This window comes from Mytilus californianus, unplaced genomic scaffold (genome assembly GCF_021869535.1).
Source record: "Mytilus californianus isolate M0D057914Y unplaced genomic scaffold, xbMytCali1.0.p SCAF_9, whole genome shotgun sequence".
Lineage (NCBI taxonomy): Eukaryota > Metazoa > Mollusca > Bivalvia > Mytilida > Mytilidae > Mytilus > Mytilus californianus.
This window is the reverse complement of record NW_026262745.1, coordinates 43240413-43307295: the sequence shown is the minus strand read 5'-3', so window position 1 is coordinate 43307295 and position 66883 is coordinate 43240413. Positions and strand designations below refer to the sequence as shown.

At 33.9% G+C, this 66883-nt stretch overlaps 1 protein-coding gene and 2 long non-coding RNA genes across 3 annotated transcripts in view; all 3 read left to right on the top strand.

Annotated features, from left to right (window-relative positions):
• The first annotated feature begins 10837 nt into the window (after nucleotides 1-10837).
• On the top strand, nucleotides 10838-17895 carry LOC127714934 (uncharacterized). The gene is made up of 3 exons (XR_007988008.1): nucleotides 10838-11108; nucleotides 15725-15812; nucleotides 17179-17895. It is a non-coding gene; the product is annotated as an uncharacterized LOC127714934 (long non-coding RNA).
• Nucleotides 17896-18626: 731 nt separating this feature from the next.
• On the top strand, nucleotides 18627-56805 carry LOC127715894 (sodium- and chloride-dependent glycine transporter 2-like). Its single transcript, XM_052222012.1, is given in 14 exon segments — nucleotides 18627-18671; nucleotides 18819-18984; nucleotides 19471-19602; nucleotides 39072-39321; nucleotides 40775-40907; nucleotides 43732-43866; nucleotides 44647-44750; nucleotides 48681-48805; nucleotides 50651-50763; nucleotides 51666-51797; nucleotides 52915-53014; nucleotides 54344-54444; nucleotides 55372-55539; nucleotides 56629-56805. Coding segments are annotated over 13 exon segments (1701 nt in total). The 3' UTR covers nucleotides 55537-55539; nucleotides 56629-56805.
• Nucleotides 56806-62176: 5371 nt separating this feature from the next.
• LOC127714761 (uncharacterized) overlaps nucleotides 62177-66883 on the top strand; it is a 14338-nt gene continuing 9631 nt past the window's right edge. The window contains exon 1 of the long non-coding RNA XR_007987926.1: nucleotides 62177-62267. This is a non-coding gene — a long non-coding RNA (uncharacterized LOC127714761). The remainder of the gene's footprint in view (nucleotides 62268-66883) is intronic.

The window sequence follows — 66883 nt, the reverse complement described above, 5'->3', positions numbered from 1 at the left end:
TGCAAATCCGCCGCCGCCTCTCCTTAGAGCTACAGTGTCGTGTATATAACCAAAATGTGCGGAATTACATGGGATTCAATAATTTAATTGCTTTTCTGCTGTTATTATTATAGATATTTTGTAATTTGATTTAGAAAAACATGGGATTTTCAATATCCCATGGGATAAGGCAAATCCCATGGGATTGACCATTATCCCATGGGATTTTGGTTAAATCCCATAGGATTTTTTGGGGTCCCATGGGATAATTGTAGTCCCATGGGATATTTGTTTATCCCATGGGATTTTTAATATCCCATGGGACACATGGGATAAAATAAAATCCTATGGGATTCAAATTATAAATATACAGTAAATAAATGTGTATGTTACAATGAATTCTGTTTGGTAGTAAATTGTTTTAAGATGAATCTTTTTAGCTGAATATCTTTTTTTCCTTGGAAATGTTAATGCAATTATATTGTTCTATAACTGTTCAAACTAAACTTTTAAACAACAAAGCAGATAATGTAAGTATCAATATATGTTTATTTATGAATTCTAGAATACTTTTTTGAAACACAATTTTTCCCATTTGAAATCAATGAAAACTCTATTAATAGACTTAACATACTAGTAGCTTTTTACATAAATCTATTTTTTTTCAGGATATCCTCCACCCAAAAAATTAATAGTTTCTTATCATCCAGCATTGTGTGATCGTAATGTATAGTCCACTTTTTGGCCATTCAGCACAGAACATAGTCATTATTGTGGTTTTAATATCTTTAGATATTTAATAGAACTTCAATTCATTGACTGAGTGATGAAAATAATAACTGATCTGACTTTTGTCTTTGAATTTATTTTGGTCTTGTTTCTGTGTTTTCTCCTTTTATTCTAAGTGATGAATTTCAATCCTTCTGAAAAAGAACCAATAAAATCTGAAGTTATAGATAATAAAAAATTGTTTGCATACATGTATCAATAACATATGATTTTCAATAAAAATAACTATGCGGTGTGGATTTAACTGATTGTTGAAAGTTGTCCAGTGTCATCAGTTGCTAACCTCCTACATCCTTTGGTCTCTGATGGAGAGTTGTCAAATTAGCAACATACCACATCTTCCTATTCTTATATTATATAACAATCAATTTATGTATTCTTCTTTATAACATTTGGGTATTTTCCCCAGTTATATATATATATATATAGATCAATGTTAAAACTTTAGGCAATTACAATAAAATTCAATTTTTCACAAGAATTTGCAATATATTATACAGAAAACCAACAATAGAAACAGCACTTCTTCAAGCTTCTGAAGTTCTGAAAGAGTTCCACTTGTGTTTTATTTCAATTAGAAAATACATTGAACTCTTTGGATATGTTGGAAATTATAACATTGATACAAAAAATTATATTGTTTTTTTTTTCTTATTTTTGTGTTGTTCGGTTGCTGTCTCATTTTTATATATGGTTATACATATATCCTAAATCTTCTTTTTTTTTAAACTTAATCATTAATAGTAAAAATGAGATATTTTTTATTTTGATAATCTCAAAACATTATTATTCTATCAAATAACTTCCAAGTTCACAAAACACCAATGTGTCAGATATTAAATTTAAGACATGTATGAACATGATCAACAAGCAGTTGACAGGATGTCATGCAAAAATCTCACTAATATTAAACTTTCACAAAAACTCCATACTCAGCGAGTACTATTAAAGTTCTTTATAGTACATGACAAATTCCTAGTACAGGACAACATGCCTGGCAAACACTAGCATGTGTCAATGTCTAGTCAATCATGTAATCAGGCTCAAAATCTTAGTTTGGCACTGAATTTAAAAATTCAACACATAATGAACATGTGTATGAAATTCAACTTTATGGTAAGCTATGTACCTTAACCTAAAACTTTAACCTAAGAATGTACTATAATTTCACATTATGACATTTCTATGTTCAGTGATCAATAAAATCAGGGTAAAAACAGTAAATGTGGTGTATAATGTATAAACAAGAGTGCACACGCTGAAATGTTGCGCCTTCCTTACTAATCATTGATATCATGTTGATAGTCCTAAATATAAAGCTTTACTACAACTATCACATAAACTCAACATGATCCAAGAAAATGAATTCATGGTCATATAAACCTGACAAGAAATATATGTACACCTTACAATCATTCAATATACTAAATACAGTTGACCTATTGCTTATAGTTTCTAGCATTGTCTAAGAAGCAGACTTAACCAAGAAAACTAAACATTGACCAATGAACCATGAAAATGAGGTGAAGGTCAGATGAACCATGCCAGGCAGACATGTACAGCTTACAATCCTTCCATACAACACATATAGCTGACCTATTGCTTATAGATTAAGAAAAACAGACCAAAACACAAAAACTTAACACTGAGCAATGAACCGTGAAAATGAGGTCAAGGTCAAATAAAACCTGCAAGACTGACATGTACATCATAAAATGTTTCCATACACCAAATATAGTTGACCTATTGCATTTAGTATTAGAAAAAAAGACCAAAACTCAAAAATTTAACTTTGACTACTGAACCATGAAAATGAGGACAAGGTCAGATGACACCTGCCAGCTAGACATGTACACCTTAAAATCATTCCATACACCAAATATAGTAGACCTATTGCATACAGTATAAGAAAAACAGACCAAAACACAAAAACTTAACTATAACCACTAAACCATAAAAATGAGGTCAAGGTCAGATGACACCTGCCAGTTGGTCATGTACACCTTACAGTCCTTCCATACACCGAATATACTAGACCTATTGCTTATAGTATCTGAGATATGGACTTGACCACCAAAACTTAACCTTAAATATAAAAAAGAAGATGTGTTATGATTGCAAATGAGACAACAACTCTCCACAAGTGAACAAATGACACAGAAATTAACAACTATAGGTCACTGTACGGCCTTCAACAATGAGCAAAGCCCATACTGCAGTCAGCTATAAAAGGCCCCGAAATGACAATGTAAAACAATTCAAACGAGAAAACTAACGGCCTAATTTATGTACAAAAAATGAACGAAAAACAAATATGTAACACATAAACAAACGACAACCACTGAATAACAGGCTCCTGACTTGGGACAGGCACATACATACAGAATGTGGCGGGGTTAAACATGTTAGCGGGATCCCAACCCTTCCCCTAATCTGGGACAGTGGTGTAACAGTACAACATAAGAACGAACTATAAAAATCAGTTGAAAGAGGCTTAACTCATCAGATGGATAAAAATACAAATACTACAAATACAAGTGGACGTGGCCAGGTACTTGTACATCCAAACAACAAAAAGACACTAAGTATAGATCTGAGAGTACTCGCAGTTACTGACAGCTAGTACAAAGCCACTAACAACTAATAAAAAAAATCATGCATCTAAGACTAAGTTCTTGTTCACTGATCCATGAAATGAGGTCTAGGTCAAGTGAAAACTCTCTGACGAGCATGAGGACCTTGCAAGGTACGCACATACCAAATATAGTTATTATATTACTCATAATATGAGAGAAATTAACATTAAAAAAAATCTGAAATTTTTTTTCAAGTAGTCACTGAACCATGAAAATGAGGTCAAGGACAATGGACATGTTTCAGACAGAATTGGTATCATGACATGCATGAGGCATCTATATACAAAGTATGAAGCATCCAGGTCTTCCACCTTCTAAAATAAAAAGCTTTTAGGAAGTTAGCTAACGCCACCGCCGTAGCCGCCACCAGATCACTATCCCTATGTCGAGCTTTCTGCGACAAAAGTTGCAGGCTCGACAAAAATACATGAACATTTTAAAGTACTAAATTTTAAGTATATACATGTAAAACCACAAGTTACTAATTGAAGTTCAGTCTCATGGTGAACTGTAACCAAAAACTTTAAGTGAATACAATTTAGAGAAAGACAGATGGACGCACAAACACTATCAAAACAGAGCATAAAACTTACAGAACAAGATCTTTCAGAAGCAGGAAATTGAAGTGTTTCTTTTCTTTCTCTGCCCTCCATGATATAAACTTCAAATTCATTCATGCAAAATATGAAAATCTTCAAAAGTAGGACCTTGTACCGCAGCTTATCCACATTTTGACTTTTGAACTGCATTGTTCTTTTCATCTTGCTGGCAACCTAAACATAAAAAAAAATTATAAACACATAATTCTGGATTAACTTCGTGTATTTATTTTTGTTGGTACAAACAATTTTTTCCAACTTTAAACTAAATCTGCCTCTGCTTTAAAAAACAACTGGAAACCATTATTAACTGCATGTATTTATCTTAATTGAAAACAATTTCTTGAGTTTTTCTCACTTGTATCACCCTGTTATTATATATAAATTTTATTTTTGTCCCTTTTTAAAAATAGGAATGCATGGTTTAAATTCCTCAATAATCATGATAATTCTAGGTCAGTCAATTAAAAATGTATGAATAAATTATTTAACCTATATACTATTAATATCAATATATTTAATTTTTGATCAAAACTAGGCTCTGTGTTAAAGACCGTACCTTGACCTATAATGGTTTACTTTTATAAATTGTGAATTGGATGGAGAGTTGTCTCATTGGCACTCATACCACATCTTCCTATATCTACAAACAGATTCTATGGGCAAGCAGACATTACACCCTGGAGGTGGTTTTAAAAAAAGCATACGACTTAGATGTACCATAAGCATGGAAAAACAATTCAGCAGTCAGTTTCACAAAAAAACTTACAAATAATAATGATAGTAATTAAGTAATGTACAATACAGTATACTTTATACGATTACTTGTATTTTTTTTTTTTGTAAAACTGACTCAAGTATACTTATAATCAATCTTAGTCGTAAGTATTAAGTATTATTCATCTTTTGGATAATTTGTTGGTTTATTTTATGAATATGCAGTGGCGGATCCAGAACTTTTCATAAGAGAGGGCCGGCTTCAGTCATGCCTCAGTGATCCCTATATAATCAACCAAATTTTTCCCAAGAAAGGGGGCCCGGGCACTCTCCCCCCCCCCCCCCCCCCCCCCCCCCCCCCCCCCCCCCCCCCCCTATTTGAGCTTTCAAATTCACAACATGCCGGTGCCTGTGACTGTGTTCAAAGTGGCGGGTTTTCACCCTCGTTGTATTGAGGAATAACGATTTAGGCAAATTGAGAAAAACATCATGTCTGTGGTTGATAATAGTGTGTGTGCATTAATTTTCTATACCTTCTTATTTAATATTTTTCCAATTTTGAGTACTGACGGCAAGTGTTGTAACGTATAGTGTACCAATGTCTTGAGACCAATGTGCTATTTACAAGTGCGATCGAGGAATGCAGGGGAAAGAAACTTATCAATTATGTTTTTTCTTAAGACAAAACTGGGCCGCCGTAAAAATGAACCGTGTCGAGAATGTTACTGACACGTAATAGGGCAGAGACATATATACACATATGTGTATATATGTCTCTGTAATAGGGTCATCCCTCGAGAACATTAACTAGTACATTGATAATTTACTATGCAGTCAGTATCCCGAAAAAAACGTATGGATGCAAAACGCTTAGTGGTTTCGGCTTTCGTATCCTTGAATTCAGATTCAAGATCTCTCTGACTAAAGTAAGTAAGTAAATCACATTTGCTTATATCAGGTTTTTGAATTGAACTGGCGGATAGTTGTTTCATTACCAATCGTACCACATCTCCTTATTTTTATATATACGAAAGCTTTATTCATATTTTTGAGTGTATTGATGAATGTGTAAAGATGCAGCAATTATAATACATTTTAAAATACAGCACAAAAGATGAAGATTATATAAAACTTATAAGTCGAAGACATACTGACAACACCATGGCAAAAACTTAAAAACGACCAAATGACGTACAACAGTCTATAAAACTTAACTATAGCATACAAAACGCAAACATTTAAAACACATAAGAAGCACACAGACAGTCAAATAGAAATTAAAAGAATAAATAATTTGTAAAGATTTTCAACTAGGCCTACAGCTATATTTTCTTATCGTCTAACAGTAAACATAGGTTCTGGTATTATGTGATAAGTCATTTTTTCAGGCAGACCCAGTTTCATTGATACCCTGAACTTAAAGTGGTTTTATGCATATCAGCCCAGATTATGTGTATAATGTTATTAAACAATTCAACAATACACGTTCTAAACAGGTTAAATTCAATTTAAAAATTTACAAATTCACATCTACTGGCATTCAACACCCAATTATTTACTTGCTGTATATTGCTAACTTTGATTGTATATTGTCAATCCCTCCACATCGTGAATACGCCATGCGAGGTGTTGGCTAAGTTTGATACAGGGTGGCGGCTTCGAAGCGTAGAAAAAAAATCCAGGTAAATGAAAGTGTAAAATTTTGTTGTTGAAAATTTTAAGTACTAAATTCTTAAATTTGTACTTAACTCCGTTCTACGGGTAACATTGTTGTTTGATATGAAAATAGGATAAAAAGCATCCGGAAAAATTAATTATCACATTATAAGTATTCGTAAATGGATATGAAAAAACTTAACAAGGAATAAGTATTGGTAAATGGACAGAAAGTCACAGTACAAAAGTTTAAATTAATTATTTTACAATTGTTTAAATATATGAGAGAAAGTTCTTGACGAATTGACTTTATTTATAGATAAATGTACTTAGTTGAGAAAATGATTAATTCGCCTTCAAATAGTTTTTTTTTATCAATAACTTATCAAAAGGAGAAATTTTTGACAGCATGAAGCCAGTTAATTACCAAACCACTTTGGCAGATTGTTTTCTTAACAATCATTGTTCAATATTAATATTCAAAAATAAATTTTGTTTACAAGTCCGTTTCCTTTTAAAAATGTTTCAGAAAAATACTGAAACGTTTTTAAAATTAAGTTTATTTAAAGAAAAAAAATATCCCAAAACTGAATCGTGACTGTTTACTTGTTACTTTTTGTTGTACGTTCTAAGTGTCAATCTTAGCAAACACAAATTTGGAAATAAAATCGATTACAATGTAATTTTATAGAAGGAAAAAGGGGGGGTTAATGAACAAATTATTACTATACACTCACATACTTCTATAAAGATTTGCATATGTAAGCTGTCTATAGATGATGTTAAATTATTTCAGGAGTTTCAATTAATTTAGGAGAAAAAAAAGATTATAAACAGTTTAGTTTCCGACGCCTACTACTACAAAAAATAGTGATTCTTTTTGTAGATTTGGTACTTCATTTTCGACTCAAAATTTCTCATTGAAATTGTTAGATGCCAAATATTTAGGAGAAGATTGTATTTGTGCTTTAAGTAATTATGGTGATATTGGCGACGCGATTCATTATATTATAGCAAGGATTTGTAAAAATCCTTGATTATAGAATGTTCGGCAATAGACGAAAGTAGACAAACCCTATTTAAACGGGGTTTTGATCTCCTAGGACGCCACATTTTACATCGAATAGGATCTATATTTGTTAACGTTTTCAAATGAAATAACTTGAATTGAAAATTTCCCGACTATTTGAAGATTTCTTATATTTCTAAATGGCTTCAATTATTACATACAAAACGAAAAATGTATTTAACTTTTTTTTGTAAAAACAATATTCATGTATTTTTATGATTTTTCCAAGGAAACGTTTTTTTTTTTGTTTGTTTGCAAAATTTACTTGTATGTGTTTATAACCATCACCAATCAGTCCTTATTATTAAAGATCAAACGTTCTAATCAAAATGATGATTGGTATTGAATATGATCATCGGTCATGCATGACGTATCCCAAGTAACTTCTTTAATGTTGTTTTGATTTTATCAAAACCAAAATTATAAGATCAAATATTAAATTATCTATCGAATGTATACCCTCAACGCTCACTAAAACATATATACATGTCCTGAGTGACTTTTTATGTCCTGTCTGCACTCAGGCGGTCCTGGGCGGTTTTTAGACGTACCGTTAATTTATAGGCATATATTTGAGGCTGTTCTTAATTATGTACATTATCTATAGGTATACATGTATCAGACAAAAAGACTTTCAAATGAACTTAGTTCTAGTTATCTTAGTTCCTAGTCACAGGCACTTGTCTCAGAAAAAAAATTTCCTATATACTTTTAATGTAGTAGTAGTCTCAGGTTATATTAAGCAGGGACTTTCTATACTAAGTTAGTATAGAAAGTCCCTGTATTAAGGTATATAGAAAACAAAATTCTGAGACAAGTGCCTGTGGTCCTAGTGTGAAATAAATCCACTGGGAATTGGCCTTTTTAAACACATCTATATATACGTTTTCTCAAGGGTTTGTACATGAAAAGTGAAATTATGTTTACTCAATGCGTAGTTACATAAGTTTATTTGCTACTTTTTTCTTCTTTATTTTATATAAATGATTGTTTTTTTAATTTTAACATTTTTTTCTTCGAAAAAATTGTAATGTTGCAATAGGGAATGGACATAGATACTTAACCACATTTAACGAAAGAAATTGTGTGTAATGTCATCAATCTGTATTACACATAGACAGGATGTTCTCTAGAAAACTATGGTATTTCTAATACGTTATACACACCCCAGGGTACACACACTGTCGTAATGGAAAATTACTGCATGCTTTAATTACCTGTAATCAGCCATGCAACAAATCAGTTGACTGACCATGTCATGACAGTTTAAAAAGTTTTTCCTCAGATCAAAACGGAATATTCATTTTAACTTTAAAATTTAAAACTTTAAAAAGTATACTTTGACATAATTATGAAGTAAAAGAATTTAACAATTTAATAATCGGATTTTTCCAAAGATTAAGATACAATTATATTTATTATTCTGGGACTGACAGATATATCACAGGCACTTGTCTCAGAATTTTTTTCCTATATACTTTTATTAAAGTATATAGGATTTTTTTTTCTGAGACAAGTGCGTGTAAGATATATACATGCATAAGTCCCAGACATATATAATTGTAAATCAAAATGATTTACATAATTACTGGGAAATAATATAATGTTTCAGTTATGTTGATGTCACAAATACACATGAATTATTTGATGATGCATGCTGGAATTTCTTATCTAAATGCATGACGGTGACCACAGACATATATATATATATATATATATATATTCATTTACTGATTCTATAATTTCTTGAGAAAAAAAAACAGGAGGGAAGTCAGAGGGAAGTGAAACAAACATTTTAAGCTTTTATAAAAAATTGTTGGGAAAACAGTTAAATACGACACTGAGTTTTGAAAAAAAATTATGATATATTGGTCTTAATTTTTTTTTAATAAAGATAGAAACAATTTATTTTTTTTTTAATAAAGATAGAAACAATTTTTTTTTTTTAATAAAGATAGAAACAATTTTTTGTCCTAAGAAAAAAAAACAATGTCCCCTTTTTAGCCACACCGACACACGCCGATGAATGAAGAATTCCAAGTAGGGTCACCCGGTCACATTTTAAAACTTTTTCAGTCGCCCAGTCTCAAAAAGCAGTTTTGACTGGCATTGTTTTTAGTCGAATTATATTTTTGCAGGTCAGGTTGCAAAGTGGCAGGTCGGATTTGACCATGATAACGGTCCTAAAAAATATCAGAAAAAACGTTGAATCAAACGATATGAACCTACGCAGTTTTATATTATAAGACTGACACACACCAGTGTGCTAACTGTGCTGGGTGAGGTGTTGTAACTTGATATACATGTATCATTAAGTTACAGTATTGTAAGGATTTGCCTGCCTTTTTACAGGGACTTTCTATATTAACTGTTAGTATAGACTGTCCCTGGCTTGAAAGTATGGTTCTCTGCTCATCAACGGGTGCGTGATTAGCAAATCAAATATCTTGTAGCATTAAAATACCGAATGTAGGACAGAAAGTCACAGGACAAAAAGTCACGGACAAAAAGTCACGGACAAAAAGTCACAGGACAAAAAGTCACAATTCAGTTTTGAGATTATTTTTCTTTAAACAAGAAAACACTAATTTAAAAAATAAAATTTTTGTTTTTTCTTGAACTATTATATACGAAGCAACTTTGTAATTAACATTTATTCAATAAATATCAATAATGATCAAATAATTGTTATGAAAACAAAATGTCAAAGTGGCTTGGTACATAAATGGCTTCATTGTGCCAAGAAATATATCCTTTGCATGATTAAAATTTAATAAATTTCCATTTAACAAGGCTTATGCACAATTTCCTAAACTTAAAAATGAATATATGTAATAAAAAGAAAATATTTCAAGATCATTCTCTTATATATTCAAACAATTGTCAACAAATTATTTGTGACTTTTTGTCCTGTGACTTTTTGTCCTATCAAATTTGTGACTTTATGTCCTGTGACTTTTTGTCCTGTGACTTTCTGTCCGTTTACCAAAATACCTAGGGGGGGGGGGGGGGGGGGGTAGTGGGGCACTTCAATACTTAATTGATAGGGGGTGTCGCCGCTGGGGATCTGTTACCCCACCTTATTCATATAATTTAGATCTTAAAAATGTATACCTTTTCATATATTGCGTGGGTAAAATTGTAACCTTTTCCCATATTGGTTGGTTTTCGTGGGGTGTGTTGGAAAAGTGGAATATTTGCGGCTAAGATTCTGTATGTAATGTTTACTTACGGCGAGACTTTCGGCTGTGAAAAAATTTGACAGGGCTTTTCATATACAAGTACTTAGTAATTGGAACTTTATCGACCTTATCATATATTTCTGATAGTTTTCCCCACCTATTCCCATATTTTCAAGCTGGAAGATAGAAAGTGCCCTTCCCCCACCGAGTAAAATACACAAATGTATAATACCTTAATTCAGGAGCACAGTCTGTCTTTACCGTAAATAACTTCGAGATTAATATGTAAGTTTACTTTGCTAATCGATGTTCCTGTAATTCAGATTTAAATTTATTTGTGAGACCCCCGTCACTATTTATATTCACTCAAAGAAAGGGGTTCTCCGTTACTGGGAAAATCTTATCTGATTCAGGATCAATTTCTCGGTTACACTCCCCTATCACCAGTGATTCTTTGTTGTAAGCTGACATTCTGAAAAAGGTATACTGTTGACTATCAATTTGCATGATTAGTTACAGATGTCGACTCGGACTACTGCAAAAGACAATAATTCAGTTCACTGATTTAGATTGAATAGTGGTTCGGTTAATCCCCTCTTCCCCAAACAAGTAAGAATTAGGGAACATCTTTTGGTAGTCCAAATAATTATGACGTCTAGCAAGGCTATTTTAATTTTTTTATGCCCCCGGAGTTATGGTGGGGGCATTAAGTTTTACCCTTGTCCGTCTATACGTACGTACGTCCGAACGTCCCAAAATTGGTTTCCGTTCTCTAACTTGAGTGTGCCTCAACCAAATGTTATGAAACTTATACACAATGCTTATTACCACAAAACACAGATCAAGTTTGAATTTTGGTGGCGTCACTTTAACCGTTCTAGAGTTATGCCCCTTTATAAATGGAAAAATTGCAAAATTTTTAGTTTCCGTTCTCTAACTTAAGTTTGCCTCAACCAAATGTTATGAAACTTATACACAATGCTTATTACCACAAAACACAGATCAAATTTGAATTTTGGTAGCGTCACTTTAACTGTTCTAGAGTTATGCCCCTTTATAAATGGAAAAATTGCAAAATTTTTAGTTTCCATTCTCTAACTTAAGTTTGCCTCAACCAAATGTTATGAAACTTATACACAATGCATGTTACCACAAAACACAGATCAGGTTTGAATTTTGGTGGCGTTACTTTAACCGTTCTAGAGTTATGCCCCTTTAGAAATGGAAAAATTGCAAAATTTTTAGTTTCCATTCTCTAACTTAAGTTTGCCTCAACCAAATGTTATGAAACTTATACACAATGCTTATTAGCACAAAACACAGATCAAGTTCAAATTTGGGTAGCATCACTTTTACCGTTCTTCAGTTATGTTCCTTTATAATTTTTCTATCTATCTATCTTCATATTTCCGCACTCAGTCACAACTTTAACTATTACGTGCCCAGAAAAAAGTTAAAATAGCCTTGCAAGACGTCATAATTATTTTGGACTAATCTTTTGGCAAATATGGTCGAACCACAGTGGTTTGTTACAATTTGCCGGGTTTCCTATCCTTACGAACCCTGAAAAACTTACCAGACAAGGTGATAAAAAATCTGTCTCCCCTTTTTATCCCACCAGAAAATCAAAAGGTTGTCTCCTTACACCTACATGACAAAAACATATACAAATATGGTATCATTGCCAATGTGACGGCTCTTCAACAGAAACTAAAAACGTAGAAGTTAACAACTATATTGGTCACCGTACAGATTTCAACAATGGGCTAAAAAGCCAAACTGCGTAATAAGCTACAAAAGGCCAAAATAGAAAGACAATATCTGACAAGGGTAGAAATTTCAGAATGTTGAAAAAAAAATCTACTGTCCATTTGCATCAAAACTGACAGCTGACTCATAGGAGTTGTTGCCTTAAATACAGATTTTAACCTTTTTTTTTTCTTCGTTTTTCTTGAATTTGCCTTTTTATCTCGAAAACTGTAATAATTCAAGAGAAACTTAAATCTTATTAAAAAGTTATTGCTTTTCAATGATGATTTTGATCCAGTTTTTGCAAAAACTTGGAAACTTTAAATCTTGGGTAAACTCCTTATATTATACTGCCGGGTCTCATGGTAGCGTGTTCACCTCAAGTGCAGAAGGTTGTTTATTTTGAACTCAACCGGGTATTTAAACCAAAGACTTTAAAGTTGGTATTTGCTGCTTCTCCCCTAAGCACACAGTATTATTAAGGAGTAAGAGCAAATACTGGTTTGTTCAGAGTCAGAATAATGTGTCAAGGTAAGGTGACATGTCTCTCTGAGAACTAGTGTAAGAGATAAATTAGTCCTGGTAAAAATTGTCTGGTCAGACAAATATAACTAGTATAAAAAGTCCATGGATACAGAATTTACTAGTATATTTATTCCGATGTCAGTAAAATATTATTTATGTCCCCAGACTAATTTTCCTAGTCCATGACATCACTATTCCTAGGTAAAAATGTCAGTTTTTTATATGACTGCAAAAAAATTTTGCCGTCGTATATTGGTATGAAGTTGGCGTCGTTGTCGTCTTCCGAAGACACATTGGTTTTCGCACTCTAACTTTAGTTAAAGTGAATGGATCTCTATGAAATTTTACCATAAGGTTCAATACCACAAAAAGAAGGTGGGGATTGATTTTGGGGGTTATGGTACCAACAGTTAAGGAATTAGGGGCCAAAAAGGGGCCAAAAATAAGCATTTTTGTAACTTCCAGACATAACTTGTGTGTTAGTGTATGGATCTCTCTGACATTGTACCACAAGGTTCCATATCACAAAGGGAATGCTGGGATTGATCTTGGGGGTAATTGCCTTCAAATTTTAGGAATGAGGGGCCAAAAAGGGGCAAAAAACAAGCATTTTTCTAGTTTCATGACAATAACTTGTGTGTAAGTGTATTGATCTTTATGAAATTGTACTACAAGGTTCCATATCACAAAGGAAAAGCTGGAATTGAGTTTGGGGGTAATTGCCCAAAACGTTTAGGAATAAGTGGCCAAAAATAAGCATTTTTCTAGTTTCCAGACAATAACTTGTGTTCAAGTGTATGGATCTCTCTGAAATTGTACTGCAAGGTACCATACCACAAAGGGAAGGCTGGGATAGATTTGGGGGTAATTGCCTCAAAATTTTAGGAATTAGGGGCCATAAAGGGGCAAAAAAACAAGCATTTTTCTAGTTTCAGGACAATAACTTGTGTGTAAGTGTATTAATCTTTATGAAATTGTACTACAAGGTTCCATATCACAAAGGAAAAGCTGGGGTTGAGTTTTGGGGTAATTGCCCTAAACGTTTAGGAATTTGGGGCCAAAAAGGGGCCAAAAAACAAGCATTTTTCTAGTTTCCAGACAATAACTTGTGTTCGAGTGTATGGATCTCTCTGAAATTGTACTGCAAGGTACCATACCACAAAGGGAAGGCTGGGATTGATTTTGGGGGTAATTGCCTCAAAATTTTAGGAATTAGGGGCCATGAAGGGGCAAAAAACAAGCGGTTTTCTAGTTTCAGGACAATAACTTGTGTGTAAGTGTATTGATCTTTATGAAATTGTACTACAAGGTTCCATATCACAAAGGGAAAGCTGGGTTTGAGTTTTGGGGTAATTGCCCTAAACGTTTAGGAATTTGGGGCCAAAAAACAAGCATTTTTCTAGGTTCCAGACAATAACTTCAAGTGTATGGATCTCTCTGAAATTGTACTGCAAGGTACCATACCACAAAGGGAAGGCTGGGATTGAGTTTGGGGGTGATGAATCATAAGGGGGTTCAAAAAATTTGGGGGGGGGGATTTTTTTTTCCTTTTTTTTCTTTAAAATTTTCTATTTTAAATTGGTTATTTCTGATTTAAATATAAAAGCAAATAATAATGATATGGTTTGAATAAGTAAATTAAAAAATTTTAAGTTCTTAGACCACATTCATTCTGTGTCAGAAACCTTTGCTGTGTCAAATATTTAATTACAATCTAAATTCAGTGCTGTATCAAGCTTGAATGTTGTGTCCATACTTGCCCCAACTGTTCAGGGTTCGACTTCTGCGGTCGTATCAAGCTGTGCCCCAGCGGAGCATTTGAACTAATACTGTATGCAACATGTCAAGTATATTTGGTGTATGAAAATTTTTAAGGATGTACATGTTAGTCTGGCATGTTTTATTCGACCTTGACCTCATTTTTATGGTTCATTGCTCAATGTTATTATTTTTTTTTTTGGTTAGTTTTTCTATTTTCTTATTTTCAAATTAGCAATAGGTCAACTATATTTGGTGTATGGAATGATTGTAAGGTGCATATGTCTGACTGAGAAGTTTCATCTTAATACCTTGACAATATTTTCATAGTACATTGGACAATGTTTAGTTTTTGTGGTTTTTTCGGATACTGTAAGCAATAACACGAATAAGGCCCCTATATTTGGTGAATGGAATGATTGTGAGATGCACATGTTTTATATGACCTTAACCTCATTTTCATGGTTCATTGGTCAATGAAAAGTTTGCATTGTTTTGTCAGTTTATCATATGCTTTAAGCAACAGGTAAATTATATTTGGCGGATGTCAGAGGCGGATTTAGGGGGGGGGGGCAGGGCCCCCTCCCCTTTTTGTGGGAAAAATTTGGTTGATTATATAGGGAATCACTGAAGCATGACTGGAGCGGGCCCCCTCTTAGTCAGTCAGTGGGCCCCCACTTAAGAAAATTTCTGGATCCGCCACTGGATGTAATGATTGTAAGGTGTGCATGTCTGTCTGTCAGATTCATATAACCATGATCGCATTTTATGGTTCTTTGGTCAATGCTTAGTTTTCTTGGTTTTTTCATTTTATCAGATATTATAAGCATATGTCTACTTGTTGGTGTATGGAATGACTGCAAGGTGTCATATAAAAATAAGAAGATGTCTGTCTGCCAAGTTTAATATTACTGTGACCTCATTTTCATAGAATATTGATAATATTAAACAGCAAAAATGATGAGCAAGACAAGATATACAAATGATCCAAAGTTGTCAGTTGCCTACTCATTATGTCATAGTAGTTATTGTCATTAAATGATTATGTTTACCCTTTATGTGTAGGGCAAGAACATTAAAGATAAAGGGAAACTTACTAACAAAAGAAATTATCAACAAAAATAGATTTACAGACGTCAACAAAACCTAAATGGTAAGTCCACTTCTATAAAAGTTATTGCCCTTGAATAATGATTATTATGAAAATAAGATGTGGTAGGATAAATGAGAAAACTATCCACCAGAGTTCAATTAAGTGGATATAAGCAATGAAATTACTTATGAGAGGCCAATGATGACCTGTAAATAATGAGAAAACCCATACCCTATACATGATATAGTCATCTATAAAAGACACCACAAACAAAATTTGGAAAAAAAACATCAATTCAAACTTCAAATATACCAGACTAATTTATAAAAAAAAACAAGTTATGAAAAAACAAATATGACGGATGTGAACCAACATCAACCACTGAACTATGTACAGGCTCCTGATTTTGGACAGGCAAAATATGGCAGGGTTGATATAAAAATAAGAAGCGGTATGATTGCCAATGAGACTTTTCTCCAATAGAGATCAAATGACATTAAATTTAATAAAATTAGTTCACTGTACAGCCTTCAACAATGAGCAAACCCTATACTGCATAGTAATATATAAAAGACCATGAAATAGCAAATGTAAAACAATTAAAAAAGGGCATGGCATCATTTAAAAAGGGCATGGTGTCTATCCATGCTAAACATGCTTTGGGGGAAACACCACAAAGGTGAAAGTTAAGTGCCTGATTTTTGCACAAAACAATAAACAAAAAACAAATATGATATATAGCAACAATTGACAACCACTGAATAATATGCCCCTGACTTGGGACAGACACTTACAAAATGTGGCATGGTTTAACATGTTTGCTGGCACCAAATCCTCCTCTTATTAAGGACAGTGGTGTAAGTGTCAGTTCAATATAAAAACTATAAAATCAGATGAAAAGGTTTTTTTTCTGCTCTTGAGTCAGGTTATTTTGATACATTCCCGTTTTCATTCTCAATTTTATTAACTCATTAGAATGCAACAAAGCAGAAAAACAGCTACCAAAAACACAGACCGGATGTGGCTGGAAATTTATTCTTTCCCTTTAACAAAAAAGACTCAACATACAGATCTATTAGTACTCACAGTTACTGACAGCTAATTCAAAGCAAATATCAACTAATAAAATAAACATTTGGTGAGCACCCAACCCACCCCTAACCTGGGACAGTGGTTTTAATAACAGCACAACATTTGAACAAACTGTAAACATTTGTTGCAATTGGCTGAACTCAAAAGACTGCAACAAGGCACAAAAAAAACAACTAATACGAAAACCATAGACACAAAGCACTGAAATAAGAGTTCTTACAATTTTAAATATTAAAATGAAATTTTTATCAAAATGTACATAAACATGATAAAATAGCCATTTTATTGCTGTATTTCTCTTCATTTATAATTTTTGAGTTTTGTGTATTTGTAGGTCAGACATCTTGGTTTTCATGATCATCATTCAACAGGTCAATACTGAGCAGCAAACTTAAAGTTGATATTTTTCTACATAGTGTGACTTTTTTATTAATTTGAAATGGAATGTGTTTTTTTCCTACATAAGAAAGAGGAAATTTCAACATAATGACTATAAACAAAAAGGAGTCATATCATCATGATCATAGATGCACAAGAACTTAATCATGTAAATGCAACAATGTAATTAACAATTGAAAGAAGGGAGGAATGAAAAAATATATTAGTATTTTATTGTCCAAATGAACTTGCTTTGTCCACTCATTTAAATCGCTCCATCCAATAAAGATGTACGGAGGAAGATTTTTGAAGAACAGATTGCAAAAATGTTTTGTCTAAGAATTGTAGGAATATTCTAGTGGATGAAATAATTTATTTACTTGACTCTTATATAGTGGACTGAATAATTGTTCATAGCAAGCTGAAACAAGAAAACTAAAACTTAACAGGAAAAGTGTTTATTTTATAAATTTGCAAATATAAATGTAATATTATGAACACCACAAAGGTATAAGATTCAAATCGTTTGCATATTCATGTATTGCAATGGAACTATAACAAAGAAAACTTTACCTCATGAAAAGAGTAAACTATTAACTGTGCTTTGTCAATTTATTCAGTCAGAATATGAAATATTTTTTTCAGTTCTATTTTTCATAATAAAACAAACAAGACCAAGATTTCTAATCAATATTTTTTTCTTTTATTAAGACATGTCATCATTCTATTTCAGTTAAATGATTTTATTTTTTGACTTTAAGTATTATTATACTTTCCAAAATAATAATAATCTTTATTGTCATATAAACAAATTAAAAACATGTTTGTGACAAAATAAAAAAAAACAAAATACACTCATATATATATTTTAAACTTTTTACTACCAAACAGAATTCATTGTAACATACACGTAACTGTATATGTATAATTTGAATTCCATAGGACTTTATTTTGTCCCATGGGATATTAAAAATCCCATGGGACTTTGTTTGTCCCATGGGACAACAAATATCCCATGGGACTACAATTATCCCATGGGACCCAAAAAAATCCTATGGGATTTAACCAAAATCCCATGGGATAATGGTCAATCCCATGGGATTTGCCGTATCCCATGGGATATTGAAAATCCCATGTTTTTCTAAATCAAATTACAAAATATCTATAATAATAACAGCAGAAAAGCAATTAAATTATTGAATCCTATGTAATTCTGCACATTTTGGTTATATACACGACACTGTAGGTCTAAGGAGAGGCGGCGGCGGATTTGCAAATGAGTGTTTTGCAAATTAAAAGTGTCCAGTGTTAAAAGCATATTGTAAAAAGTGGGGATTTCTTTATAACTGAAAATGATAATCATTTTATTCAGCTTATTATGTGTTGTAATGTTTAACAAAAATAATGGCTCTTCCAGTGTTCCAGAGTCCGGTTGACAATAGTGTCCTAGTCATGCAACATTTATATTTTTGAGGATTTTGCAAATGCCCCTACAAAGGGTTCTTTAAACATTACATATTTGCTGTCCATGCGTTGTCTTCTTTTCTAGCCATCCATTACCTTGATTATCGAACGATATATCTTTTATCATTTAAGGAGTTTAAAGAAAATTCAAAATCGAAGGGCAAATATGAAGTTACACAAGAAGAAAGAAGAGAAACATGGACTGGACGTTTGGACTTTTTCCTATCTTCTGTTGGATATGCTGTTGGTATTGGTAACATCTGGCGATTTCCATACCTATGTTATAAAAATGGAGGAGGTCAGTTTTCTTATGGTATTCGTGTCTTGATTTTAAAGGGAGCGTTCATCAGTAAGAGTTGTTATAAGGTCACATCTAGAGTCATGCAAACTGTCATGCAAACACGTGTTGTTTTTAATGTTAAAAGTTTAGTATTTTTTAACATGCGGTGACCTAGTACAAAAAATTGTTAACACGAAAAAAAGTTGGAAAATTGCCTTTCTAACTGCAAATGAAGTGTAATTTCCTTGTAAGCAATAACAAATTGTGTAGAATGTTCACTGTAGTTATGGACAAGATAAAACTGTTATCATGCCGAGTAATTGAACGAAGACTAAAAGGGAAAAACTATAGAGACAATACCTCTGGTTAATAGGGAAGTAACTTTGTCCTCTTCTAGAGATAGGTTCCTATACAAAAAAAAAAAAATAACAAATAAAAGAAAATAGAATGGAAATAAAGTCAGTGATATGAAAACTATGATTTGTGAAATAATTTCTTTTCCAGGATCGTTTCTGATTCCATACATAACATTTATGATACTGGGTGCGCTACCAATGTTTCTTCTGGAATACTCTGTTGGTCAGTTTTCTAGTAATGGACCAATAAGTGTATGGAAAATATGTCCTTTAATGAAAGGTGAGACCTTTTCCGTTATACGTGTGCTCATTTTAGTCTTGTTCCTTTAAGCGTTTACACAGAATATTTGTTTTCGTCTATTAAACGGACTTTAAGTGATTAAAAAAGTACATTGACATTGCGGTTGACAAGACAACGTGACATTGAATTCTTGTTTGATACAACAATGTAAACAATCTGCAGCGTGCAAAATATGAATCCCCAAAGGTCCTACGGAATAACGAAATCAAAAGAACAAGAAGGACCCCCTTTTCACATACTCGCACAAAATATTCATTATATATATATAAGTGAATCTATTTCTGATTTAACCATAACGTTATAGTTAAATCAGAATAGATTGATATGATTAATTTTACATCATAATCAGCTAGGCTCAAGCTAGCAGCCACTCGCTAGCAGCCACTCCGCTAGCAGCCAGTTTTCAGATATGTCTATAAATCCAAAAGTTGCATAAGACTCAATTATTTTCTATACTATATATAACGCTTTTTAGTTTAACAATCGAAGACACTATGAATGCGTTTTAGGGGTGGATCCAAGAATTTTGAAGGGGGAAAAGGGAGGGGGGAGGGGTAATTACCAAAAACGATATATATATATACCGCCGAATGGAGGAATACAAAAAATTGTTGGACGATTTTATGCAAAAAATAAGAAGATATTTTTCCGTTGGAAGAGGAGGGTGGCGTACGCCCTCCACGCATAATCTGAATCCGCAACTGACTTTTATATTTTCATTTCTTGATCAAGAATTAAAAGACATTTGTATATTTTATCAGCACACCGCGCTGCATGCGTTGAAAGGGTGAGACATAGATAAAAAAAAATATATAGTACACTGCAAGAGTGGAGAAATAAGGAAATACTTTTTTAAAACACAATGTTAAGCAGTATTTTTTTTAAACAATTTAAATTGTAACCCTCAAAAGCATGGAAATGTGGAAAACAATTTTTGTTAAAAATCTTTAAAAAATATGATTTACCTCCCTTTAAAACTTACTACTTTAGAATAATTAAAATATTAAGTCTTCTTTGATGCGTAAAACTACAAATACTTGTATCATAAGGTGTCAAGCATTTATTCATTAAATATTAATGATCATGTAACAAACAGTTACAGAAATTATATATAATTGAGCTAATTTCAGTTTCATTTTATGCCTATTTCATGAGACTCATTGTGAATATTCATGAAGTTCGAATAACTATTTTACAGCTTCGGAAACACAATCAGCAATTATCCACAAATGATGCCAGAAGGAAGGGACTATTATATATTTTAATTCGGTTGATGAATTGTAGCTAGTTAGAATTGAATAAAAGCAATGAAATGAATAAGCTGTCATAGACAAAGTGAGAACTAAACATAACCTATCTTGTCGAAAACAGGATGAAATGAATATTCTATCCAAAATAAAGAATTATTGTGTACGAAATCGAAAGTAAATTTTCGCGCGGCTTTGCCGGCCCAAAAAATGACTTTTGCGAAGCTAGCCGGCGATAACAGTCGACAACTTTCTATCCAATCTGCAATAATATTCATGAGCCTGCGATAATATTCATGAGATGACCTGGGTTCGATTAAGCGATGTAAGGAAGTATCGTTTATTAGGATAAAATCATGTTTTGCTGTTTATATTTGATATTGCTATAAATAATAATAAAATCTGAACACTATGGGTGTCTTCGAGGTCTGCGTTTACTTAATCAGTTATAAAAGGGGAACGCTTACGGAGAACCGATAATTACAAATATTTTTTCGGTAAATTATATAAAATGCTAATTGAAACATCAATGAAAAGCCTTTTATATAAAAACATTAAGCTGAACCATAAATACAATCTACAGATGCTTCTCGGTAAAGACACGTTCCATATAGAATTACAAAATGGTTGTTATTAAATTCTCTTACATGCCGACGCGACATTTTTTACTGGTTTTAAATCACTTTTATAATTATACAGTACTCCTATTATAAACAATCGTTTTCGACCATATTTAACAGCTCAGACTAAAAGATAAGACCAGGTACCCCTACCCTATGCTGACAAACTGGTACGTATTTAGGGCATACGTTCTATGAGCCACTTTAGAGGCAACAACTGGTACCAACGTGAATAATATCTAGGTTTGGCCAGCCATATGGAACTCTTACCCAAATTCGTACGGGTCTCAAGCAACACACCCTTCGTTTAATAGTGACAAGCTCGTATGGGTCAAGGGCATAAGTGCTCAGAGCCATGTAAGAGGCAATGTCTTCATCTTCTCCTTGTTTCATGGCCAACGTGGTGAATCTCTTAGTGTGGCCAGCCAGCAATAGTTAAGTCGAACGACGTGACATACCCGGTACCCCCGACTCCCTCGCCCTATGCTGACACAATTAGTGTTTGACTTGCCAGCAATAGTTAAGTGAGAGTATGACATACCAGGTACCCCCACCCCATCCTTCGTTCAATGCTGACAAGGTCTTAAGGGTCAATGGCATAAGTCATAAGGGCCATTTTAGAGGCAATGTCTTCTACTAATTCTTGTATCATGGCCAACGTGAATAATATCTAGGTTTGGCCAGCCGACAGTAGTGAAGTTGGACTATGTGACATAGCAGGATACACCCCCGCCCCCACCCCCCCGCCAACACACATGCTAACAAATACGTACGGGTCTAAAGCATACGTGCTATGGGCCATTTTAAAGTTGGACAATGAGAGGTCCCCCTAACCCAATACTGAAAACTCGTACGGCTCTAGGCCATCAGTGCTATAGGCCATTTTAGAGGCAATGCATACATCTACATGATATCATGGTCAACGTGAATAATCTTTTAGTTTAAACAGCCGGTAATAGTTAAATTGGACTATGTTACATATTAGGTGCCCCTTTTTATCCAATGATGACGAACTCGTACGAGTCTACGACATATGTACTATGATGCATGTCAGAGGCAATATCTAGCTCTACCTCTGGTACCATAGCCAACGTGAAGAATGTCTTAGTTTGATCAGCCGGCAATAGTTAAGTTGGACAATAAGACATACCAGGTCCCCCTAACGCTATGCTGAAAACTCGTACGGCTCTAGGCCATAAGGGCTATAGACCATTTTTGAGGCCGTTCATACCTCTACTACTGGTATCATGGTCAACGTGAAAAATCTTTTAGTTTGACCTGCCGGTAATAGTTAAATTGGACTATGTTACATATTAGGTGCCCCCTTTTTATCCCATGCTGACGAACTCGTACGAGTCTACGACATTAGTACTATGATTCATTTCAGAGGCAATATCTACCACTACCTCTGGTATCATGGCCAATATGGAGAATATCTTAGTTTGGCCAGGCGGAAATAGTAAAGTCAGACTATGTGACATTCCAGGTACAACCCTACCTTCGGCCAATATTGACAAGCTCGTATGGGTCAAGGACATAAGCGCTCAGAGCCATGTTATAGGCAATGTCTTCTTCTTCCTCTTGTATCATGGCCAACGTGGTGAATCTCTTAGTGTGGCCAGCCGGCAATAGTTAAGTCGGACTATGTGACATACCCGGTACCCCGACTCCCTCGCCCGATGCTGACACAATAATTTGGGCTTGCCGGCAATAGTTAAGTGAGAGTATGACATACCAGGTACCCCCGACCCACCCTTCACCCAATGCTGAAAAGGTCTTACGGGTCAAGGGCATAAGACATAATGGCCATTTTAGAGGCAATTTCTTCTTCTACCTCTTGTTTCATGGCCAACGCGAATAGTATATAGGTTTGGCCAGCCGACAGTAGTGAAGTTAGACTATGTGACATACCAGGTATGCCCCATTTAACCCTATGCTGACAATCTGCCTACAGATCTAGGGCATAATTGTTAAGTGCTATTTTAGAGGTAATGTCTGTCTCTACTTCTGGTATCATGGCCCAAAGTTGATAACCTTTAAGTTTGGGCAGCCGGCTCACTGAAATATGCTGACAAACTTATAATTGTCTAGGACATAAGTGCTCAGAGCCATTTAAGATGCAATGCGTATCTATACCTGTGGTACCATGGCTAACGTGGAGAATATCTTAGTTTGGCAAGCCGGCAATTTTTAAGTGAACTAGGAATCTGATGTACGGTAGTTGTCGTCTGTTTATGTAGTTCATACGTGTTTCTCGTTTCTCGTTTTTATATAGATTAGACCGTTGGTTTTCCCGTTTGAATGGTTTTACACTAGTAATTTTTGGGGCCCTTTATAGCTTGCTGTTCGGTGTGAGCCAATGCTCTGTGTTGAAGGCCGTACCTTGTCCTATAATGGTTTACTTTTATAAATTGTTACTTTGATGGAGAGTTGTCTCATTGGCACTCATACCACATCTTCCTATATCTATGTAGTAAACCAGGATACAACGACCCCCCTTCCCACCCACCACCCCAACCCCAAAATGCTGACAAGCTCGCACGGGTCTAGCGCATAAGTACTAGTGCTCTGAGCGACTTTAGAGGCAATGTCTTCTTCTACCTCTGGTATCATGGCAAACATTGTGATCTCTTAGTTTGGCCAACAGATAATAGTAAAGTTCGACAATGAGACATACCAGGTACCCCAAACCCTATGCTGAAAACTCGTACGCGTACGGGTCTAGAGCATCAATGCTACGAGCCCATTTAGAGGCAATGTATACCTCCACCTCTGGTATCATGGTTGACGTGAACAATCTCTTAGTTTGATAGTTAAATTGGACTATGTGATATTCCAGGTTCCCCCCTTTTTACTCTATGCTGACAAACTCGAACAGGTCTAGGACATGAGTGCAACAAGCCATTTAAGAAGTAATATCTGCCACTACCTATGGTACCATGGCTAAATTGGAGAATATCTGTTTGGCCAGGCGGCAATAGTTAAGTCTGACTATGAGATATAACAAGTTCGCAAGTTAACATACCAGGTACACCCCCTCACCCTTCACCCCATGCTGACAAGCTCGTATAGGTCAAGGGCATAAGTGCTCAGGGCCATTTTAGAGGCAATATCTTCTTCTACCTCTTGTATCATGGCCACTGTGGAGAATCTCTTAGTATGCCCAGCCGTTAATAGTTAAGTCGGATTATGTGAAATGCAAGAACCCCAAACCCTATTCTGACAAACTTATACGGGTCTAGGGGGTAAGTGCTAAGAGCCATTTTAGAGGCAATATCTACCTCTTCCTTTGGTACAATGGCTAACGTGGATAATCCTTTAGTTTGGCTAGCAGGCAATAGTTAAGTCACACTATGTGATATACTAGGAACCACGCCTCCCCCTGTTCACCAAATGCTGCCAAGCTCGTTTAGGTCGAGGGCATAAGTGCTAAAGGCCATTTTAGAGGCAATGCCTCTACCTTTTGTATCATGGCCAACATGTAAAATCTTTTAGTTTGGCCATCCGGCAATAGCTAAGTCGGACTATGTTACATACCAAGTTCCCCCACCCGATGCTTGCAAACTCGTACGGGTCAAGGGCATAAGTGTTATAGACCATTTTTGAGGCAATGTCACCATCTACTTCTGGTAGTATTGATTTTAGAGAATAAAGTATTGTATGGTACCATGGCCAACGTTGAGTATCTTTTAGATTGGCCATCCGCCAATAGTTAAATCTGACAATGAGATATAACAAGTTCGCCCCATCCGATGCTGACGAACTCATACAGGTTTAGGGCATCAGTGCTCAAAACCATTTTAGAGGCAATGTCTACCTATATCTCTAGTACCATGGCCAACGTGGAGAATTTCTTCTTTTGGTCAGCCGGCAATAGTTAAGTTGGTCTATGTGATATATGGCAAGTAACCCCCGCCACCCCCACCCCCTCCCCTTTTCACGATATGCTTGCAAATTGTACGGTTATAGTGCTTCAATGCTATGAGCCATTTAAGAGGCACTGTCTTCTTCTTCCTCTGATATCATGGCCAACGAAGTGAATCTCTAAGTTTGGCCACCCGGCAATAGTTTACTCGGAATATGTGACATACATGGTACCCTAATTCACCCCATCCCTCTCCTTATGCTGACAGGCTCGTATGGGTTATTTTTTAGGGGCATAAGTGCTAAAAGCCAATTTATAGGCAATTTCTACTTCTACGTCTGGTTCTATTGCCAACGTGTCTTGGCCAGCCCGAAATAGTTAAGTTTGACTACGTGACAAACCAGTATCCCCCTCATAACCATATGCTGACAAAATCGTTCGGGTCTAGGGCATAAGTGCTATTGGCCATATTAGAGGCAATGTGTGACTCTACCTCCAGTACCATGGCCAAAGTGGAGAATCTTTTATTTTTGCCAGCTGGCTCACTCTAGTTTGCTGACAAACTCATACGGGTCTAAGACATATGTCTACCTGTACCTCTGGTACAAGGGACAACTTCGAGAATTTCTTAGTTTGGTCGGCCTTCGATAATCAAGATGGACTACTAGTATGTGTTATATAGCAGGTACCCCCTCTTTTTCACCATATAAAAGTGTACGGGTATAATGCATCAGTGCTATGAGCCTTTTTTGAGGCAATGTCTTCTCCTACCTCTGGTATCATTACCAAACTTAGAGAATATCTTAGTTTGGCCAGCCGGTCATAGACAAGTCGGACTATGTGACATACCAGGTACCCCCAACCCTATGCTGCCAAGCTTGTACGGGTCTAGGGCATAAGTGCTATAGACCATCTAAGAAGCAATGTCACCCTTTGCCTCTTGTAGTATTGAATTTCAGATAAAACTGTATTGAATGATACAATGGCCAACGTGGTTTTAGTTTGGCCTTCTTGCAATACTTAAGTTAGACTATGTGACATTCCTTGTACCTCCCTTTTACCTGATGTTGACAAACTCGTATGGGTCTAGGGAATAAGTGCTTAAGGGCATTTTAGAGGCAATGTCTACCTATACCTCTTCCACTTCCTTTGGTATCATGGCCAACGTGGTGAATCTCTTAGTTTGGCATACTGAAAATAGTTATTTTTAACCATGTGACATATTAGGTACCCACAGCCCTATGCTGACAAACTGGTACGGGACTAGATCATACGTGCTAAAGGCGATTTTAGGGCAATGTTTAATTCTACCTCTGCTACCATTGCCAACGTAAATAATGTCTAAGTTTGGCCAGTCGCAATAGTTATTTGGAATATGTGACACACCAGGTACTCCTCACCCTATGGTGACAAATTCGTACGGGTCTAGGACAGAAGTGCTATTAGCCATTTTAGAGGCAATGCCTACCTCTATCTCTGGTACCATCGGAAACGTGGAGAATGTCTAAGATTGGCCAGCCGGCTCATTTTTTCCAGACTTGGGAACTTAGTAATTTTCCAGCAAATTGAAAGAGGGTACAAGTTTTTTGTAATTACCTCGTTCTACAGTTTTCAAGTTAAACTCCTGAAACTTTGCAGGACGTTTGTACATATATTGAAGCTATTATTGAATTGTTTAGGGATTTTTCTCTCATTTTTCAAGACATTGGAAATCATTCATTTTTCAGCAACATTTAGTAAAAAAAATTGCAACCCGACCATTAAGGACTGTGACCTATTTTTACGAGGTAAATTTAGGGTGGTTAAGGGGGTTATTTATGTCAGACATTGACCTATATAGAAGACTTTCCGTTGGTTGTACCACCAGGGATTTTTCGTCAAGGAAGCCTTTGGCCCCGTGCAGATAATGAATTGCCGTAGAGAAATAAAAGGGAAGAGGCACAATGTCAGAACCCGATATAGGACCTCATTAGGTCACTGACTTTTATTTTTACATAGTGCGAAACAAGAGTTGCTATAGGGAACGATTTAAATTTAGGCCAAGTGCAGTTTGTCTGTAATGTCAGACCCCGATATTGGACATTCTTGGATTGTCCCAGCTAGGCCTATGTATGGTGTAGACTTTCCGTGAGTTGTTTGGGCATTTTGATCCAGGAAATAAAAGTTCACTGCCTTTGATTGGCATCTAGTGCATATTAAATAATATCAAAGAGGTTTTTTCCGAATTAAATTTAGGACGAGTGACGGGGTCAGTAATGTAAGATCCCGATATTGGGCATGTGGTGAAGACCTTCGGTGAGTTTTCTTATCTGGGCCTTTGTCCAGGAAACCTTATGCCTCTTGTTTGCATTTATACCTTGTGGAGATCAAATAAAAGTACGGTCATAAGGATTTGTTTATGAGTTAGATTTAGGTTGGATAAGTCATACCTTGATATTGGACCCATGGTATACACCTTCTGTGAATTGTCACCCTTGAGCCTTTTGGTCCAGGAAATATAGGGCTATTGGATTGTATTTGAACATTATAGTGCAGATAAAAGCATTGCCGTATTGATTTTTCTTTTACGAATGGAAATATGGTTGATAGGGTCAGTTATGTAATTCCGATATTCTATGTTCTATATATTATATATGGTTTAGACATTCCGTGAAGTATCCTATCTGGGCTTCTTGATTAAATAATCCATAAACCACTGCCTTTCATTTGCATCTAGGGCGTAAAAGGTATCCAACTAGACAATTTGATCTAGAATACTATAGGCCACTAACTTTTATTTGTACCTTTTGTGAATAAAAAGCCTTAAAGGATCGTTTTTTTTGGGGGATGGGGGTGGGGGTTGGGGGTTGAAATTAGGGTAGGTATGGGGTCAGGTATTTCATACCAAGATTTGGAACTAATGCTGTAGACCTTCCTTGAGTTGTCTCGCCTGGGCCTTTTAGTCCAATAAATATTTGGCCTCTGTCTTTCATATGGACGTAGGAATCTTTTCACAGATTAAATATTAATTCAGGCTGTGAAAAGAAACTTATCATAGATACCATGATTAAAATTTTGTACGCCAGACCCGCGTTTCGTCTACAAAAGACTCGTTAGTGACGCTCAAAATTAAAAAGTTTAAAATGGTAAATTAAAGTACAAAGTTGAAGAGCATTGAGGACCAAACAATTCCGAAAGGTTTTGCAATTACAGCTAATTTATAAGTTAGCCTATTCCTGAGGTAGAAAATACTTTTTTATAAAAGTTTAAGTTTTGTTAATTTATGATTATGACCATAATTATCAATGATAATTCATATCAACCCACAGAGGTCAGTAACGTCAGAACTCGATAATAGAAATGTGTTGTAGACCTTCCAAGAGTTGTGTCAAAATGTGCAATTAGACTCAAGAAACCGTAGGTCACTGGTTTGAATTTGTTACAAGTGGGGATAAAAGCATTGACGTATGGAGTTAGATTTAGAGTAGCTTAGGGGTCTGTTATATCAGACCCCCATATTCAACATAAAAGTTAGTCCTTGCGTGAGTCCTCATACCGGGACATTTTAGTCTAGGAAACCTGAAGTCATTGCCTTTAGGTGTCAGACCTAAAATTCACTCACTCCAATCTAGAACGTTAAAGTAGCCTATTTCTGGACTAAAAATAGTGCTTTTGATATCATTGTTTACTTAAACTGACCAAAAAATTTGCAGAAATACAACTGTTGATGTAAGAAAAATATATACTGAGCCAAAATTTACTTGTCCATAAGTTTGCATTAAAAACTGAGGATTAATGCGCTCCATAGTATACATATTCAAGATTTCCAGAAAACTAGGGGTTATTGACAGTAGTAGTTACCTTCGGAACGTTGGTATTTTACTACAAGACTTTAAAGAGAGGTGAAAGGGACATTCAAACTCATAAGTCAAAATAAACTGACAACGCCATGGCTAAAAAAGAAAAAGACAAACAGAAAACAACAGTACACAAAACACAACATAGAAAACTAAAGACTAACCAACACGAACCCCACCAAAAACTGGGGGTGATCTCAGGAGTTCCTGAAGGGTAAGCAGATACTGCTCCATATGTGGCACCCGTCATGTTGCTCATGTTGGAACCCAGTAATAAGTCTAATTCGGTAGGTCATATTCGGGGAAAGGGGGAACGGGATTGTAGTTACGACAATCGGAACATATCCGTTATCGGTTATCATCTGTGAATCGGATATTCCATAACGGTCAACCAACACGTGATGGCGTCCGTAAAATTACGAAGGGATGACTTCAACTTCCCCACTTGGAACTCTTTGTTTAGAAATTTCCTTGTGAGCAGCAACCCTCCATCAAGGAAATCATGACAGGAAATACAAGCCCTGGAATATCGTATCAACTTGGAGATATATACTCCGTATGCAGGCGCTGCTGGATGAGTTGAACATGGGTTGAAAATTAGCATGTAGCAAGGTGATACATGTACAATTCAAGATATAACTGGTTTCCATGAAGTTAATCTTAAGGTAAAATATTTAGAAAGCTGTGAAAATGGAAAAATTGGTTGAATAAATGGGGATTTTGAATTGGTGGTCTGACATCTTTAATTTGCATCATGTGCGGATCAAAATATTGTCGTAAGAATCTTTTTAATTCAGTGATGGTAAGGGGTCAGTAATCCCGATTTGTAGCCTATGATGTGGATCTTCTGTTAGTAAACACATCTTGGCCTTTTGGTCGGTAAAACCTTATAGTATATCTTTCATATGCTATAGTCAGGATAAAAGTACTGCAGTTAGGATCCTTTTCGAATTAGATTTAGACCATAGAAAAAAGATAAGTATTATCAGACCTCGATATTGGATCTGTGGTGAGATCTATCGAGGGTTTTTCCCCCTGGGTATTTTGTTCCAGAAAACATTAAGCCAGTACTATATAATTGACAGTGTGGCTGCACAAAAACATAGCACTGGGTTTTAAAATATAAACCCGAAACATTAACCCTTAACCATTACAAATAATAATCTAGTTCGACAGAACAATTGACCTGGCATGAGAATGATAAAAAAAGAGAAATACAATAAAGACATGGCATTGAAAAATAAAATGGAAAGTGAGGGAGATTGTATTTACACAGATTATCTGAATGAAAACGAATCAAAAAACTATAAAATAGAAAAAAAAAAGAAAAAAAATACCAGAAAATGTAATATTTAAAATCACAGAAATTACAGAATTGGATGTAAAATTCTGACAGAGTAAAATTTTTAATTCTTAGGAATAGAAGAACTGAAAATTAATACAGTCTGGGCTTTCAATATACTAGAAAAAAAGAAAATGAATTGGTTGGAACCTATGTTAAAAGTAACGGTTTACAAATAAACCCTAAATCATAATAGGCTTATTTTCCCTCCTTGTTGATAAGTAACTAGTATCGGGGTAGGTATAAAAAAATTATTAAATAAACTTTGAAATGATAAAAACAATTGTTTAGAAGGATGATAACAAGATAAACAATACACGAAATGGCATTAACAAAAAGAAGGATGTTGGATGTTGAAATAGTAAAACAGTTATTGCAAAGAATCAACTGCTTTAAAAAATTAAAAGATTAGAAAAAGCTCATATAATTGAACTGATTCAAACAAAACGGACAAAAAGGAAAGGTAATGAAAAGACATACAGGGAACTTTAAGGTGGACCCGGAAAAAGAGAAAATCGAGTGTTAGTGAAATGAAAAAGACTGCTTTGTTAAAAAGTGGTGTGGAGAAACCAGAAGAAACAAGGAACAATCGTAAGAGAAGTAGGAAACCCTAGGAAAAAACCTTGGATGGGTTATTTGCCTCAAGGACAATTAAACTCACAGTCTAGATGGATTATGTGATTTTACATTGTATGATTGAAAAGATGGTTGGTGATAGGAAGGAAGAAGAAGAAGCTTAGTAATTATGCATTGCTGGACAAAGTATTCACAAAGGCGACCAACTTTGAAGATATGTTGAAAACCATGTATAATAGCTTTGGAGAGAAATTTGCAAGTTGAACATAGGATAAAAGTGATGAGGCACTGAAAGAGGTGATTAGTATAAAATTTGATATCGGCAAATATAGATCCATTGCCGGATCTCAATACTAGGTCTTTCATAATTGTCTGGCAGACAATAAAGCGATCATGGATGTGAAGAACCAGGACGAGCAATGTTTTGGCATCAATACACCACGAATGGTAGACCTTAAAAGTCACGGTAGGGTGAACAAGTACCAGCGATGGGAGATGAGTTAACGTTGAAAGGATTGATTTCCCAGTGAATCTCAAGAACATTACCAAGTTTGAGAAAAACAATTCAAATATATATATCAACATGAATGGTTTAGAAAAGAAAAGAATCTACCCACTGATGATATCAGACACTGCGAAAAGAGAACTGAATGTGGACTTGTTGACGATTGAGAAAGACGGATTGACACATTGCTTTGTGTACTTGTTTATTTTTTCGTCGTGCTTTGTTTTTTGCCATGGCATTGACAGTTTGTTTTCGACTTGTGAGTTTAAATGTCTCTTTGGTATCTTTCGCCTCTCTTTTAATCACTTCCAAAGTGACCCTATCCCAGCAAAAAAAGTAAGATAATAACAAGATAACTGTGAATTAAAGATGCCGGATCAAGGGGCTTTACAAGATTTTACGAACCACATGAGATCAATGAAGTTCCATTATTTCGTAGTGTACGCAGAATTTGACTGCTTTCCTGAGTGTCATGAAAATAGCGCAAACTACGTTCCTCTTTTATTGTACTTTCGTTTGTCGACGTTGGTACGTCAATGACGTCGGCGTGGGCAGAAGTCGAAATAAGATGTTATCAAATGGTAAACTTGAACGACTGTATATTTTACATGTCTCCTGTCGCCACTGCATTTTTGTGCCGTGACTGTTGGAAATAATGGATTCGAAGTTGAAAGCAGTACGGGCAGGACACAGATGACAAGTGACACGGTTACTAAAGAAATTCGAGGACATTGAAAAGAATTCGGACTTAGACAAAGACGAAATGAAACTGATAGCGGATGCCATTAAACAGAAACAGAGGACTATCGTGGAATTAAATGAAAAGATACTGGATTCAACGTCGGAGGAGGATGTAGCGGAGGATGAGATGAGATGAGTATATGTTTAATCAAGAGTCAAGCTTCGGAAAATTCGAAAAAAACTGTCTCACCCTGTCTCAAAATGTGAGAGTCGCATCAACGTCTTTAGATCCAAATGCAAACAGTTTACGCCGACTAACCCGACGAGTTCATCGCTTACCAATGGCAATGTCATACACAGCAATGGAAATGGAATAAATGTACAACAAACACATTTTGATGATTTCCGCTCCATGCTAAATATCCATCCATTCCACACCATGCTGTAAGAAAGGACTCAGCTACCACACTCATTAGAATAGTACACGATTGAAGCTGAAAACAATCGCAAAACCATGCCAGCTTAAACGACTGTTTAACGCAGATACCACCAGTACTTAATGATCTAATAAAAATTCTGATGAGATTTCGACTCAACAAAATTGGAATGAGGACAGATATTGAGAACGCCTTTCTACATGTTGGCCTAGACACCAGTGACAGAGATGTAGCACGCTTCATATGGATCTAAATAATCAAACTAGCCAGCTGACTACTTACAGGTTTAAATCTGTATTATTTGGCACAAAATGCTCTCCATTTATCTGAAATGCAGCATTACTGAAGCACTGAGATGAATACAAAACGGAAACTGCGTTCACCATGAAGAAGGATTTGTATGTTGATAACATTTTGTCAAGCTTAAAAAATGAGAAGAAAGCTCTTAAATACTTCCGTGAAGCAAGATCGTTAATGTCAGAAGCTGGGTTTAATCTTCGCTCATGGACATCAAGTAGTAACCATCTCCCGAAAACTTGCACAAGTTGAAAATGTACTGGACAAAGACACCAAAACGAAAGTACTTGGAGTGCGTTGGGATACAACAACAGACAAACTAGTCCGGAAGTAAAATTGAACCAGGAAATCGGGAATATCACAAAGCGGGAGATTCTTAGCCAGTCTTCATGGATTTACGATCCGTTAAGTCCTATTACTGTGTGAGCCAAACTACTAATGCAAGATTTATGGAGACAGAAAATGGACTATGGATAAAACTTGCTAAATATTTAAAGATCACAACAACTTCAAAACTGAAACACTTTTTCACAAGCTCGTCAGTCAACATGGACCACATTGAACTACATGTTTTCGTCGATGCAAGTATGGGCGCATATGGAGCAGTAGCATATATTGGTAATGAAAGTAATTTAGCAGTAGTAATGGCGAAGAATCGTGTAGCATCACTAAAGAAGTTGACTCTTCCACAACTAGAACTAATGGAAGCACTTATCGGCGCTTGCCTCGCTAGCCACATCAGGACTACCCGACCTAGCAACAAAGTGGTATTTTGGTCAGACAGCCAAATTGTTCTACACTGGTTGAATACGTCGAGACAGTTAAAACGATTCGTTCAGAAAAGAATTGATGAGACAAAAAATTTGACTGCACAGAATGAATGGAGATATTGTCCAACTAAAGAGAATCCAGCAGACTTACTGACTCGAGGACTGACTGCGGAACAGTTTTTATAGAACACTATCTTGTTTAACGGACCCGAATGGGTAACAGATGAGAAAAAATGGCCGACATGGAACTCACAAGTAGTACCGTATAATCATCCTTCCTAGAACACGACAACAAGGACAACACACCAACAGAAGAAAGGAACAGTCTAAAGAAAACAGGAATTGATATTATTATGAACATTACTCGGTACAGCACCTTATACAAAACGATCCGAGTGACCGCCTTTATTCTGAGATTTGTAGACAACTGTAAAATTCCAAAATCACAAAGAAAAACCGACCAGCTGCTTGATACTAGTGAACTACAACAACTTGAAGTCACAGACCAGCAAAAGATTGTCACTCGTGAAACAGTTAAGATTATTTTTTTATTTAAATGGAACTATTCGTTGCGGTGGTAGGATTCACAACGAACCACTGACAGAGACTGCTAGATTCCCTTATTTATTACCTATAGATCCCCACTTACTCCATTAGTTGTACTGGATGTACATGAAACATTGAAACATTCTGGAGTACTAGCTACAGTAACTCAGATAAGATAAACATATTAGGATCTATGCAATCGCCAGTACGCCAGTACGCGATGAAGGTTCTACACAAACTTCCCGAAAAGTTAGCGGGAAACCACACAGAGAAACTGACCCGCCACCATTGCCGAAAAGCAGATTGACAGAAGCATCAGTACGAGCGAATGAAAGAATTCACAAGTGGATACACGGACAATAATTTGTGAAAGTTAAAGTTAAATTCAGTGAAATCAAATATTGACAGTTTAAAGTTAATTTCACTTTCTGCCGTAACCATGGACATGTTTTGAGAATTATTTGATTTAAAGTCATTAATTGGTAACTGGAAATTATTTTATTTTTATATAACTGTATTTATTTTCTTTGCGTGCCCGGATAATGTCGCGAAAATAGCGCGAACTACGTTCCTCTTTTATTGTACTTTCGTTTGTTGACGTCGGTACGTCGTCTTGGGCGGAAGTCAAAATAAGATGTTATTAAATGGTTGACTTGCGGCTGTATATTTTATATGTCTTCATCGCCACTACACTGAAGACGTCAAGTCAAAAAATTGTCAGGGGTCGAAGAGAAATCAAGCCAAAGACTTTGTAAAATAAATCAATGAACAGAAAGAGATCTCAGCCGCAGAAATTATGAGTCACTGGTGCCAAAAGAATGACTGCAAACCAGACATCAAACCCTACCAGAAGCACACACCGCCCGGAATTTGCTATATCATTAAGTGCTATGACGACAGGGTGTTAACAAGAGAACCACTTTGTTATACACATTGTACAATGCAGTGGCCAAGATCTTTGTGAATAAACTTGAATAAGATTTTTGAGCGCTGTACCAGAAAGATAAATATCAAAAATCCAATGATATATCGAAGGAGAATAAGCAACGGGTCTAGAGTATAAGTGCTAAAGTCCATTTAGAGGTAATGTCTCCCTCTACCTCTGGTACTATGGCCAACAAGGAGAATATCGAAGTTTGGACAATCGGCAATAGTTATTGGACTACTAGTATGTTACACACCAGGTACCCCTCACACTAATGTGACAAGTTCGTACGGGTCTAGTGCATAAGTGCTATTGGCCATATTAGAGGCAATATCTACCTTTATCTCTTGTACAATGGGCAACGTGGAGAATATCTTAGATTGGCCAGCCGGCTCGTTAAAGATTCCAAGAACTTTCTTGTTGACCTCAGTCTAAACTTTAGATTTATGGTCAGTCGGGTAATTGGAGATCTCGTACCACTGAGCACATGTTTATATATGTATTTGTAAATGTCTCTGGTCTGAATATTGCAAACGAGATTTAGTATTTGTGTGAAGCAGACCGTGGCTCGCGTTCCGTATTTGGTTTTTAGGTAGTCTTATTCATAATCAGTCATCAGTGTTTTTAGCAGTTCCAAAATTTCCAAACGTAGGTAGATTGGTTTGTCAAATACCAGCTTGGTTCGTGTCCTGTGGATTACAGCCATTAAATAATTAAATATAGTCCGTTTCTTGAATTCGGGGATGATTGCTAGTATTAAAGCTTTCGTGTTGTTACGGATACCAACACGGTTCCGGATATTTTCAATGCTTTTGCAAACAATTTCATCATCCTATTGAATTCTTTTTTAAATGTTGCCATATGTTCGGCTCGGAGTTTCGTTTTCTTGTCAATGTAAGGTTTCAACCGTGGGCTTTGGTTGAACATGATAACTTTATGTAGATTCATAAGTTTCAACCCCGTGGCTAGATATCTCTTTAAGTGCACATGATACACCACATATATTGTCTTGTTCTGAAGATTAGCTACTGGTTCTTGATTTGACTCCGTTCATTTACAAAGATTGTGGAGCCAGTGGACAATCATTAGGTAACATTTCTTTTGCTATCATATCTCCATCGACTTCCTTATAAGGAAAAGTGATGTCACAATCAATTACTTTTTACTTTCTGGGAACACCATTGATTAATCAAGGCAGTCTGTTGCGTGATATATATTCTTTGCGAAAAAATTAATCCATTGAACACAAAAGATGGTACATTTATCCAAACCTCAGCCGAGGTATGTAGTTTTCAACAAAGTAAATGCCAGTAAAATTTGGTGACCATTCTTCGTGTAAATCTCATACATGTGGTCTTAGCAAATTAAAGTGTGTGTCTAATTTTTCCAGCTTATATTTTGCAATCCGAGTTTTACCGCAGTCCAGTATCATAAGAAAAACTCTTACTGCAAGTAACGGAATACACATGTATCATTGAGGCTGGCTAGGTAGTCGCGTATTCATGTTTACTTGGTAGTCGTTTCTACTGTAATTCGTTTGATATAGCAAGCCCTAAGTTGGAATTCATCCGGATCAAGGGAAAATTTCTCTAAACACTTTCCGTACACTATGATTGGAACTTTCATTTATCTCATATGGTTTTTAAAATCTTGGAAGGTTCCTTGATCCGGCACCGTTACATTCGCAGTCATCCTTTTTTATTACAGTATTCTCTTTGCTAGGTTAGGGTCTGCTCACTTTGTGATCAAAAGAGAGGCGAAAGATGCCAAAAGGATATTTTTAAAGGGTAAGCAAATCCTGCTCCACATGTGACACCCGTCGTGTTACTCCTATAAAATATGTTCATTAACTTTATCAAAATGAAAAGATGATTTATGAGCTTGTTGAAAGCATGTTCTCGATGGGTAAAAAAACCCAAATACCTCGACAGGGTGATTGTTCAATTGACACATACGACTGAATCTGAGCGATCACGTAAAACCGACGATGACAAAAAAGTGGTTAACCTCATCAAAGTCCTTTTTCCCATACTAGGTACAAACGAAAGTTGGGGAACTTAGGTCTGCTTGAGAAAGAACATCCAGGGTGTAGTATCTCTTAGATTTTTTTGAATAGGTCCAAAGTTGGGGTCCGACACCCTACCCTACCCTAACTTTCGAAGTTAATAAACATTTTCCTACGGCAATACTTTTTTCCACACTAGGTGCAAATGAAAGTTGGGACCCTTAGGCATGCTTAACTAAAATTTCCAGGTGGGGTATAGCATGGATTTTTTTAAAAATTGGTCCAAAGTTGGGGTCCGACACCCTACCCTACCCTAACTTTCAAAGTTAATAAAAATTTTCCTACGGCAATACTTTTTTCCACACTAGGTGCAAATGAAAGTTGGGACCCTTAGGCATGCTTAACTAAAATTTCCAGGTGGGGTATAGCACGGATTTTTTTTTAAATTGGTCCAAAGTTGGGGTCCGACACCCTACCCTACCCTAACTTTCAAAGTTAATAAACATTTTCCTACGGCAATACTTTTTTCCACACTAGGTGCAAATGAAAGTTGGGACCCTTAGTCATGCTTAACTAAAATTTCCAGGTGGGGTATAGCACGGATTTTTTTTACAATTGGTAATATAGCTAATTAGTGCCATACTTTGATTACTTAAAATAATCCCTGCGTATCATCAAAACTAAGCGAAACCTATTGTTATAGAAAGAGAATGATTCGCTAAAACAGATTTGGCTGACATGAAAGTATTAAAGTACGAACGCAACTTTGAAATCTTGTAGCGTAGAAATATTGTTACTTTTTAGGAACTATTTTACAGGATGCCGAGAATATGGAAAGCTATTTCACACAATATCGACCAAATTTTTCTGATGGAAAAGTCGATACAATGAAACAAGAAAATTTGGCCATATTTAAATAATTTCTTTTTGTCAGTGTTGACAGTTTAAGTTTTAAAGCGTGCAGCACGATGTTGAAAGCACAAAATATTGTTTTTAAAATATTGAAGAGGAAATGAAATTTCAAAATTCATTGATTTATGTTTTCGACTGCTAAATTCACGTTAAAAAAGATATTGTTGTGGTTACATAAAATATAAACGTTTTAGTAAGTTTGAATCTTATGCAACTTTTGGGTTAATAGACATATCTAAAAACTGGCTGCTAGCGGAATGGCTGCTAGCGAGTGGCTGCTAGCTTGAGTCTAGCTCATAATCATACTAATGAAGGATTTAGTTCAATGAATTAGGACACAAAGTACTTTTTATTTTGCTGTTACATATCGGTGTCTTACTTATTCAAAACATCAAGATAAACTTGTTACCTGGTTTGTACTAACATAAGCAACACGACGGGTGCCGCATGTGGAGCAGGATCTGCTTACCCTTCCGGAGCACCTGAGACCAACCCCAGTTTTTGGTTAGGTTCGTGTTGCTTAGTCTTTAATTTTCTGTGTTGTGTTTTGTGTACTATAATTGTTTGTCTGTTTGTCTTTTTTCTTTTTTAGCCATGGCGTGGCGTTGTCAGGTTATTTTCGATTAATGACTTTGGATGTCCCTCTGATATTTGTTTTTTATTCATCTTTATTTTTTCTGTAAAAGGTCTTAGATATGCAATGGTGACTGTATCAGCCTTATTTTGTATATAATTCAACGTTATGATGGGATATATTTTGTACTTTCTGTACCATTCACTTTCAGGTCTTGGATATGCAATGGTGAATGAATCTGCCATATTTTTTATATATTTCAACGTTATGATGGGATATGTTTTGTCTTTTCTGTACCATTCACTTTCAGGTCTTGGATATGCAATGGTGACTGTATCAGCCATTTTTTGTATATACTTCAACGTTATGATGGGATATGTTTTGTACTTTCTGTACCATTCACTTTCCACTGTTTTACCATGGAGCACGTGTGACAACGAGTGGAACACAGAGTTTTGCTATATTTCACAAACATCTAACACATCAACCAGTAATATTTCATCTATTTTCGGAAATATTACAGGTGATTTGAAAATGTCACCAAGCGAAGAATTCTGGAGGTGAGAAAATATAATGTTCATATTAGTTCATTATGATAATATTCTAACGTTGCAGATTGGTGTGTTAGAAGCTCTTTTTGAACTAACTCTCATTGCTTAAATGTAACGTCTGCAGCCAACATGACCTCGGTATAAAAATTATGAAACGTGACTAGACTGCAAGTCAGAAATATTCCCACCAGAAATCAACATATGAGAAAGATAACTTTTTTGATAAACGTTACGATTTTCAAGGATGAAAATCTCAATAGCTGCATAAACCATCGGAAAAGAAATGTCACATGTTCGATAAAAAAAAACAATAAAAGGCATTCCAAGGAAATACAAAACCTACACAAACAAAAATGAGCCAATGCGTTAAACATATAATTTTGAATAGTGTCTAAATCGGTGTTTTAAATAATCTTGATTGCAGTCTAACCCTATCATTTAACCATTAGAGAGTTGTCCATGTATTGGTTGAAATAAATTTTAAGTTTGATTTTGTCAGATTTTATGAAATTCCTTTTGTTTAAATTTACCTTGGATTTTGTTGGTTTAAAACTTTTTAAAATGTCTATAAGTAGACAAAGCATAAAAGTTACATAACTGCATTTCAATGAAAATTCTTAAATGGATTTTCAATGTGCATCGTTGAAAAATAGTTGGTAATATATTATGAGACTTTGATTTATAATTGTTGCTCCTCTCAATTATATTTGTGCAGCTTTTAAACCTGCATATTTTTTTTTCTTATTTCGTCCCTAAGGTCCTAACGGCTGCCAACAGATCCTGTTTTGGTTGATAAAACTTGCTTTAAAATATCAAGCTTTTTTAAAGACTGTTATAAATTGATAGTATAGAAATAAAGGAACTAAAAAAGCAGAAAAAATGGAGGGTCCGTGTGCTTGTTTTCGATATATAAGCGGGAACTGATTCTCTCTAGATTTTTCATATATTTAACATTGACAATTTCTTCTTTCAAAAACAATGAATAAATAACAAGGATTATATATAAGATTATCAAAAATGGCTTTTTAAACAATGTGTGATAAAATTAGGAAAAGAAAATTAGGGGTTAGCGGGCAACATTTTTATATTTGGACCTACATGGATAAAACTAGAGGATTCCGAATATCTGACAAAAAATCAAATACAAGAGCAGCGAACATCCTTAATGACAAATTAGCAGCTCAGTGTACGGTCTTCAGCGATAAACAAGTTTAGATACAATATGTCAAGCCCTAAATCGTCCAGAATTCATAAAATCTTAGAATAAATAATATAGAAACAATTAAATATCGGTTATTTAAATCATTTTTTGGTACTTCCATCAGCGCTAGCTTTAACCGAATAGAATAATATGTGTACCAAGTACACTTTACATCGAGATCGAGAAAGAGAGAGAGCGAGAGCGAGAGCGAGAGAGAGAGAATAACTCTGTATGTTTCATACCAGTAAATTCTTATTTTAGCTATAATGTACTCCAGATCACAAGTGGGATAGAAGATATGGGGAAAATCAGATTAGAACTCCTGTTATGCCTATTTATATTTTGGTTCATTGAATTTCTTTGTTTGTGTAAAGGAATAAAAGTATCTGGAAAGGTAAGTACAATAACTCGAACTGTACCAATTTTACTGCACCATATGCGCATTTCAATATTTTAATAAATCTTCAGTGATGCTCGATGTCAAATAATATTGAAAAATCGAAAGGAACTGAAAACATTAAAATACCTTCCAAACAAAATGGAAAAAAAAGACCGAGCTTTGCATGGGGAAAATAATCCTTAAATTTAAAATAATAAACCAAATTTGTTACACCAAATTCCAATAGCACAACATCCGTATGTTCATGCTAGTACCGAAGTTCTTGCTACAAATTACTTGTAAAGTAAATAAAACTTGTGAGTATTCGTCACCCATTTCGTAGCAATAAATGTGCAGTTCTTAATTTGTATGGTTGACATGGAAAACAAAACCAGCATAGGTAAAAACTATGCAAGTTTGACTTTGATTGAGGAAATTTAACAACTCCATTTTTTTCTGGAATACATGCATTTTTTTTTTTATCTTTGTATATATATATATATATATAAGTCTAAATTGAAAACAACGTTCAAACCTATGATTGCGTTGGATAAAAACCGCAATTTTTATACGTGTGCATGCAAAACAAATTTCTTGTTAGAGGGGTCTATATACAGCACAAACAACATTTTCCAAAAGACCAAAAAAGTGAAAAAGTATATTTTAACAAAACGCATTTGACTAACAGGTCGAACAACAAATGTTCTTAAACCCTGCTGACTGCCATTGGCAATTGCCAAATAAACGGATCACCGATGTAATAAATGGATCTTAATTATAAATTTAATACTAATCAGAAAACAATGAACTTGCGGAAACGATAGTATACCGCAAACAAAAGGTGCAAAGGTTTTTGAACACCATATCCGGATTTCGACAATTAATGTCTCTTCAGTGATGTTAGGAATCGAAACGGTATTTGGAAAGCCATACAATTTACCTCAATTAAGGATAGACTCTTAAATTTTGAGGAGTCAAAATAGGATGAACGGATCATATAAACCCGAAGGCAAATATAATACAAGCCCAAACGAAAAAATATAAATAAGTCTAAATTGAAAACAACGTTCAAACCTATGATTGCGTTGGATAAAAACCGCAATTTTTATACGTGTGCATGCAAAACAAATTTCTTGTTAGAGGGGTCTAAATACAGCACAAACAACATTTTCCAAAAGACCAAAAAAGTGAAAAAGTATATTTTAACAAAACGCATTTGACTAACAGGTCGAACAACAAATGTTCTTAAACCCTGCTGACTGCCATTGGCGATTGCCAAATAAACGGATCACCGATGTAATAAATGGATCTTAATTATAAATTTAATACTAATCAGAAAACAATGAACTTGCGGAAACGATAGTATACCGCAAACAAAAGGTGCAAAGGTTTTTGTACACCATATCCGGATTTCGACAATTAATGTCTCTTCAGTGATGTTAGGAATCGAAACGGTATTTGGAAAGCCATACAATTTACCTCAATTTAGGATAGACTCTTAAATTTTGAGGAGTCAAAATAGGATGAACGGATCATATAAACCCGAAGGCAAATATAATACAAGCCCAAACGAAAAAATATAAATAAGTCTAAATTGAAAACAACGTTCAAACCTATGATTGCGTTGCATATATATATATATATCAAATTACACTTAAGGGTATATTACCATTGATGAGCACAATTTCGTCAACAATGCAAAAGGTATCGAGCCATAAATCGGTCAGATGTAGTTTTATTTTTTCTAACATATTCAATCTACGGCTTTAAACTTCATGCGTTTCATGTAAAATTACAAAATCTAGTAACATTATAGCAAAGAATTTACCAAAACGACATTTTGCTACACATTATCGTAGACAACAACTGAACGTTAATGCGATTAAACTATAGTTTCTGGTAAAGCATTGGGTCATCAAACTAATTTTGAGTGCAAATTAAATGTGTGTTACGGTCCTTTTATGTCAGAGACGCCAATTACAACATGCTTTTTACAACAAGGTCAACTGAATTTGTGATTTACAATGTTCTTAATCATTTATAAATAGAATTAACATAATTATGAAACGATTGAATAAGCTTACTATTTGGGAATATGAGGGGTGAAATTATGATGCATCATATTTTTAGTTTATAAATTGTTTCTTTTATAATTATATTATCACCTAGCTTAAACATGCTCTGCAAAAAGCAGTTGTGGCTGTACAGTCTATGCCCAGTGTGTCGAACAATTGTTTTACAATTAACCTCCTTAAACTGTGATTGAAAAGCGATAATGACGCAAAATATCTTGTAACTATATTGGTGGATGTTAACAGCTGTTTGTACACACAGAATGAAAACATTGCGTATTCTGATGTCTATTGCTAACTCAGTTAATTCTTTTTTGCTTTTGTTTAAATCTTTTCTGCTCGACACTAGGACTTTCTTTTTCTTTTGTTCTGACTCTAAGTGATATTTACACCAAGAGCAGGTGATTATATTTATGGAAGTGTGTTACATTGATTTTCTGAAATGTTTTAAATATAAATTATGTATAACAAAACTTCAACCGTTGCATTTACAAATTAAGAGAAAGGTCAACTTCCGTCCCCTTTGCGTCGTAACCAACCAAAGTTCTCCGAAACACAAGTTCTCGTAATTTATGAATTTCTGAAATGAAGTAGATTTTGTTAAATTCATAAAATGAAACGCCTGACACAAATTGTACAAACGTCATAAGATAGAAGATACCAAATCTAAAAAGAAGATGGACATTGCTTGTTATAAAGTATTATATATATGCGTATTTTTAATTGTGAGTTCTTACTAAAACACAATATTATTTGCTTCATTACAGGTCGTATACGTGACAGCAATATTTCCATATGTTGTATTGTTAATCTTTTTCATCAGAGTAGTAACACTCCCTGGTGCAACGGATGGAATACTGTTTTATGTCGTTCCTCAATGGGACAAACTATTGTCTACAAAGGTATACATGCTCATTTAAGGTTAATTTCATTACATTTTTTGTTGTTGTTGTGGAATCTTTTGTAAAAACCCCACACACACTGTTGAATACTTTGGTTTAAAGAAACATACTTAATATCTAATGGGTTGGGAGTTGTTGGGCTTTTCGCCAAATCAGCGATTAAGAGGAAAACATGTGGGGCAAAATGTAATTTTGAAAAATACTGTAAGCTACACGTTGTTAAGGTTAAATTAAGTATAACAATATTGCTAAGTGAAAGTGAAAGAACGGCAAAAGATACTAAAGGGACATTCAAACTCAAAAGTCGAAAATAAACTGACTGGGCCTTGATACTAAACGAAGAATGACCAAAAGACAAACAACAGTATACAAACGCAACATAGAAAACTACAGACCGAGCGATACCAACCCTTCCAAAAACCCGGAGGGAAATAAATACATACAGCTGTATCTAGAATACTCTGTTATCAACAGTTACTCCCACTTCACAATCATCACTTTGCTAAGTTTTCAAAAATACTAATTTTAAGTCTTAAGTTCAATTAATTCCCTCATTTAAAAACAGTAATAGATATCTGTCCTTTATAGCGACAAAAAGATGTTAAATAAACCTTGCACTAAACACATCGATGTTCACTGAAATTACCTGAACATGCATACAAAATAATGATTTAACTACATTAAATTTAATTTTGTACTTATTACAATTGTTATTCAATGCGTATTTCAATTGTAATTCAATGCGTATAACATGGCTTTTGTGTTTGCTATTTGTTCTAGGTGTGGGGTGAGGCTGCATTGCAGATATTTTTCTCCACTTCAATGGTATGGGATGGACTATTGACGTTTGCAAGTTATAATAAGTTTCACGATAATATGTACAGGTGAGTTAACGTGATAGCAGTATGTTTTGTATTTGCTATATTTTTTAATGACTGCTTCCGTTTATTTTTAGCAAGCCATACACCAGTGACCTTAAGTTGGTGATGACTCCCTACTTGTCCTTTAATTATATATTTTGAAAGAGAATAGGAAGGATATGGGGTATCCATTCATGACACAAATCCGTAAATGCATTGAAAAAAATGTAAAACGCAATGGAACAACTATTGAACGCATAATATATACATGGTCGATAAAAGGACAACTATGTACAGAACAAAACCCTCACAAAATATACATAACCAACACAGGATTGTTATATAACGGGATATAAGTGCGAGGCTATTTAAGCCTACTCCATTTTAGAAACGACATCAGCACTTTTATTTCCACCTTTTCATTTCAATTTTATGATTATTGCAATATGAAATAGGCGAGGCTAAAGGGTTAGCTTTCAGATTTGCTTCTTCTTATGAATATTGATAATTTGCCTCTATATGAATTTCAAATGGTCTATTAATATTCAGACAGAAGCTTAACGAAAACATGAGAATTTCGACATATTACCTACCGTAACTTGAAATTATAAAGAAACCAACGTTTCAACTCCCTCAGGCAAAGTTGGCCTAAGAAGGATTTTGGCTATTATTTTATGTCATTTTTTATTATAGAGCTCTTCAACTGTTTCGGTTTTATACATCCTTGGCTTTCAATTATTCGGCTTTGAGCGTTCCTGATGAAGGTTAATCCAGTGAAGCGCTTCCGACGCATTAAATTTAGACGTCTTGTTTTCATTTTGTATCGTCCTGTCACTTAAATTATCTTTTTGCAATCTGCTTTATTACTATTTTCAATTAAAATAAAAACTACAAAAGTTTTGAAATAACATGTGCAATTTTTGGAAAATGACGCTATCAGCGGCATGTTTCCGATACCATTGACCAGAACTTACGGAAGTCGATTATTGCCTCCGCCTACCGCACTCGGTTTCATATTTACTATTTTACATACTAACTGGAATCTGCTTGTATTACGCTACACTCGAACAAAGTGTTGTAGTCGGACGGGAACCAATTTACATACTTTATTTTATTTACCAAAAAGATATCTTGACCTGTCCATATGTTTTTTGTTATTAAATGGTATTTGGAGCTATCCCTTTGTTATATTTTTCATATTTATTCGAGCTTTCACTTTTATGCACATGTCTTACAATCGTAAACAATCGGTATGTATACATGATAAATAGATCCGTTTTGTTATGGTGTTGGACTTTTTACCCTCCAATGATCAGCAATCGCTAGACAAAATAGTTCTCCTAAATAATGTCAGCCTTTCATGCCATTTCAACTTTACAATCATTAAAAAAAGTGAAAATCGGAATCATTTTGATATCCATTGGATAGAAACTGGTCTTTTTCCAGATTTACGAAGATTTTAAAAATCGGAAATTAGTTATACGGATATACCCACGCGGTGCGTATGAATCTTTGTTTACAAAACAGGATTTCGGAACGTCTCTAGTTTTTAGATCGTAAGTCACGATAAACTCAAACTGAAAGTAAACAGTTGTTTGTAAGACGCAGGTTTACTCACCATAAACAAGCTGAAACGTTCAGTATGGCATATATTTTAGGTTAAAGACGGTCCCATTCATTTAAACAGCATTTTGAAAGTAGACGATGGGATTATTTCAGGTTTGGGGAACGAGTAAATTATCACAAAGCTCATTTCTTGACGACCTCATAATTTCATCATGTCGATGGTACAAATCGATTTTTACTGTTTACTGTCGCTTCTCATGTTTTGTATTTAAACGGTCGTTTATTTTTAAACCCGAACCAGGCATATGCATTCTGTAATTGTGCAAATCTTCGTTCTTTGGTCAGTTGGCTTATGGATAGTTGTATCAATTTCAACTCTTACATTATTTTTTTAAAAATATATTTGCATTACACATGCAATGGCAGTACCTTTCCAATTACTATTTATGTGTTGTGTCTAAATTAAAGTTGTAACACTTTATAGTGACTGGAAAGAGTAGAAAAATTCATCAGATGGGAAAAGGCTGAAGATACTTCAAACGGCACCGAATCATTAGATATTGCATCTTATAAAAAGAAACTGAGATTTGGATAGTCCCACTTCAAGGTAAAAATGTTTATCTCTTGTGAAATTAAATTAAAAAATATTGTAACACTGTAGTTAATTAATAAAGATACTATTACGTGTATTTCTGTATTGGCCTTATTATTGGTTCTCGGCCAGCAGTCAAACGGCAACGAATCATTAGATATTGCATCTTATAAAAGGAAACTGAGATTTGGATAGTTCCACTTCAAGGTAAAAATGTTTATCTCTTGTGAAATGAAATAAAAAAAATATTGTAACACTGTAGTTAATTAATAAAGATACTATTACGTGTATTTCTGTATTGGCCTTATTATTGGTCCTCGGCCAGCAGAATTGGCCTTCCACTTCGCCTCAGACCAATACACCTAAGACATGGACCAATAACAAGGCCAATACAGAAATACTTACGCAATGATATTATAGAATGACAGTATGGTTCAATAGCGGGAATCAGCCCCTCAACTACTTTTTACATAAGTATTAACTTCTGGCTTCAACGCTTTGTTCGTCTTGTCTGGAGATCTTGCTGTAGTTCCAGTTCAGCAAGCATTTTAGAGACGTATCCCGTCCATCCTCTTTTGACTTGTAATCTCTGGTGATAGATTTTGCCGTTTGACATTGTATCCTTTCAAGCTTGTTTTTTTTTGTTACCGTGTAGGGGTCCCATACTATGGCTCCATATTAAATTATAAGATCCATTCCTAAAGATCTAGATCATTGTTCTAATCTGACACAAATTTCAATAACTGGAATGCTACCCAAGTTGAATATATGGTGACCCACGAGAACAGCATTATCACTATTGAAATTGTGTTTAATACCATGATTGTTCAATGTCATTAACTTAAATGGAGACAGACATTTGACCTGAAAGACATGAAAGGTGGTGTGGGAGTGCAAAATCAAAAACTAACTGACTATGATATATGGTTAAAGAATGAATATCAATTACATGGGTCAACATGGTCAAGGGCAGAGTTGTTATAGAATAACAATATGGCAGAGAAGTGGTTTCAAGTTTCATATAAAGCGACCTGACTGACATGAAATAAAAAATCAAAGGAGTATCCCTATTTGTCTAATCTTCAAGGTGAAATAAAACTAGTAAAACAATATTATACTATTGTCTAAATATACAGAAATATAATTTGCTTCAAGTAACAGAAATAACTAGGTCACTAGTAACTTATTTAATGAGTATGTGGGGTATAAGAGCTTCCTAACAACAGACTCTTCATAATCATTTGGTTTGAAAAGGATACTAGTAGTCTATATTCTTGATTTAGAAAAATGTAATTGCAAGAAAAAAATCACATTACTTAGAATAATTTAGATCATTCAGGTAGTCTTTATTTATATGTACAAAAGAACAGCCAGTAGTCATTGGATATTGTAGATCATTCAAATAGTCTTGACCTTTTTATTAGTACAAAAGAACAGCCAGTAGTCATTGGATGTTGTAGATCATTCCAGTAGTCTTGACCTATTTATTTATACAAAAAAAAACAGCCAGTAGTAATTGGATACTGTAGATCATTCAGGTAGTCTTGAAAAAACAGACACATATACGAATATCAATTATATGCTTACGAGACATGTTGCAATGTTAAACTTATTACGGTATGTGAAAATCAAGACTTGCATAAAAAATATCACAATATTAGAGACAGTGGCGTCATTTTTCCTCAGAGCTTTCAGCTCTTTGATTGAACCTGGAACCGCAGATGCAAATTAATAATCGTTATGTTTGAAATGATAAAATCTGTAAATCTTACAATCTTTTAAATCAATATATCCAGGAATGCAATGATTGTACCAGCAGTGAACTGTGGAACAAGTATATTTGCTGGTTTTATTACCTTTTCAATTCTTGGTTTTATGGCATTGAACAAAGGAACAACAGTTGACAAAGTACTTAATCAAGGTATTTTATTTACATCTCTGTGGAAATAACTAAAAGTACACATCCTTGTTCAGACACTTTAAGTGAATAGGAATCATGAAGAACTCTTTATAAAAATCCGGAGATGTGGTATGATTGCCAATGAGACAACTATCCACCAAAGTTCCAATGAAGTGGATGTGAGCAATTATAGGAAACCGTACGGTCTTCAACAATGAGAAAAATCCCAAAAACGTGTGATCGGCTATAAAAGGCCACGATATGAAAAATATGAAACAATTGATTGAGAAAACTAACGGCCTAATTTATAACATTCAAAACTAAAATGAAAGAGTTGGTATTGCTTTGTTTCTTTAAAAAGAATAGCCAGCGTAGGTAAAAGTCTCTTATTGTAGGGAGAGATAAATCCTTCTTTGTAAAAACTCACTCTGATTCCAATAAAAAAGTATCTGAAACTGACATTATCAGAATGCCTGATTTCTTGATTGACAACATATTTGTTACGTTTGGAGGACGTGTTTTACAACAAAATATCGGCATTTCCATGGAAACCAACTGTGCCCCACATCTTGCCGACTTGTTCCTTTATTCCTAAGACAGGATACTTATAAAGGATTGATAAGTTTACCGAATCGTATCTAAATTTCCGGGATCGGTTTACAACATTACCATAAAATTTAGGATGTGCTAATCCGTTTGAAATAAGTTTTCTACATGTACAACCAAACTTGCAGATCAAATCTTTGTAACTATGAAAGAATTTAGTAAAGGTTTAAGTTATGTGTGGTAACGAAATCCCTCACTTAATAATTCATTAGTTTGTTGTTTTATAAATCGACCTACTTTGGTAAATGTACATTTGTAAGATATCATGTTCTGTGTAACCAACCAGAAATCAAGGTATCCATTGTACCGATGCAACTACTGCTATGACTACTACTAAGTAAAATTATAAAAAGCAGGAAAATATCATTTTGTTCCATTGTGTAATTGGCTTGTTATTAGAAAGAAAAAGAAACCCAATATGATAACAAAGCACTGGGAAAGCAGATTACTTGACATATGTTTTTTCCTCTTTGTTTCTCTCTATTTTTAAGCTTACAAGTCCCAAGCTCTTTGACCTAAAATTTCATTTGGCCTTTTCATTTTTGATTCGACTGTCACTAATGAGTCTTTTGTAGACGAAACACGTTCAAAGTTGTATTCCTGGTATCTATGATATGTTTATGTGGTGTCTTCTCACTCTTATCAATAATGCGTAAACACAACCATGCTTTTTAGCATACCTTTCGTAAATTCTGCGTTGATAATAAAGCAAATAAGTCATAAAGCTCATCACGTGTTCACGGCGACCTTTTTTGTAAATCGCTTGTTATATAATGTCGAATATATCAAAATTCTAAGGTTTTTCTATCTTCAAGCATAGTTGTCTTTAGCTGGATTTGAAACGTTTTGCACTGTTTGGTTTGAATGCTGCTGAACTTCAGTTTTTATCATAAGTAATTTTTATAGAAACCTTGTCTAGAAAAAAAAAATAGTCCCCGCTCTCATTTGACAAATAACTCATTGGATAAAGATTATTTTTTATTTCTTCGAAAGCTAGTTTTTCGTTGGGAGTAGTACAATACATAAATTACACTTGTTATTACCGGCGCATTATGGTTACACATCAGTTATAACTTTCATACCATCTCAACTTATCATTTGAATCGTATATTTACACGATGTAATATAATTTTATTTGTATTTTTTTTTAATTCAGTTTAGTATTTTCAAACATTGTATCTGTTCAAAAATGTCTGGCAGTAACCGCTTGCTTATTTACATTTATAGTAGGACTTTGCAGGTTGTTTTTCTTTTTTGCAGGACCAGGTTTGGTATTTATAACATATCCTGAAGCTATTTCAAGATTCCCAATATCACCATTTTGGGCTATTCTGTTTTTCCTAATGCTATTTACAATAGGTATTGATACACAGGTAAGAGTTTTTTTTCAAATATAATATGTTCTTGTAAGACTGTCCCTGCAGATGAATCTTTAAAAACATTAAAAAAAATTATAAGATTAATATTTTTGATGTTCCATGAGCAAATGCTTTTTTCAATGCCTCGTTAGAGTAATTAGCAAATCAAAACTAGCTATAGCAGCAACCCTTTTTAATTACCTTATATTTCAAATTGGATACACTTGATGAATTATTGACAGTTAAGTAATTGAGTCTATTGAATTAAATAAAAATCGGTAATACCCACCCCCTACCCCACCCCAAAAATATAAAAATAAATATAAAAATAAAAATTATAAATGAAAAAAATTAAAACACAGATAATCAAGACACACATAAAACAATGTAAAATAGAGCCGTTCGCTCTGAGTCATATTTCCAATCTAATTATTACTTTTTTCATATGATCTCACAGTTAAAAATTTAAAAACAAAATCTATATTTATCATTATACCAGAGATCCTTATTTCTTTTGTATTTTCATGTCTTTTATCATGTTTATAAAAGTTTAATTAATTCGAAAGACCAATGTTTATCTGTCCTACCACCGGTATCGACGGCTTTAACAAAACGTAGCCTTACGTTCCAAATATTTTGTTAAAAGTTCGTTTTGATTTTACCTTTTAACATTTTCAATTCGAGTACCACTAGTAAGTCTTATTTTGACAAACCTTGTGTATTGTAAAAATTTAAACCGGTACCATTGATTAACTTTTATTTAAAAAGAGTATTTCTAAATATAAGATTGCATATATGGTACGTTGATTTGATTAAGTACCTATATATTTTTAGTTTTAATCCAAAGAAAGATAAGTATCAAAACTTACGAATAAATATGACTTGTTTTCATTTTAATTATTTTCTGTTTGCTTTAGTTTGGAACGATGGAGACTGTTTTGAGTGCGTTGACAGATGAATTTCCTAAATTATTTAGGAGAAGAAAGGTGTTGTTAACAGGGGCAATTTGCATAATCGAGTTTATACTTGGAATTCCATTTGTTATGCAGGTAAATACGAATAAGATAGACATATTGTATGGAGCTTCGTCTTTGGGTCTTTTATTGATACTTTTCTATTTTTATTCATAAAAAAATACTTCAATTTTTATATATCATTCCTGTTCGCACATTCCGGATCGATATACCATGTGCTTTACATGAATTCATTTGTATAATGACTGTAAAAATAAAATGCAAACGTACATCAATTTACATTTTTTGAGAGTTTTTGATTTTTTTCTCTTTTACATATTGACTGAGATGCACTCAGCGATGCATTATTGTATTTCATATTATTAATAGTATTTCGTTTTATCGATGCATACTATCGAAGGTAAATGTAATTATGTCTTAAACAGAAAATTTGGCAATCAATATCAAATCGTAAAAATATCCCCTTCGCGGATATGTGATCTCTATATGGAGATAAAAACCAGTTTTACAATCAGAATGAAACCATTAACAAGATAAAACTATTATGGTAAATATCTGCCAAGTCTTACCGATCGAAAATAAAAGTGAAAATTGGTAAATAAAGGCAACAGTAGTATATCGCTGTTTAAAAAGTCATTAATCGATTGAGATAAAACAAATCCGGGTTACCAACTAAAACCGAAGGAAACACATCAACTATTAGAGGATAACAACGGAACAACAGAAACACTGAAATGCAACAAAAACAAACGCCAACATGCATAGAAACGGGCGATTTGATTACAACTGTCATATTCCTGACTTGGGTACAGGACATTTTAAGAAAAAAATGGTGGGTTAATTAAAACTTACATGGACGTTCGGCATACTAATATAAATTGGAAGAACGTTATAGATACAACAGTCTTGTTAAAGACGTATAATTAAAAACAATCTGTGATAATTGTTTCCCCTATCAACTACGATTAATATATCATTTCGTCATGTAAGAATATTTCAAGTCTCAACGCAAAAACCTTAAGCGACTTCAGCAGCAAACAAACTACCCGTCTAGACTGGTTTCCTGTAATTGTTTGCAGAGGATGGGAATATGGCGATAATTATAACCCTTACATAGCAATCCAAAGTTAAAAAAGACAATAATGTTCCCCCTTTAACTTTTCCCTTGTGCTAATAATTTCTTTATTCATAGGGAGGAATTTATGCTCTGCAAATAGTTGATTGATACTGTGCTTTATTTTCTGTGATGTTAGTCTGTATTTTGGAAAACATCACAATTGGATGGATTTATGGTGAATAAACAAGCTATGAGAACTCGCGGTTTTACGAATACCAGTTTTTGTCCTTTTGATATATAAATTTAGTTTTTTCAGTTAGAATAAATGTATGTCACTGAAGAAGGATATTCATTACACAAAACAAGTTAAAGATTATTAAAAAAAAAAACTTTGATAAAAATAAGAGTTACATTTTGTCTTTTAATACATTTAAAAGTGTTGATAAATTTTTCATCAGAACATAAACTGGTATTCAGCAACACGAGTTTTACAGTTTTAAAATAAAATAGCAAATATATATAGTTCAGTATACCAAATGTAGGTTCGAGAGAAATCTGAACTCCATAAGAGTAAAAAAATTATCAACAAATACAGCTCAAAATGTATGCCATTATATTCAACATATATTTGCTGATACAACAAAATGTAATACACAGTAGAAATGTGTCAGAAAATACTGCTATACAGTTATTCTTAATACCATTAAAAACGGTAAACAAGAATGTGCTCTTTGGTCGGGTTGTTGTCTCTTTAACACATTCCCCATTTCCATTCTCAATTTTATATACTTGATTTTGATTTAAAAGAGCGAAATATTGGTATTATAATCTTATAATATTAAGATATGTATATATATCTTTGATCATACATTATGATGCCATTATTGCCAGATATGCAATGTCGACTGAAAATATCATGGAGATACATATCAAAATCCGTGAGCAAATTAAAAGTTATCAAGTAACGAGTATTGATATGTAGTTATTTCTAGATAATTTGCAAATTCCAAACCAACAGTTAAAATGGTGGATAAAGTAATGAATATCGTGCAGGAGACATTTACCCTGTCGATTCACTTGGTCGCTCTCCTTTTGAAGTATTTTGGATTTCCTCAGATTTTGTATGCAATATCTTTTTAATAAGTCTATTAAATTGAACATTGGAAAACTACTTTTCCCTAAATATATGTACCACTAAGTGAAAAATACGCAAAAAAAGTAAAATAACAAAAAATACTGAACTCCGAGGAAAATTCTTAACGGAAAGTCCATAAGCAAATGGCAAAATCAAAAGCTCAAACACTTCAAACGTATTGACAACAACTGTCATATTCCTGACTTGGTATAGACATTTTCTTATGTAGACAATGGTGGACTAAACCTGGTTTTATTGCTAGCTAAACCTCTCACGTGTATTACAGTCGCATAAAATTCCATTATATTGACAACGATGTGTGAACAAAACAAACAGACATAATAAGTAAAAATGTCAAAAATAGGGGTACATATGTATACGCACATAACTGCACAAATAACAAATTACACTTGTATCTTTGCATTGAAGGCGCCAACAGACTTTACGAAGATATTGAACTAATGATAGGACGAAAGCCTTGTATTTGGTGGAGTATATATTGGAAATTCATAACACCTGTAACTGTAGCGGTATGTTGCCTTCCATTTTAGAACCAATCAAATTAAAAGAACTTAATAATTCCAATGATATGTAAATGTAGTTTCTGTTTACGTAGTCCAGTTTGTTATTCACAAATGTGATTGCAACGTTCGAATAGCCAATTTCCCATGTCTAAACCTTTATATACTCTCTGTTCAATCATATGCCTTTTACATATATCAATAGGAACGTTACGCGCCTGTATGTAAACACTATACTTAGCAGTGTAGGCTCCTTAAGGAAAAACTTCTATCACCGATTGGTTAACCGATACGATATACCACGGTCAGTTAAATTACAATCGGACGAGAGCATATCTCGATTTCTTATATTAAATTTAACAAGCATTCTGAGAGGGTTGCATGGCAATACATAGTCCCTTATCAGTTAAAAATTATATGTACTGGAAAAAAAACGACCATTACTCTGCACAAAATCATCAGACCTGAAAAAAAAATCAAAGTTGATCTGTAACATGTCGTGATAAAAATATTTACCCTATATAAACACAATATCTTCTGGCGCAAAGATAAGAGTATCGAAAAACTGATTTGCCCGCCTGATGAATGGACGAACAGAAGGAGTACAAACCTTCAGTCCCCTTCTGCTATTCCGATAGGGGACTAATAACCAAAAATGATCTTAAAATATGAAATGGTTTGATTTTTGTTTGTTTTTGCTTTGTTTATCTGACAGTGTGTATTAACTGTTGAACAAAAAATAAAAACACAATATGTTGTTTATTTCATTATATTTCCGTTCTGTGTAGTTGAATACTTATCATCTTTTTAAATGATATTTGTTTGGCACAATATTGAGGTACTTACGAAAATAAAACAAAAAATGAAGTAAGTCAAAAATCAAATAGAAATAGAATTTGCAGTTTTATAATTTTAACCAATCAATCAACCTTTCAGACGATGCTTGTATTTAACATGACACAGATAACACCAGTGTCATATGGTACATATCAATATCCACAATGGGCGATAGCGGTAGGGTGGATTATCGGGATGTTATCAGTAATACCTATTCCAATTTACATGGTTATTGACCTGTGGAACGCAAATGGCACAATATAGCAGGTAATCCCGATTGTTTATTAATGAATTCTTCTAATTGGGTTTCGGAAGTTTGCAATAGTCTAGTCATCCACGCTCTCTGGTATGTTCAAGTGTTGGTCTATATTCTTTGGATAATTCAGAAATAATCGTTCTTTTGTTATATTTACAGTCTGTGTGAAAATAAATCACCAATTGAGTTTTGCATTCTCGAATGAATGAGATTGGTTGCGGTTATACGGAACTTTGATAGATATCAAACAATATCTACAGCTTTTTTTAAGGAATGTTGATATGTATGCCAGATAGTTCGGACAACTTATGTGAATAAAAGTATTACGACATTACCTTCGTTTTCGTATTACTTTTTTTTAAATTTATATAATCTAAGCAACGGTAATTTTGTTCTGTGTGGAGGTGATATCGTACTGTTGCCTTGAATCTATTAAGTAGTTGCCAGACACAGATAATTTTCTATTAAGGTAATCCAGTTGAATATAAATACATTAAAGGTATGTTGGCGTCTTTCGCAATCTTGAATTGTAAAATGACAAAATACAATCGGTCTAGATCTATTATAAAATATACAAATTTTGAGATATATATGTAATTTATTTATTAGAATTTTCATCTAAACCTGTTGTGTTTTATCCAATTATTATTATTGTTTATAAAAAAATACAGATATATTTTTTCATATGATTCAAAGTTTATATAAGGGGAGATAACTTAGATAGCCTTATTTGCATAAAGGTATATAGAACCAATCATCCAGGCCCGGTCATAAAGAACAAACAATAATATTGTACATTAACATTGTTTATAAAAACAATATTTGGGAAATTTATTTTGGTATTAAATTAAAGCTTAAGAACTTGAGGTGGTCATTTTTGAAACATTCTTTAAAGTATGTCTTGAATAATAAAACAACTCTATGAAAGTCTAGTCAAATGATATTTAATAAAATGTTTTTTAAGAATTTGATCATACAAACATTCAGTTGGTGTCTTTCAGATGTTGTGTAGTGATGTTTAAATTTGCAGGTATTTGCTAACATACGTTGTATTTATCATAAATAATTACATGTACACATTTAATTTTTAATTTTGTTAGAGAATCAAACAACGATCAAAACCAGCTCCTAACTGGGGACCAGCAAACAGCACAGTATATGCTAAATCTTTGCCAAAGCAAGACGACAAACTTTCTCCCCATTATACTTCAAATTCAACTGAAAATCAAACCATGTTGTAACAGATTTGTTTATACATATAACATGTATTACGTTTACTTTTTTATAGTAGGTCTTATATCAAATTGACGTTGGAGGGCCTCATACGAGTTGTTAGTTCAAACAGTTACAAGATTTAACACAGAATACGAACTTAAATTTCCGAATTATCAGAATGTTTTATGACTTAACAAAAATAAAAATAAATTCATAAGTGTTTTAGGCAAACCAGTGTATCTGTAGGCATTGATAAACAATTCTCTACAGATGACATATTTCCAAATTGGAGCTAAAAGTGGAAAATTTGATTTCTACCACTCTCTATATTGACTCTTACTATGGTGAATTAGTTTTAAAAAATGTATAATTTCTGTATATTTGCAAAAATATGCAAGATCTGCTTACCCTTGCCGAGCACCTGGGATCACTGTCAGTTTTTGGTGAGGTTCGTGTTGCTCAATCCTTAGTTTACTATGTTGTGTTTGTGTACTTTTGTTTGTCTGTTTTTTTTTTCTTTTTGGGCAATGGCGTTGATAGTTTTTTTTCGACTAATGAGTTTGAATGTCCCTTTGGTATCTTTCGTCTTTTATTTATATGCAAATGAGCTATTGCCTGCTCCTGAGGCAAATTGATTCCCATAAAGATAAGATACTAGAGGCTCTAAAGAGCCTGTGTCGCTCACCTTGGTATATGTGCATATTAAAAAAAGGACAAAGATGGATTCATAACAAAATTGTGTTTTGGTGATGGTGATGTGTTTGTAGATCTTACTTTACTGAACATTCTTGCTGCTTACAATTATCTCTATCTATAATGAACTTGGCCCAGTAGTTACAGTGGAAAATATTTTGTAAAAAATTTACAAAAATTTACAAAATTTATGAAAAAATTGTAAAAAAATAAAGGGCAATAACTCCTTAAGGGGTCAATTGACAATTTTGGTCATGTTGACTTATTTGTAGACCTTACTTTGCTGTACATTATTGCTGTTTACAGTTGATCTCTATCTATAATAATATTCAAGATAATAACCAAAAGCTGCAAAAGTTTCTTAAAATTACCAATTCAGGGGCAGCAACCCAACAACGTGTTGCCTGATTGGTCTGAATATTTCAGGGCGGATAGATCTTGACCTGATAATCAGTTTTACCCCATGTCAGATTTACTCTTAATGCTTTGGTTTCAGAGATGTAAGCCAAAATCTACATTTTACCCCTATGTTCTATTTTTAGCCATGTCGGCCATCTTGGTTCGCGGGCCGGGTCATCGGACACATTTTTTAAACTTTATACCCTAATGATGATTGTGGACAAGTTTGGTCAAATTTGTCTTAGTAGTTTCAGAGGAGAAGATTTTTGTAAAAGATTACAAAAATTTACGAAAAATGGTTAAAAATTGACTATAAAGGGCAATAACTCCTTAAGGGGTCAATTGACCATTTTTGTCAAGTTGACTTAATTGTATATCTTACTTTGCTGAACATTATTGCTGTTTACAGTTTATCTCTATCTATAATAATATTCAAGATAATAACCAAAAACGGCAAAATTTCCTTAAAATTACCAATTCAGGGGCAGCAACCAAACAACGATTTGCCTGATTGGTCTGAAAATTTCAGGGCAGATAGATCTTGACCTGATAAACAGTTTTATTCCTGTCAGATTTGCTCTAAATGCTTTGGTTTCAGAGATATGAGCCAAAAACTGCATTTTACCCTATGTACTATTTTTTAGCCATGTCGGCCATCTTGGTTCGCGGGCGGGGTCATCGGACACATTTTTTAAACTAGATACCCTAATGATGATTGTGGACAAGTTTGGTTAAATTTGTCTTAGTAGTTTCAGAGGAGAAGATTTTTGTAAAAGATTACAAAAATTTACGAAAAATTGTTAAAAATTGACTATAAAGGGCAATAACTCCTTAAGGGGTCAATTGACCATTTTTGTCAAGCTGACTTAATTGTAGATCTTACTTTGCTAAACATTATTGCTGTTTACAGTTTATCTCTATCTATAATAATATTCAAGATAATAACCAAAAACGGCAAAATTTCCTTAAAATTACCAATTCAGGGGCAGCAACCCAACAACGGGTTGTCAGATTCATCTGAAAATTTCAGGGCAGATAGATCTTGACCTGATAAACAATTTTACCCTGTCAGATTTGCTTTAAATGCTTTTGTTTCAGAAATATAAGCCAAAATCTACATTTTACCCGTATGTTCTTGTTTTAGCCATGTCGGCCATCTTGGTTGGTTCGCCGGGTCACAGGACACATTTTTTAAACTAGATACCCCAATGATGATTGTGGCCAAGTTTGGTTTAATTTGGCCAAGTAGTTTCAGAGGAGAAGATTTTTGTAAAAGTTAACGACGACGGACGACGACGGACGACGACGACGAAGACGGACGACGGACGCCAAGTGATGAGAAAAACTCACTTGGCCCTTTGGGCCAGATGAGCTAAAAAAGCGTCAGAGGTGGTCATTAGGTGCAACAATTGTCAATTATTGCTATATTGCGTCATATTTCTTAACCTGGAAGACCGAGAGATGCTTCATTTGTCGTCAATCAAGTTTTAAAGAAAACAAAACCATCATCGAATTAAGCTCAAGTGCGATCACTTCATTTTAATTAAATGATTTATTTTTTCAGTTTTTTCTCTAATCATTGTTGATTTGATGGAAACATACATTTATTGTAGTAAAGTAAACTGATTTTAAAGTCGAATAAAACCCGAAAAGGGGGGGGGGGGGTTAACTAATGGTGATTCGGAAGGGTATGCAGTTAATGCTTCTTCCGTTTTCTGAATTTAAGACAGTTAAGATATATCTGTGGTCATTCAAATCGTAATGTTGCGTAAAACTTTTGAAGGGCTGTCTCCAACTTTAACATCTGGAACATTTGGTTCAATAGCTTACTTGTAAAGAGCAATCCTCTACAAAGGAAACTATAATAGGAAACACAAACTCTGAAATACTGTATGAACTGGGAGCTAAATACTCAAAATATATACAGGCGCTGTGGGAATGTAGCTACACTGAAATGTTGTTATAGGGAACACGTTAGTGATACAGCAATCAAACGACACACATGGACATAATCAAGATGAAGGTAAACATCAACATCCAGTTTCTTTTTAAATAGCACACTGTTGTATACACACATTTTAAAAGCTAATTAGTCCCGTTTTAAAATTTCGTGCTTTCGTTTTACATAAAGGACAACTTATGAATTAAAAGCAGAGATGAAGGTCTTTCCAGCATAATCGATATGATTGGACAACTACCATACGACAAAATAATAACACAAACATTTACAGGGCAACATATAAAAGGATTCATGTATAGGCAGGAACCATTATATTATTTAAATCCACCAATCGTCTCAAGTACATCGATCACAATCGTGATTACATTAAATAAGAAACTATCAGAGATCTGTCACCACCTCCAAAGTGTTAAAAATGTTAAACGAAGAAAAAAAAGGGAGACAATATATGACTTGTTTTCAACCTTGAAATTCATAACAGTTAAGAAATTTATCTGAAGAAAGAGTGGTTGGTACTTTCCAAAATAATACCAATAGCCGAAACGGCACAAATATGATCAAACATAATATCATGCCTTCAAACATTTTCTTGCATGTTCTTTAAGTGTATTTAAGAATATTGTTTTACTGTAAAAAGTAATTATAACGAATGCCTATATTGTTTTCCAAGATTCTTAGAAAGACCATTTTATTAAAAAGGAAGATGTTGTCTTTGAGTAAAATGTCTGTATTTTACGGTCTCGCCGCGATATAGCCTTTTGTGCTGATGTGGCGTAAATCAATCATTGTATTTTACGGCGTAGAAAAGTTTCAACTGGCAATAGAGACCTACTTTGCCCTACACATTCAGTATATAGTGTTGTACTTTAAGTAATTAAATAATTTATTATTGTGAAAGGTATTTGAGCGAACGTTATGAAAGTTTTTTTTTAGGAACTTACATGTTAAATGGTATTGTTCCTCTGTCAGTCCCATAGGGAAGCATCTACCTAAAAGCCAATATATATATATAAAAATATAAATTAAATACTATTAAATTTTCAGTTAATTTATCATGCAATCAAAGCTAAAAACCAGCCTTTAAACTCCAGAGTTGTCATGTTGGTTTCTATGCTAATACTTTTTTTTTCTATTGTGAATCTATTGAACGTTTTTTAGAAATAAACTTTTATAACAATATTAACATTTTTTTTATTATTAAAAAGAAATAACCAAAAATAGTGACCTGTTGAAAAAAAGAGGCGAAACAAACTAAGGGACATTCAAACTAATAAGTCGAAAATAAACTGACAACGCCATGGCTAAAAAAGAAAAGACCAAGAGACAAAGAACAGTACGTAAACACAACATAGCAAACTAAAGATTGAGCAACACAAACCCGCCAAAATCTGAGGGTGATGTAAGGTGCTCCTTAAGGGTAAACAGATCCTGGCACACATTTGACAACCGTCATGTTGTTCATGTAAGTACAGACTCGATGATAAGTATAATTCGATAGGTCACATTCGGAGAAAAGAGGAAGGGATTGTAGTTACGACAATTGAATGAACTCAATTATGACAAACTATTGTACAATCAGAAGTTGAAATCCTTCTTTGATTTCGTAGATTTTTACCTTGTAAGTAATACCAAAAGATAATAAAAACAATATAATTTGTATGTTTTTATAATTATAACATACTTTCTTGAATCCTCTTTCATAAACTTATGTATTATTTTAAAAAGTAGGTTCAAGCTCCCTTAGAGAAAGTTGACCTAAGCTAAATTTGGCTATAAGATATAACCCTTGTTGTTAATCTGGCTCCTAATGTTGTTAATATTAACCTGTCTGGCTCCTAATGTTGTTAGTATTAACCTGTCTGGCTCCTAATGTTGTTAGTATTAACCTCTCTGGCTCCTAATGTTGTTAGTATTAACCTCTCTGGCTCCTAATGTTGTTAGTATTAACCTGTCTGGCTCCTAATGTTGTTAGTATTAACCTCTCTGGTTTTCAAATGTTTTGGTTTGAATATTCCTGGTGAAGGTAAATACAGAAAAGTGCTTTGGACGCAGTGAATTTATAAAGTGTTATATTCATCCTGTTTATCTATATACGTTTTCTCCAGATTGATTTATTTTACTTTTAACACAAAAATTAAGCTATAAAACGATTTATATGTTCAAAAAATATGATAATAACACTTCATATTGAGAAAGTAGAAAACAAAGTTAGTTGCAAGTTTTATTTTACTTGATTGTATTTCCTTAATGCAGATATAAACATGTCAAGTGATAAACACTTATTGGAAGTATCTTTCCATCTTTCTGTTAAAATATGAGCCAATGAAAATCTCTCCAGGACAAGTATTATAGATTTCATTCAGGAAGTTTTTCTTCGTTCGTTTTTTAACTTTCTAAAACAACTTCATAAATAGGAGAAGTGGTGTGATGAGAAGAGCCTACAAATGTAAATGTATCTAAATTGAAGGAAAGGTAAGGTTTATTTCATAGCAGAAAATTTTATCAGAAATCTAAGAAATATTTCATGCACAATTTCTTATTATGTTTGATCAAGTCAAGGTCAGGAAGTATGCATACTGGCTTCACATTGATAAAATATTGATACTTCAGTCTAATTTAATATGTTAATCACAAACCACATGTCACCATCATGATGAATATAGCGCTAGTACATCTTTAGAGCTATTTTCTTTTTTGGAATGGTGTTAATTATATATTTTGTTAGGCTCTGTAAAATGTATTTTCCTTTTAACTTTTATGGCTTATGGTTCTAACAGGTAAATAGATTGATTTATCCTGCAACCAGCTAACTATTGTACAAATAATAGGTACACAAATAAATGTTTGATTTATTTGTACATGTTCAAATAAAGTCTCCTGTCACCCGCTTCCATGTTGAGCAAGTGGTGATATAGATATTTCTTTCCGGGTTACAGTTCATTTTTGGTCCTCTTCGCGGTCCGCGTTTCAACTATGTCGATTTCTTTGCAAAAATCAGAGGCAACCATTTGGATTTAAACAAATAATGAGTACCGGGTGTAAATTGAAGGATAAAAACAATATATGTACATTGTCGGAATTATAAAATGTATTTGTACTCGCTACGAAACAGGAGAAAAGCTCGGCGAGCCTCGCTTTTCGTCCTGTTTCTAAAGCTCCTACAAATAAATTTTATATTTTCCGACAATGTACATATATTGTATATTGATTGGTTGTTGGTTGCTTAACGCCCAGCGACATAGGATAGTAGAGAAGTGTTTGCTTACGTTAATTCGGTTAAATTGCACCATATGTTATTCATTTACCAAGTCAGAGTATCTTGACCATGTGTTTGCAGCTGTTTGTCTTTACATTTTTCCATTAGAACCCGATATAGGTAGTAAGTGTCGTCAATAGTACTGTCAAGTTTTTTTAATAATTCATATTGCCTTTTTTTAATTATCATGAAGTAAACCACTGGCTATTTACTGTTTGACTTTTTTTCTAGAGGTATCGGATGTAGGTGGTAGGTGTCGTCTATTGTTCTGTTAAATGTTTTTGATAATTCGTATTGTCCTTTTTAATTATCAAAAGAATACCATGGGATATTTAGAGCTTTAGAAATTGCATATACACTTAGTTTTGGCTGAAGACCACGCGTAGATCTTTAAATGTCTTATGTTTATGTATCTTCATTGTAGTATACTATTTATTATTATATATCAAAATTCCGATTTATTACCTTTGACTTAACGGTCGGAGAAGGACAAACATAATTTTAAAAGCAGTTATTTGATTGATAGAAAAATAATTTGGTGTGTTATTAAAATTCGTTATTATTTTGTGACGGTAAACTATTTTTTAATGTGATCGCGTGGTCCAAAACATGCAATATATGACTTCATCTAAAATACTTTTATCTGTCTTTTTATTCCGGTTATTTAATGTACTTATAAAACATAGGTTTTGTAGATTTCTAATGCTCTTCTTTTTTTTTATTTAAGGCGAAATGTAGTAATATACTACTCTATAGATTAAAAAATTACATAGGAATAGTGCTAACAAATTCACGGCAGAAAAAAATAATGTAACCTTTAGTTTTTTAGTTACAAGGTGTTGAAATTTATAGCTTGATAGTCCTTAAATATAAATATCCTATGAACGTTTGAGTGTCATGAGTAAATTCTTAATTTTTCGGTGACGTAATTGATGTTCGTAGTGACGTCGTGTCTTATAACGTTGTTGTGCCAATCCAATACGATAAGTGTGAGTGTTTTTTTTGCAAATTTGATAATTATTGAAATTGTTCAAGAATATCTTGGAAAAATGTGGCTATCATGCTTTGTTCTAGATAATTAATACTTATTAAAAAATATAATGTTTACAAACTAAATGAATTTTTTGGGGAAAATGAAATCAATACCGAACAAATCGCAAATCAGCATTCTGAGTACAACCAGTGGAAACAAGTCAGTGTCAGATTTCAGCAGTTTAAACATTTCTTCGTATGTGGATATTAAGTGTTCTGATTAACAATCGATTGTATTTACCTTCCACACTGATGCATGGATTAACCCTTATTTCAGTTATCTTTTTGGAATATAACCCTCGCCCACCTCTTTTTTCGTCGCACATATATATAGTGTTCTCTGTTTTTAACGAGTCAAATATAATAAAAAGTAAAATAGCAAAAATACCGAACTCCAAGGAAAAATTAAAAGCGGAAAGTCCTTTATCAAATGGCAAAATCAAAAGCTCAAACACACCAAACGAATGGAAAATAACTGTCATATTCCTGACTTGGTACAGGCATTTCCTTATGTAGAAAATGGTGGATTAAACCTGGTTTTAAAGCTAGCTAAACCCCTCACTTGTTTGACAGTCACATAGAAATCCATTATAATGACAACAATGAGTGATCAAAACAAACAGACATAATAGGTAAAATTGTCAAATATTGGTGTACAACAGTCAATATTGTGTTATAATCTTAATCACTATAAAAACAAATAACTATTTCAACAAAGAAAAACAAAATGGCATTTTGACACTCTATAGACACAGTACATAGGCAAAAATGAAAAACAACAATACAAAAAATGACCATAGCACAATAACACAATGGCGGGATGTATGTATACCGAGCCACGCCAAAAGTATATTACCAAAAATGGACTAAACAGTAAAGGTTAAAAATATACAAAGACAAATAAAAGGAACACTGTAACACGTAATTAAGATGATAAACAACGTCAGTACCTAGAATCTATATTACAACATCATGTATTAATTGTGAAGTTGATACGGAATATTTATCAACACGGTTTTGGTATCTTCCGATCACCTTTTATAGAAAAAGAACGAGACGTTCTTTGACATAACCCTGGTTCATCAAATTTCTGCTCAGACATTGGTAACGTTTTATAAAGTCTGAGTTGCAACTGCAAGCTCTTGAATACCGAATGAGTTGGGAAATGTATATCCCATATACAAGTGAAGTTGGTACATGTATATTGCTGCTAAGGTGGTGGGAATTTATAATTCAGAAATTAAAATCGTCTCGTTTGTCATAGATTTTGGTACTGACCGAGATTGATTTCTTTACCGGTTTATATATAGCTGAATTATGAAATATGTTACTCGCTGCCGTTTGAGATATACTCATCGCATCGACACACATTGTGTTTTTTTCACGTATTAATTTCTTTTAGCAAAGTAAGCCTCTTCTTCTTTATCTCTGCGTATCATTTCAACTGTTCAACTATCGAGTTAAAAATTCAAAAGATATAAATCCACGTCTACTGATAACACACATGTCCGAGATATTTTGATAAAGTTGAACTTTTACTTATTATCAGATGGATAATGATATGCTATGACAGATTAAACAAATTCATAGAACAAATTTACAGAACATGCAGAAGCAACATTTTCCCGTCGTTTCTTATTAAACTTAATCTAAGACTATTATAACACATATGTTAAAGTTGTCCAAAGCTTACCAAAGAATATAGTTCGTTCTGACTTCTTTTATAATTCTAAGGCCAAATCTATACTCTCTCAAAAATGACCTCAATTTTCAGTCTCCAAAAAAACTAAAAAAACATCAAGTGTTTTGATCGGAATATTGTTCGAGCTTCATCTTTAGTTTTCGTTATAACTTGGTGTTGATATCAAATGTCAATATGACAAAAAATATTTCTCTCTTGCCGATATGGCATTCCTTTTGTACTTGATGAAAAGTGTGGATAATTTACATACTGGATTTATAGGAAACTACCTAACCAATATGTAATAACAGAAGAAGAAAAACATTTTGTTACATGACTAGATTTACTTAGATAGATAAAATAGATCTACAGTACAATATTTCTACCAGCTGTCCAATCATCTACTTTTTGCAGTATGTCCAATTGGTATCATGACCTGCTTCACAGAAAAATAACATTCCAAGATTTCTAATTTAGAGTTATGTCTTCCCAGTTTTACACTGTACAATTTATTTTTCAAACACAATTAATTTTTTGATTGTATCTGATTTAGTTTTACATTTTTGACTCGGTTAAAACAATGAGCTTACTACAAATTGGTTATATAGGTTCCAATACTCTCTCCGGTTAAATTTACATAAATGACAGTTTAAGATGTTTAGATAGAATACTATATTTACCATGGAATCAAAACAAATGAAAAATAAATATTTTTACCCACATTTTTCAAATCATAATGCTTGAGGTGCCTTTCAAAACAATAAAACTTCTACAATCGTTGTTGTCTTTTTGTTAATGTCTTCAATAATAATTATTGTTGATTGTTGTTTTTCTTATACTTTTTGGACATTTTGTCACACCGAAGCCTTTAAAAGCTTTTTATACATTATGGGTTGTGCAAATTGTTGACCTTCATTTGGCTAATTATTGTATTTACGTGTTTAAATTGCTTAATTTACATATACAAATTTCCACTTTTATATATAATAATGTTTATGCTTACAATAGATTCACCATCTGACAGTGAAGGTTATCGGCAGTAACCGTCACTGTCAGATGGTGAATCTATTGTAGCATACGCATTGTTTTTAATGACCTTTAAGCTATTCTTAGAAACAT